This window comes from Vulpes vulpes, chromosome 15 (genome assembly GCF_048418805.1).
Source record: "Vulpes vulpes isolate BD-2025 chromosome 15, VulVul3, whole genome shotgun sequence".
Lineage (NCBI taxonomy): Eukaryota > Metazoa > Chordata > Mammalia > Carnivora > Canidae > Vulpes > Vulpes vulpes.
Window position 1 is genome coordinate 40237564 of NC_132794.1, and position 72089 is coordinate 40309652.

Below are 72089 nucleotides of genomic sequence, written 5' to 3' on the forward strand. Positions count from 1 at the left end.
TAACTCCTGTCCCACCACACTCACAGGCAGTCCCAGCTGGAACCAGCATCTCCCTAAGGTGACTTCTACCCTGGGAAAGAAGAGAGATAACCATGCACAAAAATGTGCCTACAGTTTCTGAAGCCAAGCCTAGCCAAGTCTATATGACTACATAAGGAGAAAACCCACCCTTCAGTGTGCCTGAAACTATGGCAGAGAGGTTAATTGCAGACAGCTAGGCTGAGTGCCACCCCACATATAAGCAAGCCCAAACAGTGCAGCCAGGCCTCTCAACAGTGTAGGGAGCAAACCCTACTCAGTGCATCCATAGCAGGGTAAATGTGTCATTGCAACCAAGTGGGCTGAAAGTCAACCCCTCCCTCCAGCATGCCTACAGGAAGCTCATCCACAACAGGAAGGTACATGCAGCCCCAAAAGGAACCCAATTGGAGTGCCTTCTGGTTCTGGTGAAAAGGAGGGATTATACTATAGGATACCATAAAACCCTTTCTATTCAAGACTACTAATTTCAAGGGGATCCCTGGGTGGCACAGCGGTTTGGCGCCTGCCTTTGGCCCAGGGCGCGATCTTGGAGACCCGGGATCGAATCCCACATCGGGGTCCCGGTGCATGGAGCCTGCTTCTCCCTCTGCCTATGTCTTTGCCTCTCTCTCTCTCTCTCTCTCTCTGTGACTATCATAAGTAAATAAAAATTTTAAAAAATTAAAAAAAAAAGACTACTAATTTCAAAACCAGAAGATGTAGCTGACATGTCAGCTAAGTAGAAACAAATGAGGAGACAAAGGAGCATGTACAAATGAAAGAATGAGACATAAATCACAAAAAAAAGTAAATGAAACAGATAAGCAATATGCCTGACAAAACGTTCAAAGTAATTGCTCATAAACCTACTTAATAACTTTTAAAACGAGCGGATGAAATCAGTGAAAACAACAAAAGATAGAAAACATAAAAAAGAATCAAAGTAAAAAGTAAAGAATAAACACATGAAAAATATACTAGAAATATACTAGAAAAACATACTATAAGGAATCAACAGCAGATCAAAGGATGCAGAAGAATGGATCAGTGATCTCGAAGACAAGGCAATGGAAAGCAACCAAGATGAACAGCAAAAATAAAAAAGAATAATAAAAACTGAGAATAGGTTAAGAGAACTCTGCAATATCATCAAGCATTATAACATTCATATTATATAGATTCCCAGAAGGAGGAGAGAGAGAGAAGGGGGCAGAAAACTCACTCAAAAGAGAGAAAAAAAAAAAAAGGAAAACTTCTTTATGCTGTGGCAGGAAGCAGACATATAAGAACAGAAAGCCCTTAACAAGATGAACCCAAAAAGATCCACACCAAGACATATAATGATTAAAATGGCAAAAAATTAATAATAGAGAATCTTTATAGCAGCAAGAAGGGGCCCCCTAGGTGGCTCAATAGGTTAAGTATCCAACTCTTGATTTCAGCTCTGGTCATGATCTCAGGGTTGTGAGTCAGGTTCCACCTTGGGCATGGAGCCTTCTTAAGATTCTCTCTCTCCCTCTGCTCCCACTCTTAAAAAAAATAATAAATAAGCAAAAATAAAGCAGCAAGAAAAGAGAAAACCAATTACATACAAGGGAAATCCCATCGGGCTAACTGCTAATTTTTCAGCAGAAACTTGGCAAGCCAGAAGGGAGTGACATTATATATTCAATGTCCGGAAAGGAAAAAACATATAATCAAGAATACTCTACCCAATAGTTCATCATTCAGAACTGAAAGAGGATAAAGACTTTCATCATATAAAAAAAAACAAAAACAAACAAAAAAGCTCAAAGAAGTTTATCACTACTAAGCCAGCCTTACAAAAATCATACTAAAGAGAATTCTTTAAGTATAAAGAAAAGGCCATAGCTAGAAGTAATAAAATTATTAAAGGAAAAAATTTCGCATGTAAAAGCAAACATAATAATTATCATTTCTAAAGCCAGTATACAGGTTAAAATAAAAAGCAGTAAAATCAATTATATCTATAAAAATTAGTCAAAATATGCACAAAATAAAATTTGTAAAGTATATAAATATAACATATATACATGAAACATGGAGAGCAAACAATTTAGTACTTTAGAATGTGTTCAAACTTAAGCAAATGTCAACCTAATATAGAGTGATATACACAAAGTAAATATGAACACAGTGGTAACCACAAATCAAAAATCTAATAGACACAAAAAAATAAACAGAAATAAATCCAAGCAAAACAAAAAAGAAAGCCATTCAATCATAAGGGAGGAGAGCAAGAGATGGAAGGAACAGAAAACTAAAAAAAAAACAAAAAACAAAAAAAACCACAGAACTCAAGAAACAAAATAGCAATAAGTACATATCTATTAATAATCACTTTAAATGTAAATAGACTAAAGACTCCAATTAAAAGACACAGGGTGACAGAGTGGATAAAAAAAATAACATCCATCTATATACTGCCTACGAGAGAGTCACCTCAGACGTAAAGACACACATAGACTGAAAGTGAAGAAATAGAAGAAGCTATCCCATGCACATGAAAGTTAAAAAAAAAAAAAAAGCCAGGGTAGCATACTTATATCAGAAAAATAGACTAAAACAACTATAGCAGGAAATACACAAAGACACAAAAGAAGGCATTATATATATATATATATATATATATATATATATATATACACAGATTAACAAAAGGAATATAATGATTGTAAATACCTACGCACCCAACATAGAAGCACCTAAATACTTAAAACAAATATTAAAAGACATAGGGGAAAAATTGACAGTAATACAATAGTAGTAGAGGACTTTAACATCTCACTTCCATCAATGAATAGATTGTCAAGACAAAAAAACAATAAGGAAACAATCAATTGGAGGAGGGGCAAGACGGCAGAAGAGTAGGGACCCCAGGTCACCTGTCCCCACCAAATTACCTAGATAACATTCATATCATCCTGAAAAACTACGAATTCAGCCTGAGACTTAAAGAGAGAACAGATGGAATGCTACAGTGAGGAGAGTTCGCGCTTCTATCAAGGTAGGAAGACGGGGGAAAAAGAAATAAAGACACAAAAGGCCTCCAAGGGGGAGGGACCCCGCGAGGAGCCGGGCTGAGGCTGGGGCGAGTGTCCCCAGGACAGGAGAGCCCCGTCCCGGAGGAGCAGGAGCTGCACCAACCTTCCCCGCGGAAAGGGGCCCTCAGGGAGTTAGAGCAGGACCCAGGAGGGCGGGGATGCCCTCGGGCTTCCTGGGACACTAACAGGCACCTGCACCCCGGGAGAGTGCGCCGAGCTCCCTAAGGGCTGCAGCGCGCACAGCAGGTGCCGGAGCAGCTCGGAGGGGCTCGGGGGCAGCTCCACGGAGGGGGGTGCGGGGGGGGAGCAGCTCAGGGGGCTCCGGGGCGGCTCCGCGGAGGGGGCTGCGGGGCGGGAGCGCGAATCCAACAGCGCAGGCCCCGGAGCACAGGGCGCCGGGACAGAGCCCAGGATCCAGCCTCCCCCGGGCCAGGCAGAGGCCGGGAGGACCCAGGACAGCGAGGACGCTCCTGCCCGGAGCTGAGCAGATCAGCGCCCCGCCCCGGAGCCTCCAGGCCCTGCAGACAGAGAGCCCCGGAGCTTCTGCGGGAGCTAACTCCAGGGCTGCAAAGCTGGCCCCGCCACTGCGGCTGTTCCTCCTGGGGCCTTGCGAGGTGAACAACCCCCACTGAGCCCTGCACCAGGCAGGGGCAGAGCAGCTCCCCCAAGTGCTAACACCTGAGAATCAGCACAACAGGCCCCTCCCCGAAAAGACCAGCGAGACGAACCAGTTCCAGGAGAAGTCAAGGGACTTAAAGTATACAGAATCAGGGATCCCTGGGTGGCGCAGCGGTTTGGTGCCTGCTTTTGGCCCAGGGCGCGATCCTGGAGACCCGGGATCGAATCCCATGTCGGGCTCCCAGTGCATGGAGCCTGCTTCTCCCTCTGCCTATGTCTCTGCCTCTCTCTCTCTCTCTCTCTATGACTATCATAAATAAATAATAATAATAATAATTTTTTTTTTAAAAAAAGGATACAGAATCACAAGATACTCCCCCGGGGTTTTTTCTTTTCTTTTCTTTTTTCTTTTTGATTTCTGTTTGCTTCACCACCCTTTTTTCCTTTATTTCTTTTTCTTTCTCTTTTTCTTCTCCATTTTTCATCCTTTTTTCTTTTTTCTTTTTCTCTATTCTTTCCTTCTTTCTCTCCTCTCTTTTTCTCCTTTTCCCAATACAACTTGTTTTTTGCCACTCTGCACTGAGCAAAATGACTAGAAGGAAAACCTCACCACAAAAGAAAGAATCAGAAACAGTCCTCTCTCCCACAGAGTTACAAAACCCGGATTACAATTCAATGTCAGAAAGCCAATTCAGAAGCACTATTATACAGCTACTGGTGGCTCTAGAAAAAAGCATAAAGGACTCAAGAGACTTCATAACAGCAGAATTTAGATCCAATCAGGCAGAAATTAAAAACCAATTGAATGAGATTCAATCCAAACTAGAAGTCCTAACGATGAGGGTTAACGAGATGGAAGAACGAGTGAGTGACATAGAAGACAAGTTGATGACAAAGAGGGAAATTGAGTAAAAAAGAGACAAACTAAAGACCATGAAGATAGATTAAGGGAAATGAACGACAGACTGAGGAAGAAAAACCTGTGTTTAATTGGGATTCCTGAGGGTGCTGAAAGGGACAGAGGGCCAGATTATGTATTTGAACAAATCATAGCTGAAAACTTTCCTAATCGGAGAATGGAAACAGGCATTCTGATCCAGGAAATAGAGAGATCCCGCCCCTAAAATCAATAAAAACCGTTCAACACCTCGACATTTAATAGATAAGCTTGAAAATTCCAAAGATAAAGAGAACATGGAACCAAGAATACTTTATCCAGCAAAGCTCTCACTCAGAATGGAGGGAGAGATACAGAGCTTCCAAGACAGGCAGGAAGTGAAAGAATATGTGAACTCCAAACCAGCTCTGCAAGAAATTTTAAGGGGGACTCTTAAAATTCCCCTTTCAGAAGAAGTTCAGTGGAACAATCCACAAAAACAAGGACTGAATAGATATGATGACACTAAACTCATACCTTTCAATAGTAACTCTGAACGTGAACGGGCTTAATGACCCCATCAAAAGGCTCAGGGTTTCAGACTGGATAAAAAAGCAGGACCCATCTATTTGCTGTCTACAAGAGACTCATTTTAGACAGAAGGACACCTACAACCAATAAAAGGTTGGAGAACCATTTACCATTCAAATGGTCCTCAAAAGAAAGCAGGGGTAGCCATCCTCATATCAGATAAACTAAAATTTACCCAGAAGACTGTAGTGACAGAAGAAGAGGGACACTATCTCATACTTAAAGGATCTATCCAAGAAGAGGACTTAACAATCCTCAATATATATGCCCCGAAAGTGGGAGCTCCCAAATATTTAAATCAATTAATAACCAAAATGAAGAAATACTTAGATAATAATACACTTATACTTGGTGACTTCAATGTAGCTCTTTCTATACTCGATAGGTCTTCTAAGCACAACATCTCCAAAGAAACAAGAGCTTTAAATGATACACTGGACCAGATGGATTTCACAGATATCTACAGAACTTTACATCCAAACTCAACTGAATACACATTCTTCTCAAGTGCACATGGAACTTTCTCCAGAAAAGACCACATACTGGGTCACAAATCGGGTCTGAACTGATACCAAAAGATTGGGATCGTCCCCTGCATATTCTCAGAGCATAATGCATTGAAATTAGAACTAAATCACAACAAGAAGTTAGGAACGACCTCAAATACGTGGAGGTTAATGACCATCCTGCTAAAAGATGAAAGGGTCAACAAGGAAATTAAGGAAGAATTTAAAAGATTCATGGAAACTAATGAGAATTAAGATACAACCATTCAAAATATTTGGGATGCAGCAAAAGCAGTCCTGAGGGGGAAATACATCGCAATACAATCATCCATTCAAAAACTGGAAAGAACTCAAATACAAAAGCTCACCTTACACTTAAATGAACTAGAGAAAAAACAGCAGATAGATCCTACACCCAGCAGAAGAAGAGATATCATTAAAATTCGAGCAGATCAACAGAACCAGGAGTTGGTTCTGTTTGAAAGAATTAATAAGATAGATAAACCATTAGCCAGCCTTATTAAAAAAAAAAGAGAGAGAGAAGACTCAAATTAATAAAATCATGAATGAGTAAGGAGAGATCACTACCAACACCAAGGAAATACAAACTATTTTAAAATCTATTATGAAAAGCTATATGCCAATTAATTAGGCAATCTAGAAGAAATGGACGCATTCCTGGAAAGCCACAAACTACCAAACTGGAACAAGAAGAAATAGAAAACCTGAACAGGCCAATAACCAGGGAGGAAATTGAAGCAGTCATCAAAAACCTCCCAGACACACGAGCCTAGGGCCAGATGGCTTCACAGGGGAATTCTATCAAACGTTTAAAGAAGAAATCACACCTATTCTACTAAAGCAGTTTGGAAATAAAGAGATGGAGTACTTCCAGATTCGTTCTATGAGGCCAGCATCACCGTAATTCCAAAACCAGAAGAAGACCCCACCAAAAAAGGAGAATTACAGACCAATATCCCTGATGAACATGGATGCAAAAATTCTCAACTGGATACTAGGCAATTGGATCCAATAGTACATTAAGAAGATTATTCACCATGACCAAGTAGGATTTATCCCCGGGACACAAGGCTGGTTCAACACTCGTAAAACAATCAATGTGATTCATCATATCAGCAAGAGAAAAACCAAGACCCATATGATCCTTTCATTAGATGCAGAGAAAGCATTTGACAAAATGCACCATCCATTCCTGATCAAAACTCTTCAGAGTGTAGGGATAGAGGGAACATTCCTCGACATCTTAAAAGCCATCTAGGAAAAGCCCACAGCTAATATCAATCTCAATGCAGAAGCACTGGGAGCCTTTCCCCTAAGATCAGGGACAAGACAGGGATGTCCACTCTCACCACTGCTATTCAACATACTACTGGAAGTCCTCGCCTCAGCAATCAGACAACAAAAAGACATTAAAGGCATTCAAATTGGCAAAGAAGAAGTCTAACTCTCCCTCTTCGCCGATGACATGATACTCTACATAGAAAACCCAAAAGCCTCCACCCCAAGATTGCTAGAACTCATACAGCAATTTGGTAGCGTGGCAGGATACAAAATCAATGCCCAGAAATCAATGGCATTTATATACACTAACAATGAGACTGAAGAAAGAGAAATTAAGGAGTCAATCCCATTTACAATTGCACCCAAAAGCATAAGATACCTAGGAATAAACCTCACCAAAGAGGTAAAGGATCTATACCCTAAAAACTATAGAACACATCTGAAAGAAATTGAGGAAGACAAAAAGAGATGGAAAAATATTCCATGCTCATGGATTGGCAGAATTAATATTGTGAAAATGTCAATGTTACGCAGGGCAATTTACACGTTTAATGCAATCCCTATCAAAATACCATGGACTTTCTTCAGAGAGTTAGAACAAATTATTTTAAGATTCGTGTGGAATCAGAAGAGACCCCGAATAGCCAGGGGAATTTTTAAAAAGAAAACCATATCTGGGGGCATCACAATGCCAGATTTCAGGTTGTACTACAAAGCTGTGGTCATCAAGACCACAGCTTGATGGTGTTTTGTGGTACTGACACAAAAATGGGCACATAGATAAATGGAACAGAATAGAGAACCCAGAAGTAGACCCTGAACTTTATGGTCAACTAATATTCGATAAAGGAGGAAAGACTATCCATTGGAAGAAAGACAGTCTCTTCAAGAGATGGTGCTGGGAAAATTGGACATCCTCATGCAGAAGAATGAAACTAGACCACTCTCTTGCACCAGACACAAAGATAAACTCAAAATGGATGAAAGATCTAAATGTGAGACAAGATTCCATCAAAATCCTAGGGGAGAACACAGGCAACACCCTTTTTGAACTCGGCCACAGTAACTCTTGCAAGATACATCCACGAAGGCAAAAGAAACAAAAGCAAAAATGAACTATTGGGACTTCATCAAGATAAGAAGCTTTTGCACAGCAAAGGATACAGTCAACAAAACTAAAAGACAACCTACAGAATGGGAGAAGAGATTTGCAAATGACGTATCAGATAAAGGGCTAGTATCCAAGATCTATAAAGATCTTATTAAACTCAACATCAAAGAAACAAACAATCCAATCATGAAATGGGCAAAAGACATGAAGAGAAATCTCACAGAGGAAGACATAGACATGGCCAACACGTACATGAGAAAATTCTCTGCATCATTTGCCATCAGGGAAATACAAATCAAAACCACAATGAGATACCACCTCACACCAGTGAGAATGGGGAATGGGGAACATTAACAAGACAGGAAACCACAAATGTTGGAGAGGATGTGGAGAAAGGGAACCCTCTTACACTGTTGGTGGGAATGTGAACTGGTGCAGCCACTCTGGAAAACTGTGTGGAAGTTCCTCAAAGAGTTAAAAATAGACCTGCCCTACGACCCAGCAATTGCACTGTTGGGGATTTACCCCAAAGATTCAGATGCAATGAAACGCCGGGACACCTGTTCCCGATGTTTATAGCAGCAATGTCCACAATAGCCACACTGTGGAAGGAGCCTCGGTGTCCATCGAAAGATGAATGGTTAAGGAAGATGTGGTTTATGTACACAATGGAATATTCCTCAGTCATTAGAAACGACAAATACCCACCATTTGCTTCAACGTGGATGGAACTGGAGGGTATTATGCTGAGTGAAGTAAGCCAATCAGAGAAAGACAAACATTGTATATTCTCATTCATTTGCGGAATATAAATAATAGTGAAAGGGAATATAAGGGAAGGGAGAAGAAATATGTGGGAAATATCAGAAAAGGAGACAGAATATAAAGACTCCTAACTCTGGGAAAAGAACTAGGGATGGTGGAAGGGGAAGAGGGTGGGGGGTGGGGGTGAATGGGTGATGGGCACTGAGGGGTGCACTTGATGGGATGAGCACTGGGTGTTGTTCTGTATGTTGGTAAATTGAACACCAATAAAAAATAAATTTATTATTAAAAAAAGAAGAAGTCAAGCTCTCCCTCTTTGCCAATGACATGATACTCTACATTGAAAACCCAATAGACTCCACCCCAAGATTGCTAGAACTCATACAGCAATTCAGCAGTGTGGAAGGATACAAAATCAATGCCCAGAAATCAGTGGCATTTCTATACACTAACAATGAGACTGAAGAAAGAGAAATTAAGGAGTCAATCCCATTTACAATTGCAACCAAAAGCATAAGATTCCTTATCAAAATACCATAGAGTTTCTTCAGAGAGAGTGTTGGAACAAATTATCCTAAGATTTATGTGGAATCAGAAAAGACCCCAAATAGCCATGGGAATATTGAAAAAGAAAACCAGATACAGGGGCATCACAATGCCAGATTTCAGGTTCCCCTACAAAGCTGTGATCATCAAGCCAATGTGGTACTAGCACAAAAACAGACACATAGATCAATGGAACATAACAGAGAACCCAGTAATGGACCCTCAACTCTATGGTCAACTAATATTCGACAAACCAAGAAAGACTATCCACTGGAAAAAGGACAGTCTCTTCAATAAATGGTTTTGGGAAAATTGAACAGCCACATGCAGAAGAATGAAACTAGACTATTCTCTTACACCAGACACAAAGATAAACTCAAAATGGTGAAAGATCTAAATGTGAGACAAGAATCCATCAAAATCCTAGAGCAGAACAGAGGCAACACCCTTTTTGAACTTGGCCATAGCAACTTCTTGCAAGATACATCCTTGAAGGCAAGGGAAACAAAAGCAAAAATGAACTACTGGGACTTAATCAAGATAAAAAGCCCCTGTACCGCAAAAGAGACAGTCAACAAAACTAAAAGACAACCTACAGAATGGGAGAAGATATTTGCAAATGACACATCAGATAAAGGGCTAGTATCCAAGATCTATAAAGAACTTACTAAATCAACAGCCAAGAAACAAACAATCCAATTATGAAATGGCAAAAGACATGAACAGAAATTTCAGCAAAGAAAACATACACATGGCCAACAAGCACATGAGAAAATGCTCTGCATCACTTGCCATCAGGGAAATACAAATCAAAACCACAATGAGATCCCACCTCACACCAGTGAGAATGGGGAAAATTAACAAGGCAGGAAACAACAAATGTTGGAGAGGATGTGGTGAAAGGGGAACCCTCTTGCACTGTTGGTGGGAATGTGAACTGGTGCAGCCACACTGAAAAACTGTGTGGAAGTTCCTCAAAGAGTTAAAAATAGACCTGCCCTACGACCCAGCAATTGCACTGTTGGGGATTTACCGCAAAGATACAGATGCAGTGAAATGCCGGGACACCTGCACCCCAATGTTTGTAGCAGCAATATCCACAATAGCCAAGCTGTGGAAGGAGCCTCGGTGTCTATCGAAAAATGAATGGATAAAGAAGATGTGGTATTTGTATACAATGGAATATTCCTCAGCCATCAGAAACAACAAATACCCACCATTTGCTTCAACGTGGATGGAACTGGAGGGTATTATGGTGAGTGAAATAAGTCAATCGGAGAAAGACAAACATTATATGGTTTCATTCATTTGGGGAATATAAAAGATATTGTAAGAAAATAAAGGGGAAAGGAGAGAAAATGAGTGGGAAATAACAGTGAGGGTGACAGAACATGAGACGCACCTAACTCTGGGAAACGGACAAGGGGTAGTAGAAGGGGAAGTGGGTGGGGGGTTGGGGTGACTGGGTGGCTCTGAGGGAGGCACTTGACGAGATGAGCACTGAGTGATGTGCTATATGTTGGCAAATTGAACTCCAATAAAAAAAATCAAGAAGAAATAGAAAAGTTGAACTTACCCATTATTAGCTACAAAATTGAATCAGTAATAAAAAATACTTCCAGCAAATCAAAGTCCAGGACCAGTTAAATTCTATCAAGAATTTAAAGAGAATTGATACCTATTCTTCTCAACACTTTCAAATTAGAAAAAGAAGAAAAACTTCCAAATTCATTGTTTCAGGCCAGCATTAACCTGATGCCAAAATCAGATAAAAACACTACGAAAATAAAAGATACTACAGCACAATATCTCTGATGAACAGAGATGCAAAATCCTCAACAAATTATCAAACAAAATCAACAATATGTTAAAGGAGTCATTCTATATGATCAAGTGGAATTTAATATTTAATATTCATGAATCATTAATGTGATATATCACATCAGCAAAATAAAGAATAGAAACCATATGATTAGCTCAGTAGATGTATAAAGAGTATCTCAATGTAAATATAAATAGAACTCTCAAGAATGTGGATTTAAAGGCAATATGTCTCAACATACTAAATGCTATATATTAAAAATCAATAGCTAACATCATGCTCGATGGTGGAAAACTGAAAGATTTTCCCCTAAAATCAAGAATAAGACAAGGATGTCCTCTCTTACCATTTGTATTTAAATATTACTGCAAGTTCTAGGTGCAGCAATCAGACAAGAAAAAGAAACCAAAGGCATCAAAATTGGTAAGGAACAAGTAAAACTATCACCAGTTGCAGATGACATACTACACAAAGAAAACCTTAAATACTCCACCAAAAAAACTGCTAGAATTAATGAATTCAGTAAAGCTGCAGGACACAAAATTAATATCCAGAAATCAGTAGTGCTTCTATACGTTAATAACAAAGTAGCATAAACAGAAATTAAGAAAATAATCCGATTTAAGTTGTACCAAGGAGAATAAAATCCTAGGAATAAATTGATCAAAATTATGAGACATTGATGAAAAATATTGAAGATGACACAAATGGAAAGATATTCCGTACTCATGGACTAGACGAATCAATATTGTTAAAATGTCCATACTACCCAAAGCAATCTACAGATTCAATGGAATCCCTAACAAAATACCAGCAACATTTTCCACAGAACAATACAAATAATATATAAATTTTTACCAAACCACAAAAGACCTCAAATGGCCAAAGCAATCGTAAGAAAGAGCAAACTGGTGGCATTACAATCCCAGACTTCAAGATAAAACACAAATCTGTAGTAATCAAAATTGTATGGTAAAGTGTCCCCAACACTGGCTGCAGGTTCCTGGAAACAACGGGAGGCCCTTTAGTCCAGAACGGCAAAGCTCTGGCCCTGGCGGGGCAGGACAGACCTGGCGAAAGAGCCCTGGCTAGTACCCTCCACTCTCTCCCTCCCTGAGCGGGTTCCACGCAGACCAGGAGCCACCCTGTGGCAGGGAGCTGCCTTCATTGACACTGGCCATCTAGATGCTCACAAGGTGCCCAACTCCCAAAACAGGATAGGTGGCCTCAAAAACAAGTACACCGGGGATCCCTGGGTGGCGCAGCGGTTTGGCGCCTGCCTTTGGCCCAGGGCGTGATCCTGGGGACCTGGGATCGAGTCCCACGTCAGGCTCCCGGCGTGGAGCTGCTTCTCCCTCTGCCTGTGTCTCTGCCTCTCTCTCTCTCTGTGTGTGACTATCATAAATAAAGAAAAATTTAAAAAATATATGTATATTAAAAAAAAAAAAACAAGTACACCAACAGCCTCAGGGATAAGCAGGAAAACAGAGCGGGACCCTGGCAATGGCCAATGAGTGACCTGAGGTTGGCAGTGGGCTATAGAGTGGCTGTGGAAGGTACATCAGGCATCAGAGCTACAGTGGGCATCAGTCCATGGGACTGGCACCGCCAATCCCCCAGTTGCCAAGCAGAAGCATGAGGAAGTTACAGCTACCAGAACGACCAAGAATGAAACCCCTCGTGCCGCGCTGCTGATACAGAGCTTCACAAGGCCAGTGGACCTAGTGAAGGACTACCAAAAGGTGCTGTACAATAATAAGTACTGCCCTCAGAGAATCCAGATGCACCTGTGGTGTTTCTGTGAGTGAGAGAGCAGCATCCTGATCCAGTTTAACTACACTGGCCAGGCCTGCAGCTGGAAGGAGAAGCAAACGTGGGAACAAAGAAGGAATAGGATCTGGTCTTCTGCCTCTGCCCCTGGAGACAGGACCACTTAAAGGAGTACACAGATTGGCACAAGATGAAACAGATGGAGGATGAAAAAAGGAAAAAGTCTGAGAAGAACACAGAAGCAAGGGAGAGGCAAAACAGTGCAGGCCATTAAACAAGCCACAGAGAGGCCTCAACCATCATCTCCCTGGCTGTACTCCATGGACCAGCAGAACTCCCAGGAGAGAACAGTGCCATAGCTTACAGTTCTTTCCCCCTCTGCTACTCTGGCCAGTCCTTGCCCACTGGCTCCTCCATCGTCTTATCTGCCCATGTCAGCAGCTCCAGCTCCTCAAGATACTTTGGGAGATTCTTATAGAATGCATCCATCTGGATCCCCACAAAAAGGCCACAGCCCAGGGCCACCTGTTCCAAAACAGCCACTTTGATTACAGTTCAGCTGGGTTACCAATGCACAGGGGGGCCATTTAGATGAGCCCATGCGGTTCCTGGGGCAGCTGGACCTGTCCAAGCTGCTTACTCACATCCCCAGGCATAAGTTGAACACTTGCTATGTGTAGATGGAAGATAATGCCCAAATGGGCCAGGGCAAGGACCTGTGGAAGGTCACTCTTTTGGCCCTCAGTGCTAGCCACAGAAATGTAAACTGTGCACTCCTGAGCACCTACCACTGAGCACTCCTGATGTTTGAATAGTTCCTTCTGGTGGACACAACTCTGTTCTTAAACCCCTGAAGACATATTAGATGGAATATGATGATCCATGTCATCTTCAAGGGAGACTCATGTACCTGTACACAGTGCACATGACCTTCCTGGCTGAGATTCAGGTGATTACATCTGCATCATGGCCATCACTGGGCAACATGTACACCTACACATCCTGGCTGCCTCTCCTTGTTATCAAGTGCACCTGCACTGTAAATACTGCAGGAAGCCTATCACTGACATGTGGATTAGGATGCAGTACTCCTCAGAGTGTATAAAAAAGTCCAGCAGTGTCCACACTGTAGGAACCTGGACTATTATTTCCTGAAGCCGTTTTCCTCCTTCAAAGTTCTCCAAACTGATTGATGAAAGCTTTGTTTTAGTGATAGCTATTTTATTGACATTACTTCTTTGTTACATGTCTTTTATAGGGAAGCATTTTGTGGGATTGCTTTCTTTTCTTATTTAAAGGAGAGAGACTTTGTGTATGTGTGCCAGTAAAATGGGGTTGGCATCTTGCCCTCCCCTGAGTGTTAGTCTGTGGTGATGCCCAGAGCCCAAAAAAGGATAATCCTGTGAATCTGAGGTAGCAGTTCACTATCACTAGGAGACTCTCATGTACCTTTTAAGGTGGTGGGGAGGATAGGTTGAATTTAGGAAAGGGATTAAATGATTACAAAACCAAAAACATGGTAGGAGTCAGGAGGAAACTGTTATAAAATGTAAACTGTCCAAAGAATCAGTCTGAGGTAAACTGTCCAAAGAATCAGTCTGAGATCTTCTTTGGGCCTTGGAAGAAGATGTAACATGTGAATTTAAGTCTGCACCTGGAAAGTTGGCAGCATATCAGTCTATCTTGATTTAATGTTCTGCAATGTACATTGATCTGAAAATTATTTGAGGGTGGACATGAGTGCTATTTTTATCACTGTCATTATTTAGCAGGAAGTTTTACTACTGAAAGTTATATCCAAATTATGATATATGAAAATTTTAAAAAGTATTATATTGGCAGAAAAATAGACATAGAGATCAATAGAACAGAATAGAAAACTGAGAAATGAGCCAACAATTATATGGCCAATTAATCTTCAACAAAAGAGGAAAGAATATCCAATAGAAAAAGATAGTTTCATCAACAAATGGTGTTGGAAAAACTGAAGAGCAACATACAGAAGAATGAAACCATTTTCTTACTATGTACATAAAAATAAATTCAAAATAGATTAAAGACCTCAAAATGAGAACTGAAATCATAAAAATCCTAGAAGAGAACACAGGCAATAACTTTTTTGACATAGGCCATAGCAACATCTTACCAGGTACGTCTCCTGATGCAAGGGAAACAGAAGCAAAAATAAACTATTGGATTACAACAAAATAAAAAGCTCTGCACAGCGAAGGCAACAATGAACAAAACCAAGAGGCAACCTAAGGAAGGGGAGAAGATATAAAGGATTAGTGTTTAAAATATATAAAGAACTTCTAAAACTCAACACCCAGAAAACAATACTCCAATTTAAAAAATGGGCAGAAGACATGAACACATATTTCTTCCAGAAGGCATACAAAAGACCAACAGACACATGAAAAGATGTTTATCATCGCTGCCATCATGGAAATACAAATCAAACTACAGTGAAATATCACCTCACACCCATCAAAATGGCTAAAATCAACAACACAAGAAACAAGTGTCAGCAAGGATGTAAAGAAAAAGGACAAACATTATATGGTCTCATTCATTTGGGGAATATAAAAAATAGTGAAAGGGAATAAAGGGGAAAGGAGAGAAAATGAGTGAGAAATATCAGGGAGGGAGACAGAACATGAGAGACTCCTAACTCTGGGAAACGAACAAGGGGTTGTGGAAAGGGAGGTGGGCGGGGGTGGGGGGGAATGGGTGACGGGCACTGAGGGGGGCACTTGATGGGATGAGCACTGGATGTTATGCTATATGTTGGCAAACTGAACACCAATAAAAAATTTTTAAAAAGAAAAAGGAACACAGATGCACTCTTGATGGGAATGCAAACTGGTGCAGCCACTCTGGAAAATGATATAGAAAAAAAAGAAGAAAAAAAAAAAAGAAAATGATATAGAGGTTCCTCGAAAAGTCAAAAATAGAACTACCCTATGATCCAGCAATCACACTACCAGGTACTTAACAAAGGAATACAAAAACATGGACTCAAGGGATACACGCACCCCTATGTTTGTAGCAGTATTATTCACAGCAGCCAAGATACAGAAGCAGCTCAAGTGTCCATGGATTGATGAATGAAGAAAGAAGTGGTGCATATGCACAATGGAGTATTAGCCATAAAAGAGATAAAGAAAGGCAAACCAAGAAATTGACTCTTAACTATAGAGAATAATCTGACGCTTATCAGAGGTGAGGTGGGTAACGGGATGAGTTATATAGGTGATGGGATTAAAGAGTGCACTTTTTGGGATGATCATTGGGCAATATATGAAATCACTGAATCATTGTAGTGTACACTGAAACTAATAAAACACTATATATTAAATGGACTTAAATTAAAAACTTAAAACTAAACAATACACATTATACAACCACACACAAAAGAGAAAGCATTAATTTGTTCAAAAAAGAAAAATGACAGTTATACACTAGAATCTGATGTCTTCTGTTACTTACAACTGGTAAAAGGGAATGTAGGAGAGATAGGAGGGAGAATGGGACATTCTCTAAGAATGCATAATTTTGAATTTAGTCATATTAATCTTTCACATGTACAAAACTTGACATTAACACAAAGGTAACAAAGTAAACAAATATTAACATTAACAAAGGTAAGTTGTTAAAAGACTCTAAACCTGAATGCAAAGAGAAATGAATGACCCCAAATTACCTTCAGTAAATTACCTTCAGCACAAACTAAAGAGGAAATATAAGAACTAATCCAACTAACTTCTTTTGAGGACTGTTCTTTTTCCTTTCCAATTAGCTTCTGAAGATAATATTTTAACTATGTACTATTAATTTAAAAACTAAAATGATCACAAGAAAATTGTCTTCTTAACAATTACTTTTCTTTTTTATAGTGGTATGGATATAATAATTCTGAAACAATTTTGTGTGAAATGTAGGATTAAGCAAATGAAAAAAATATATTTATAGTGTTAGGACCCGGAATCTCTTTTGGATAGTGAAAGGAGAGAGATAAATATGGAATAGTAGAAGGGAAAAAGAAGCCCTCTGGGCTGGACAGTATTGGATGATCAATGTCCCTCTATCTCTCTCTCTCTCATCTACCAACATACTTACATACATTCACATACATATACATATGTACACATGTAAATATATGTACACACATGGAGCATTAATAGCTGCTAACAAGAGAAAGTCATAACTATGCCTGCAGGCCACCCATAATGTTATCAAAAATGGGATCAAACTTGTGTTTGGTTAACACCTGGATCCAGCTGCCATTTGGACAGTACAAAGGTCAGGGACAATGCTAAACTGCAACGAATGCCTACAATCAGCAAATTTCAGAGTATGGGAAATCAAGTGTAAAAAGCTCATGTTCTTCAACAAATAAACTTAAGGAAAAGAAAAAGATTGGAGGGAAATCTATACTAGAAAAGATTTGAAAGGTATATTAAAAGAAAAAAAGGCCAAGACAAAGTATAGTGGGATGCATATTGGGAGATGAAGCTGGGGACAAAATGCAAGGATGTTTTTACCAAAACAGAATCATGGTTCCCTTTGAGGGGAAATGTAATTGTAATTTGGATGAATCACAGAGATTTCTGTGATGGGATAGCGGACATAGTTGACATCTTGACCTGGGTTATGATTACTTTATAAAACTTGATTAGCTATAAATTTGTTGTTTACTACTTTCTGTGTGTTTCATCTTGTGATTAAAGAATCCCATTTACAATTGCACCCAAAAGCATAAGATACCTAGGAATAAACCTCACCAAAGAGGTAAAGGATCTATACCCTAAAAACTATAGAACACTTCTGAAAGAAACTGAGGAAGACACAAAGAGATGGAAAAATATTCCATGCTCATGGATGGGAAGGATTAATATTGTGAAAATGTCAATGTTACCCAGGGCAATTTACACGTTTAATGCAATCCCTATCAAAATACCATGGACTTTCTTCAGAGAGTTAGAACAAATTATTTTAAGATTTGTGTGGAAACAGAAAAGACCCCGAATAGCCAGGGGAATTTTTAAAAAGAAAACCATAGCTGGGGGCATCACAATGCCAGATATCAGGTTGTACTACAAAGCTGTGGTCATCAAGACACTGTGGTACTGGCACAAAAACAGACACATAGATCAATGGAACAGAATAGAGAACCCAGAAGTGGACCCTGAACTTTATGGTCAACTAATATTCGATAAAGGAGGAAAGACTATCCAGTGGAAGAAAGACAGTCTCTTCAATAGATGGTGCTGGGAAAATTGGACATCCACATGCAGAAGAATGAAACTAGACCACTCTCTTGCACCATACACAAAGATAAACTCAAAATGGATGAAAGATCTAAATGTGAGACAAGATTCCATCAAAATCCTAGAGGAGAACACAGGCAACACCCTTTTTGAACTTGGCCACAGTAACTTCTTGCAAGATACATCCACGAAGGCAAAAGAAACAAAAGCAAAAATGAACTATTGGGACTTCATCAAGATAAGAAGCTTTTGCACAGCAAAGGATACAGTCAACAAAACTAAAAGACAACCTACAGAATGGGAGAAGATATTTGCAAATGACATATCAGATAAAGGGCTAGTTTCCAAGATCTATAAAGAACTTATTAAACTCAACACCAAAGAAACAAACAATCTAATCATGAAATGGGCGAAAGACATGAAGAGAAATCTCACAGAGGAAGACATGGACATGGCCAACATGCACATGAGAAAATGCTCTGCATCACTTGCCATCAGGGAAATACAAATCAAAACCACAATGAGATACCACCTCACACCAGTGAGAATGGGGAAAATTAACAAGGCAGGAAACCACAAATGTTGGAGAGGATGCGGAGAAAAGGGAACCCTCTTACACTGTTGGTGGGAATGTGAACTGGTGCAGCCACTCTGGAAAACTGTGTGGAGGTTCCTCAAAGAGTTAAAAATAGACCTGCCCTACAACCCAGCGATTGCACTGCTGGGGTTTTACCCCAAAGATACAGATGCAATGAAACGCCGGGACACCTGCACCCCGATGTTTCTAGCAGCAATGTCCACAATAGCCAAACTGTGGAAGGAGCCTCGGTGTCCATCGAAAGATGAATGGATAAAGAAGATGTGGTTTATGTATACAATGGAATATTACTCAGCCATTAGAAACGACAAATACCCACCATTTGCTTCAACGTGGATGGAACTGGAGGGTATTATGCTGAGTGAAGTAAGTCAATCGGAGAAGGACAGTGTATGTTCTCATTCATTTGGGGAATATAAAAAATAGTGACAGGGAATAAAGGGGAAAGGAGAGAAAATGAGTGAGAAATATCAGAAAGGGAGACAAAACACGAAGACTCCTAACCCTGGGAAACGAAGTAGGGGTGGTGGAAGGGGAGGAGGGCAGGGGGGTGGGGGTGAATGGGTGACGGGCACTGAGGGGGACACTTGACAGGATGAGCACTGGGTGTTATTCTGTATGTTGGTAAATTGAACACCAATAAAAATTAATTTATTAAAAAAATCTATTTCTCCTCTCACTCTCTGTGTCTCTCAGTCTCTCATGAATAAATACAATCTTTAAAAAAAAAAAAAGAATCACAAAATCAAAGTTCAAGCATGGTGAATGAGCAGTAGCATAAAATCTCCGACTCTTGTCTGGAGACTTACATTTAACTACTGTTCATAGAAGCTACTCACATCAATGTATATGGATTTTTAATACTGAAATGCAATAAGCAGGAGAATTGTGCTCCTCTGCCTGGGGGCATAAAGCAAATGTACCTTCAGGGAGTCAGGACAACTCAGAAAGTTTCTGCCTGCTGCAAGAGTCTCCCCTGTGCAAAGAGTTACACAAAATACTGCCATCATAAAAGCAGCTAATTAACAGCACTAATTGTTCTTGGGTAGTGACCAATTTCAACTCAGAGACTTGGCACTGCCAGCCAAGAATCAGTCTGTTATGGGAATTGTCTCCTAGAAACGTGATGGTTTTCTAAAGGAAGTAAGGACAAAAGTGGTTAATGAGTCACCTGGGGGGTCATATCCCTTTCTGTAAACTACCATCTCCTTCCCCTGTAAGATTTCTTTTTCAATCTATTGTCTATCTACCTATAGATCTGCCTATCTATCAATCTATGTATCTATCTATCTATCTATCATCTATCTATCTATCTGCTTATTTATATTTTACATGAAGGCAAAAGAAAGCTCTTGAATAATGAGGAAAGAAATTGATAAAAATAACAGGAAGGGGAAAATTGCGTCAATAATTGTAGCACGGGGGATCCCTGGGTGGCGCAGCGGTTTCGCGCCTGCCTTTGGCCCAGGGCGCGATCCTGGAGACCCGGGATCGAATCCCACGTCGGGCTCCCGGTGCATGGAGCCTGCTTCTCCCTCTGCCTGTGTCTCTGCCTCTCTCTCTCTCTCTCTCTCTCTCTCTGTGACTATCATAAATAAATAAAAATTTAAAAAAAATTAAAAAAAAATAATTGTAGCACGGCAATCTTCCTCAGCCTTTGAATAACTTCTAACAGTATTTGTTACTTTTAACAGTATTGTATTGTTTAACAGTATTTTTTGAAGATTGTTTTTGCCTTTTTTTTTTTTTTTTTTTTTTTACTTTTAAGAGTAACAAAAGGAGATTCTGGCAGATGAGTCCCACTCTATGTATTCTAACATTGGGTCTAATTTGTAGTCAACCAAATAAAGCAAACTGTTACAACGACTCCAACATTATATTTCTTGTGTCCCAGTCTACTACTCCTAGGATCTATTCCCATACATATGTTCTAGGTGTCTGATGATAATCATATGGAAAGTATTGCAGTTCTCTTGGTGTGCATTGCATCTGGTCATGAATTCCATTTTGCCTCTGAATCACTGGAGCTCTATGGGACTTGAGCCTGCTTATAGGACTAGGAGTAATGTGAAGAGGTGGGGGCAGGCACTGAGGATTACCAGCAGACCCCTGTAGGGCAACCACCTCAAGAGAGGTCATTATAGTTTTCAGATAACCACACACACAAATCTCTTCAGATAGAGGAAGAAAAGATGCTCTCACCTGACTCATTGAGAGAGCCTCTTGTTTCTGAGTCTGTGTTACTGGGACTCTCTAGTTCTTGGGAAACTAAGCTTTTCTCATATTCTCCTTAATCTCTTTAAGAGATCATCCGAGGAAATCTCTTCATTTTCTTTTTGGTAATTTTAGACTTCCGTTTACATTTTCCAATGTACTTCCTCCTGGCTAATCTGCACCTCATTGATATGGATCTTTTCTTTATCACAGTGTCTAAGATGATTACAGACCTTTTAAATGAATGCAAGATAATTCCTTTCCAAAGCTGCATGACACAGATATGCTTCATCCACGTCATGGGAGGAGTAGAGATGCTGCTGCTCATAACCATGGCATTTGACAGGTACATTGCAATCTGTAGGCCTCTTCACTACCTGAACATCAGGAATCCTACAGTACGTGTTTCATTTGTAACTACTAGCTGGGTCATTGGGCTGACCTACGTGTGTCTCACTTTGTTTTCATTATGAACTTGTGCTTTTGAGGTCCTAATAAAGCAAAAAGCTTCTAACTCTCCTAGAATAATAAAACTTGCATGCATGCCTGGAGCCAAGTTTGAGTTTATTATTGCTGCCAGCAGTAATGTCACGAGCATGAGTACCTTCTTTCTGCTAATCTTTCCTATACCTTCATTTTAGTCACTGTCTGGAAATGTTCTTCAAAAGACTTATCCAGGTACTTGTCACTGAGTCAGCTCACATAACTGTGGTGGTTCTATTTTTCAGTCCATATATATTTCTCTATGTCTGGTGTTTTCCCACATCATCAAGTGATAAATGCCTGTTCACTGCTGACTTTGCTATCAACCATGTCTTGAATCCTGCCATCTATACATTATAGAACAAAGATGTAAAGGTAGCAACAAGAAGATTGAACAAGCAGGGACATGATTTCACATTTTGCTGACTGAATCTGACTTTGGAGCTCTAAACCTATACATCCATTAGCCATTTGGATACTTCCAGTGAAGGCAGATGCTCACTGAACATGGCCAGACATACCTATCTCATTGAATAGACTCCTAGTATTAGAACATTTATTTATAACCTCTACTATTGTGGGAAATGATATGGGTTATTTTAGGAGACAGCATCACTATCTACTAAATAATATTTATGATTGAAATTGTGATAATTTTGACAATAGAAGGATATAATGATATCTCTTCTGTTTTCTATAAGTTTGCAAATGAACTACAGACATGCTTTGCGTAATGTCAGTAATGATTATATCAAATAAACATGGGACTAGCAATTCCATCTATTTACTCAGGTTGTGTTCCCTCAGAAGAAGATCCAAAGACAAAATGTGATTGCCAGTAGTTTATTTAGAAGTTTATTTTCAAAAATATGATTAAGTGAATAGAAAATGAGACAGAGAAGTGAAGGCTACTTATGTGGATAAATGTGATTAGGGTGCAAGCTTACAATGGACCTATGGGAGACTCCATAAATTCTATGGCTTAGAATTGTCCCAGTTGAAGGGAAAGGGACTGGAATACTTACATTTTTTATTTTTATTTTTATTTTTTTAATAATAAATTTATTTTTTATTGGTGTTCAATTTACCAACATACAGAACAACACCCAGTGCTCATCCCATCAAGTGTCCCCCTCAGTGCCCGTCACCCATTCACCCCCACCCCCCACCCTCCTCCCCTTCCACCAGCCCTAGTTTGTTTCCAAGAGTTAGGAGTTTTTATGTTCTGTCTCCCTTTCTGATATTTCCCACACATTTCTTCTCCCTTCCCTTCTATTCCCTTTCACTATCATTTATATTCCCCAAATGAATGAGACCGTATAATGTTTGTCCTTCTCTAAATGACTTACTTCACTCAGCATAAAACTCTCCAGTTCCATCCACCCGAAAGCAAACCATCGTTTTTACTGGCTGAGTAATATTCCATTTTATATATAGACCACATCTTCCTTAACTATTCAACTTTCGATGGACACCGAGGCTCCTTCCACAGTTTGGCTATTGTGGGTATTGCTCCTATAAACATTGGGGTGCAGGTGTCCCAGCGTTTCACTGCATCTGAATCTTTGGGGTAAATCCCCAGCAGTGCAATTGCTGGGTCGTAGGGCAGGTCTATTTTTAACTCTTTGAGGAACCTCCACACAGTTTTCCAGAGGGGCTGCACCAGTTCACATTCCCACCCACAGTGCAAGAGGGTTCCCCTTTCTCCGCATCCTCTCCAACATTTGTGGTTTCCTGCCTTGTTAATTTTCCCCATTCTCACTGGTGTGAGGTGGTATCTCATTGTGGTTTTGATTTGTATTTCCCTGATGGCAAGTGATGCAGAGCATTTTCTCATGTGCATGTTGGCCATGTCTATGTTTTCCTCTGTGAGATTTCTCTTCATGTCTTTTGCCCATTTCATGATTGGATTTTTTGTTTCTTTGGTGTTGAGTTTAATAAGTTCTTTATAGATCTTGGAAACTAGCCCTTTATCTGATATGTCATTTGCAAATACCTTCTCCCATCTGTAGGTTGTCTTTTAGTTTTATTGACTGTATCCTTTGCTGTGCGGAAGCTTCTTATCTTGATGAAGTCCCAATCGTTCATTTTTGCTTTTGTTTCTTTTGCCTTCGTGGATGTATCTTGCAAGAAGTTACTGTGGCCGAGTTCAAAAAGGGTGTTGCCTGTGTTCTCCTCTAGGATTTTGAGGGAATCTTGCCTCACATTTAGATCTTTCATCCATTTTGAGTTTATCTTTGTGTATGGTGCAAGAGAGTGGTCTAGTTTCATTTTTTTGCATGTGGATGTCCAGTTTTCCCAGCACCATTTATTGAAGAGACTGTCTTTCTTCCAATGGATAGTTTTTCCTCCTTTATCGAATATTAGTTGACCATAAAGTTCAGGGTCCACTTCTGGATTCTCTATTCTGTTCCATTGATCTATGTGCCTGTTTTTGTGCCAGTACCACACTGTCTTGAGGACCACAGCTTTTACATTTTAAAAGACTTATTGTTTACTTATTTTAGAAAAAGAGAGAGAGCGTCCATATATATTTTTCATGTCTGAGAAATCCATATATATTCAGTCCATATATATTTCTCTATGTCTGGTATTTCCCCACATAATCAAGTGATAAATGCCTGTTTAGGGGTGTAGAGCAGGATAGGAACAAGCAGACTTGGGGCTGAACACAGAGTCTGATACAGGGCTTGATCCCAAGATTCTGAGATCACAACCTGAGCGGAAATGACTGAGTCACTCAGGTGCACCTACTTTTTCACTTTTTTAAAGACTTTGTTTATTTATGAGAGACAAACAGAGTGAGACAGAGCAGAGAGAGAAGCAGGCTCCCTGCAGGGAGCCCGATGTGGGACTAGATCCCCAGACCTCAGGGTCACACCCTGAGCTGAAGGTAGATGTTCAACCACTGAGCCACTCAGGTGCCCCTACTTTTTCATTTTTAAAGGTTGTATTAACTCCTTAGTATGTCCAGTATTTCCCATAGAGAATACTGTGCATTACATGAAGCCAGAGGAAGAAACATGACACAGACTTTCAGGTGCTGGCAGCAGAGAAACATCTTGTTTGGAAGTAAGAAATGCCAAGGCCACTTTTTAAAGAACTTAGTTCCCCTTTAGCTTATCCTGTCATAGATTCTTCAAAATAATAACTATTTTTGATTTTACAAAAGGAAGACTTAAAACAGGAAGGCTACAGTAGCACTGTTGCTCATGGTTGATAATTATATTCTCCTCTATTACCCTTTCTAAATCCTCCTATCCCAGAGCAGTTCTTCTGATGATCTATGTTATTTGCCTGCTGAGGTGGGCCCATTTGTTGGTAAGCAGTTTGAGCTCCAGTTAAAGTGTTCTTGCCAATCCACTGTTGCTACAGTTATCATCCATCATGGAGTCAACAAGAGATACCTCAGTGAATCCCTAATTTTACACAAACTCTTTGCTGTATCACCCATTAAGAAGCAGCAACCTGGTATTTATCCCATATGGGATAAAACTGAGATATCTCAATCTTCTGAATGTTGGTCTTCCAATATGAGGAACCCCAAATGACATAAAAGCAGTTAAACATTATAGGTATATTATAACTCAAACTGTGTTTCCCAAAAGAACCGTCTTCCCCATTACTGCCAAACCTAAAATTTGAGGGCAGGAAACAGAAACTGAACAAGAACTTCACTGAAATGTATGATAAAAGACACTACTATTTTCTCCATCTCTTTGGTTGCAAGACCTATATATTTTATCCACAGGGGACCCAGCACCATCTAAAAATGTCACTAGATCAAAGCATATATCCTGAAGCACAGACACCAGCTCTGCAGGGTATCTTCTTCAAGCTGGCGCCTCAATCGTAACTTTAACAGGCTCTTCCAATGTTCTATGAGATGTACAGCTTCCAATCATGCAACATAGAAAGGAAAAATGGGTTCCTTAATTATGCATGCTTTCGTGTACTTTCTCAGCTATAAAGTGAGTAGTCCTGGCTTAAGGAAATATTATGCAATATTCCTATTGGAAATCAGACATTGTGAACATTTGGATAGTGGTACCGGGCAAAGCCACTCAAAGTAGGAAAGATAATGCATAGTCAAAAAATACATATGAATCCTCATAAGAATCAATCTCTGTCTCCTCCAGTTAAGAAAGGGCTCAGTGTCAGTAACTCCCCTCAAGTGATTGATTCCAGTTCTTAAAACATGGTACTATTTCAAGGATCTCCCTGTGCTGCTGACAGGTCAAATATTCCACAGTGGTAGTAATTAGCACAAACTCATGTAACAAAAAGCTGACTCTGTAGAGCCTGTACATAGCCTTCCTTTCTACCATGATTCTACCATCACCTTCATTCATGGATCCCTTGTGAGGGATGAGATTAGCTGAGGAGAGCTTCCATTTATCCTTTTAACTATGAAGTTCAACACATTATACCCAATGATTCTTTAAATTAAATTTTTATCGTTCAAATAAATGTATAATTTCACTCTCCTGGTTGAAACCTGACACACTCCACTCCAATAAAAAAGAAAAAATACTTAAACAATTCTAGGAAATTCTCCTAACAAGTAACAAGAAAAAAGCATTCTAAATCTCCATTAGAGGGTGGCCCGGTGGCTTAGCGGTTTAGCGCCGCCTTCAGCCCAGGGTGTGATCCTGGAGACCCAGGATCGAGTCCCACATCGGGCTCCCTGCATGGAGCCTGCTTCTCCCTCTGCCTGTGTCTCTACCTCTCTCTCTCTCTGTGTCTCTCATGAATGAATAAATAAAATCTTTTTAAAAAAAAGGAAAGAAAAAATAAATCTCCTTTATAAATATATATTAAAGGAGCGCTGAGTGGTTCAGTCAGTTAAGCACCTGTCTTTGGCTGAGGCCATGATCCCAGGATCCTGGGATCAAGCCCTGCATTAAGCTCCATGATCAGTGGGGAGTCTGCTTCTCACCCTTCCCTGGCTTGTGTGCACTCATGCTCTCTCTCTCCCAAATAAATATATAAGATCTTTTATATATATAAAGATTTTATATATTTTAATATATATATTATATAACATATAAAATATTTAATATTTATTAATAAATATATTTAAATATATTAATAAACATATATGTTTATATATAATTTAATATATTATATATAATATAATTTATATAATAAAATATAAAAACATATTTATATTTATATGATAAATATGAATTATTTAAATATATTCATACATATATAAATACATATTTAAATATATATTTTAAAGCATGAAAGTTTTTATGACTGAGATAAAATAAAGGGTCTGATTATCATACTGAAGACAAAACAGAGTTTTTAGTTATGAACTTTTCTAATAATTCAAGGATACAGATAACTGCAAGACATTAGTGAAGCAGATGTCTGAGAGTGTCAACATAATTCCCCAGGTTCTCTCATGTTGCACTACGATGTTACCTGGCCCAGATATAACAGATGAAGTATCCAGTAATACATGAATGATATCACTTACAAAAAGGGAAGTATTTTGGTCATGACATATCTTGTCTTTATATTCCCATATGTACATAGTGAACATTAATATTTTGTTGTGGGTTCTGTTTCATAAAACATAAACTCTGTGTTCATTTAACATAAGCAAACTAAAATGACAAAGTACATCCTGCTAACATTCCATTATCTATCTTCTAATAGGGACCACTAGAGGAGATCCAGTTAACATGTTTTCCATGGAGATTTTTCCAAGTCATGTCTTCTTGTTATTCTCATTTACTCTCCTCCCCTCCCTATGGTTCTCTCTGTCTCATCCAAATTCTGTAACTCTGTGGCAGAGACTACTATTTCTGATTCTTTGTTTTGTGGTGAGTTCTTCTTTCTAGTCATTTTGCTCAGTGCAGAGTGGCTAAAAACAAGTTGTACTGGAAAAAGGAAGAAAAAAAGTGAAAAAAAGGGAAAAAACAAACAACCACAATTAAAAAAGACAAAGAATACAAAACAAGAACAAAAAACAAATAAGGAGAGTTATCCTCTGGTTTTATATATTGTCAATTCCTTGACTTTCCCTGGAGCTTTCTAGCGCTGCTGGGTCGAGAACTTGCTCTTCCCCCGTCCTTCCCACTGGTCTTCTGGGGGAGGGTCCTGCTGTGCTGATTCTCAGGTGTGTGCACCTGAGGGAGCTGCCCTGCCCCCTGCCAGGTGCACAGCTCAGTAGGAGCTGTTCATCCTGTGATGCCCCTGTTCCCTGGCGGCCCTGCTCCGTCCCAGGCACAGAGTATCACAAGGAGGAATAACAGTGGCAGTGGCCCGCCCTCCTGCCCTGGAGTCAGTTCCCACAGTAACTACCACAGTCTCCTAGTCTGCACTGGTCTGGATGCTCCGCCGGTGCGGGCGCTGATCTGCGCAGCTCGGGGATGCCTGGGGGCAGGAGCATCATCACTGTCCTGTGCCCTCCCAGCCTCCAGCTGTCCCAGGGGGAATGCAGGATTGTGGGCTGTGTCCCCCGGCACCCTGGGATCTGGGGCCTGGCCACTGGAATTGTGCTCCCGTGGCCGCGCAGTCCCCTCGGCCTGGAGCGGCTGCCTGAGCTGCTCCCGGGGCTGCTTGGGAGCGAGCTCCAGCCCTTTTCAGCCTGGGGCCCACGGTGTGTGGCACGGTCTACCCTGGGGTGCACCTCCTATGTTAGTGACTCCGGAACCTGGAGGCTCCACTGCCCCTTCTGGGATCCTGCCCGAGTTCCTTGTAAGCGCCTTTCCGTTGGGGAAGATTTTTAAAGTTCCTGCTTCTCCAAGGCTGGGCTTTTCTGTCCTGGAGTCTCTTGCCACCCAGCCTTAGCCCGGCTCCTCGTAGGCCCTTCCCCCACTGTATTCTTTTTTATTTTATTTTTTCCATCTTCCTACCTTATTAGAAGCCTGAACTCTTTTCTCTGTAGCATTCCAGCTGTTCTCTCTTTAAGTCTGAGGCCGAATTCATAGGTTTTCAGAATGGTTTTAAAGTTATCTAGGTAAGTTGGTGGGGACAGGTGACTTGGGGACCCTACTCTACTGCCATCGTGCCCCGCCACCCATAATATTCCATTTTAATACATTTTATTTAATTTTTTTGTTTTATTGTACTTGTGAGATACTTTGTAAAATAAAAAATAAAAATAGTTAAGTAATAGTAAGAGGAATGTGGTCATATTTCTAATCTAAAGGGACAGCTCTTAATATATCATATTACCTGCACCGTATCCTGTAGTCTTTGTTTACATACTGTTTATCAGAAAGAGTTCCCTTTTATCTTTTTTCTAGGGTTACTGTAACAAATGACCACGAGCTTGCTGGCTTAAAAATCCAGGAAATAATTTTCTCAAAGTTCTGGAGGCTAGAAATCCAAAATCAAGGTATTGACAGGTCCACATCACCTCTGAATACTCTAGGTGAGATTTTTTTCTTTGCCTTTTCTATCTCATGGTGGCTCCTGTCATTTCTTGGTTTGTGACAACCTAATTCTAATCTCTGCCTCTCTCTTCACATAGCCTCCTTCCTTGTGTCTCTTTGTGTCCTTTTTCATCTCATATAAGGACATCTATTGGATTTAAAGTCCATCCTAGTTCAGTGTGTTATCTTTGTGTTATCTTGATTCTTATTAATTACATCTGCAAAAATTCTGTTTCCAAATTAGCTCACATTCTGATGTTCTGGATGGACTTGAATTTTGTGGGGACGCTGTTGAACTCAGTACACCTTTTATTCCTACTTTTCTGAGACTTTTGCTGTGAAATTTATTGAGTATGGGTACTGGATTTAATAGAATGCATTTTCTATATCTATCAAAATGTTAGTATGATTTTTTTCCCTTCATATACATGTAGTGAATTCTTTTGAATAATTTCCAAAAGTTAAAACAACCTTGCATTCTGGCATAAAACTAAGTTCTTCTGGTGTTTTCTCTTACACATATCAATATTTTTATTTTGTTATTGCTTTTTAGATTTTTTAAATCTGTGGGGAAGGGATTTACAAATTGGTTTATTATTTTCCTTTCTTATAATGTTATTGTGTTTTTTGAAACTCTGTTTATTAGAAGGAAAGGATTAGTAACTGGTGTGTAACCATTCTGTGTTTCGTGGTCAAGGATAAAAGGATGGGGTGAAGAGATAGATTAGAATTCAATGTCAGAAAGCCAATTCAGAAGCAAAATTATAAAGCTACTGGTGGCTCTGGAATAAAGTATAAAGGATTCAAGAGACTTCATGACTGCAGAATTTAGATCTCATCAGGCCGAAATTAAAATCGATTAAAATTGATTAAAAATCAATTAAATGAAATGCAATCCAAACTGGAGGTCCTAAAGACAAGGGTTAATGGAGTAGAAGAACGAGTGAGTAACATAGAAGACAAGTTGATGGCAAGGAAGGAAGCTGAGGAAAAAAAGAGAAGAACAATTAAAAGATCATGAGGGAAGGTTACGGGAAAGAGATGACAGCCTCAAGGAAAAATCTATGTTTAATTGGGGTTCCAGAAAGGCTCTGAAAGGGACAGAGGACCAGAAAATGTATTTGAACAAATAATAGCTGAGAACTTCCCTAACTTGGGAGGGAAAGAGGTATTCAGAACCAAGAGATAGAGAGATTTCCCCCCTAAAATCAAAAACAGTTCAACACCCGAAAAATTAATACTGAAACCTGCAAATTCCAAAGATAAAGAGAAGATCCTTAAAGCAGCAAGAAACAATAGATCCCTAACCTATATGGGGAGAAGTATTAGGTTAACAGAAGACCTCTCCACAGAGACCTGGCAGGCCAGAAAGGACTGACAAGATATATTCAGGGTCCTAAATGAGAAGAACCTGCAGCCAAGAATACTCTATCCAGCAAGGCTCTCATTCAGAATAGAAGGAGAGATAAAGAGCTTCCAAGATAGGCAGAAACTGAAAGAATATGTGACCACCAAACCAGTTCTCTAAGAAATATTAAGGGGGACTCTGTAAAAGAAAGAGGAAGTCCAAGGGAACAATCCACAAAAACGGGGACTGAATAGGTATCATGATGACACTAAACTCATATCTTTCAATAGTGACTCCGAATGTGAATGGGCTTAATGACCCCATCAAAAGGTGCAGGGTTTCAGACTGGATACAAGAACAAGACCCATCTATTTGCTGTCTACAAGAGACTCATTTTAGACCTAAGGACACCTACAGCCTGAAAATGAAAGGTTGGAGAACCATTTACCATTCAAATGGTCCTCAAAAGAAAGCAGGGGCAGCCCTCCTGGGTCCTGCTCCAACTCCCTGCGGGCCCCTTTCCTCAGGGAAGGTTGGTGCAGCTCCTGCCCTGGGGACACTCGCCCCGGCCTCAGCCCAGCTCCTCGCACTCTTATATTTTACCATACACAAACATTAACTCGAGAGAAATTAAAGATTCAAATGTAAAGCTGAAACTATAAAGCGAGAACTAAAAACAGGGAAGAAGTTTCCTGAAATGAGTTTTCACAGCAATTTCCTGGATATGATATAAAAGCCCAAGCAACAAAGCAAAATTAAAAAAAACTTAACAGCAAAAGAAAGTATCAACAAAATGGAAAGGTAACCTACAAAATGGGAGAAAATATAAAAGTTATATATCTAATAAAGAGTTTCCAAAATACATAAAGAACTCAGAACTCAATAGCAAAAAGAAAGCCTGATTAAAAATGGGCAGAGGATTCAAATAGACATTTTTCTAAGAATACATATAGACGGCCACCAGGCACATGAAAAGCTGCCTAGCATCATTAGGGATACACAGATTAGGGCCACAGTGAGATACAACCTTGTAGCTGTTAGGATGGCTATCATCAAAAATATGAGAGATAACTAATGGTGGTAAGAATGTGGAGAAAAGAGAATAGGATTGTTAATGGGAATGTAAGCTGGTGCAGCCACTATGGAAAGCAGTACAGAGATTACTCAAAAAATTAAAAATAGAGATTCCATGTAACCTAGCAATTCTATTCCTGGGTATATATCTGAAGGAAGTGAAAATACAAACTCATATTCATTGAAGCATTATTCATAATAGCTAAGACATGGCAGCAACCTAAGTGTTCATCAAAGGATAAATGAATAAAGAGTATGTGACATATATATATATATATACACACACACAAAGGAATATTGTTTAACTGTGAAAAGAAGGAAATCTTGCCATTTGCAACAACATGGATATATTTTGAGGACATTACGTAAAGTGAAATAAGTCAGAGAAACATAAATAGTTATGATCTCAGGCCTATGTGGAATCTAACAGATAAACAAGCTTGTAGATAAAGAGAACAAATTGGCAGTTGCCAGAAGCAGGAGGTTGGGGATTGAGTATGGGCAGAATGGGGGAAAGTGGTCAAAAGGAACAAATGTCCAGTTTAAAAATAAACCCTGGGGATATAAATGTACAGCATAGTTACTATAGTTGCTAAACCTGTATTGTAGACTTAAAAGATGCTTAGAGAGTAATGGTGTGGTGTGTGGTGATGAATGTTAACTAGACTTGCTGTGATCATTTTGCAATACATACAAATATTGAGTGAATCATTATATTGTACACCTGAAACTAATATAACTTTATATCTCAATTGCATTACAAAAAATAGGGAATGAGTGCTCTAGGTTTTTTTTTTTTAAGATTTTGTTTTAGAGAGAGAGAGAGAGAGCGCAACAGTGGGGGCAGGGGCAGAGGAAGAGGGGGAGAGAGAATCTGAAGCAGACTCCCCACTGAGTGTGGAGCCTGACAGGGGCTCAGTCTCGCGACCTTGAGATCATGACTCAAGAACCAAAATCAAGGCACCACCTGGGCACCTCAGTGCCCACCTGATTAGATTAGATTAGATTCATTCATTTATTTTTTTAGTTTTTACAAAAATTCAAGTTAGTTAACATAGTATAGTATCCGTTTCAGGAGTAGAGTTTAGTGATTCATCGCTTATGTATAACACCCAGTGCTCTCTCTCTCTCTCTCTCTTTTTTTAAAGATTGTTTTAATTTATTTATGAGAGACACAAAGAGAGGCAGAGACACAGACAGAGGGAGAAGCAGGCTCTCTGCAGGGAGCTCAATGTAGGACTCGATCCCAGGACCTGGGATTATGCCCTGAGCTGAAGGGAGGCACTCAACAACTGAGCCACCCAGGCGTCGTCCCGACAAGTGCCCTCTTTAATACCCATCACCCATTTGACCAATCCCCCAACTCACCCCCCTTCAGTACTCCTCAGTTTGTTCTCTTAACTACAGTGTTTCCTTATACTTTGCCTTCCTCTCTGTTTTTTTTTTTTTAAGATTTTACCTATCTATTCATGAGATAGACAGAGAGAGGCAGAGACACAGGCAGAGGGAGAAGCAGGCTCCTCACAGAGAGCCCAATGCAGGACTCGATTCCAGGACCCCGGGATCATGACTTGAGCTGAAGGCAGATGCTCAACCACTGAGCCACCCAGGTGGCCTGTCTCCCTCTCTGTTTTTATCTTATTTTTCCTTCCCTGCTCCATGTTCTACTTTGTTTCTTAAATTCCACATATGAGTGAAATCATAAGGCATTTATTTTTCCCTGACTGACTCATTTTATTTAGCATAATACCCACTAGTTCCATTTATGTTGTTGCAAATAGCAAGATTTCATTCTTTTTGATGGCTGAGTAATATTCCATTATATATATTTTTTTCTAGGAATTTATCCATTTCTTCCAGATTCCCTGTCTTTTTGGAATGTAATTGCTCACAATTTCTTTTATAATTGTTTGCATTTCTATGGCGTTGGTTGTGGTCTATTTCATTCATGATTTTATCTATTGGTTCCTTTCTCTTTTTTTTTTGATAAATCTGGCTAGGGGTTTATTAATTTTGTTAAGTCTTTCAAAGAACCAACTCCTAGTTTCATTGATCTGTTTTTTAAATTTCTATATCATTTATTTCTGATTTATTCTTTTTTTAAAAAAGATTTTATTTATTTATTTGATAGAGTGTGAGTGTGTACACAACAGGCAAAAAGAAAAGGAGAATCAGGCTCTCAGCCAAGCAGGGAGCCCAATATGGGGCATGATCCCAGGACTCTGGGATCATGACCTGAGCTGAAGGTAGATACTTAACCAGCTGAGCCACCCAGGTGCCTTATTTCTGATCTATTCTTAATTAATTCCCTTCTTCTGCTAGTTTTAGGCTTTATTTGCTTTCTTTTTCCAGATCCTTTGGGTCTAAAGTTAGGTTGCATGATTGAGACTTTCTCTGCTTCTTAAGGAAGGCCTGTATTGCTATATACTTCCTTCCCTCTTAGGATCACCTTTGCTATATCCCAAATGTTTTGGCTGTCATGTTTTCATTTTTATTTGCTTCTATGTAATTTTAATTTTTTTTAAAGACTAAAATTCAGTCTTTGGTTTAAAGTCTAGTTTTTTTTTAATATTAATATGGCTATCTCCGCTTTCTTTTGATGTACATTGGCATGGTAAGTGGTTCTTCACCCCTTCACTTTCAATCTGGAAGAAATGGGTCAAAAATGAGTCTTTTGTAAGTAGAATATCGATGGGCCTTGATTTTTTATTCATTCTGATACCCTGTGTCTTTTGATTGGAACATTTAGTCTATTTATATTCAGAGTAGTTATTGATAGATATGAATTTAGTGCCATTGTGTTACCTGTAAAAAGTTACTGTTCCTATAGATTATCTGTGTTCCTTTCTAGTCTTTTTTGGTTTTGGTCTCACTTTCATGCTCAAAGAGTCCCCTTTAGTATATCTGGCAGAGCTGATTTAGTGTTCAAAAACTCCTTTAGTTTTTGCTTGTCTTGGAAATTATTTCTCTCTCCTTCTATTCTAAAATACAGCATAGTTGGATATAGTATTCTTGGCTGTATATTTTTCCCATTCAGCACATTGAATATATCATGCCATTTTCTTCTGTCCTCCAGATTTCTGTGGGCAGATCTGCTAACCTTACGTGTCTACTCTCATAGGTTAAGGACCTTTTGTCCTTAGCTGCTTTCAAAATCCTCTTTTTATCTTTGTATTTTGCAAGTTTTACTATGATATGTCTTGACCTATTTTTTTATTTTATTATTATTTTTTATTTTAAGGGGAGGTCTCTGTGTCTCTTGGACTTGAGTGACTTTTCCTTCCCCATATTAGGGAAGTTCTCAGCTATGATTTTTTCAAATAGAAATTCTGCTCCTTTTCCCCTGGGAAAAGTCTCTTCTGGGACTCCAAAAATATGGATATTATTGCATTTTCTGGGATCACAGAGTTCCCTAAGTCTGTATTTGTGACCTAAGAGTTTTATTTCCCTTTTCTTTTCAGCTTTGTTATTTTCTGTAATTTTATCTTCTATATCATGTATTCATTCCTCTGATTCTTCTATCCTCATTGTGATTACATCCACTTGATTTTACATCTTAGTTATATAGCATTCTTTATTTTGGACTAACTAGTTTTTAGGTCTTTTATCTCTGCAGCCAGCTTCTCTCTGGTATCTTCCATGCTTATTTAAAGCCCTGCTAGTACTCTTATGACTGTTGTTTTAAATTCTTTTTCAGATATGTTACTTGTATATGTTTTGAGCAAATCTCTGGGTGTGACTTTTTAAATCTTTCTTTTGGAGAGAATTCCTCGTTTTTGTCATTATGTCTAGGTTTCTGTCTTTTGTGTAGTAGGAAATCTTATAATGTTTCCTGCTCTTGAAAGTAATACTATATTAAGAAGGGGACCTGGCACTTCAGAAAGTGTTCCTGATGTATGCTATGTGCACTCTGCTGTTGTGTTTTGGCTGCTCTTTCCCATGGCTCTAAAGAGTTCCTCCTTGCTTGCAGTGGAGAATATTTGGCCCTTCAACTGTGTTTAAGATAAATGTGATTTTAAAAAACCCAACAAATTTGATCCTAGGAAAGAGAAGAGGAAAAGGAACAAGAAAGTAAACAGACAAAAAAGTATAAGCCATATTCCAAAGAAAAAGATGGGAAAAAAAAGAGGAAATAAAAGTAGGATCCAATAAAAAGGAGAAAAGGAAACAAACAAGCCAACAAATGAACAAAAACTATAAGCCTGATGCTAGAGAAAATATTTAAAAATAATTTTAAAAATAATAAAATAAAAAATGAAAAATAACCCACAACAACCTGGTCCTATTTTCACCAGAACTGAAGCTGATGCTTTGAACACTCTGTGATCAGTAGCCTTGATGCATGTGGAGCGCCAGTGTTGGTCTCTTCAGGGAGAGGTGCACTGCACTGGCTTATAGACCTGCCCTAAATATGATGCCCCTGGGGTACCTGGGGGGATAAATTGGTTGAGCATTCCCTCGTGATTTTGGCTCAGGTCATGATCTTAGGGTCATGGGATTGAACCTGAAGTCAGGCTCTTCACTCAGCATGGAGTCTGCTTGTCCCTGTCCCTCTGCTTCTCCCCTTATTATTTTTCTACCTTTACTCTCTCTCTGTCTCCCTAGCTCAATCCCTAAAATAAATAAAATTTAAAAAAAAAATAAAAAGTGCCCCTGATGGGTAGGGTTTGCTGTAAGCTACTCCAGCCTTCCCTGGAGGCACTGTGTTTCTCTCTGATGTCCTACATGCTGGTTGGAGGGAGGCAGGTGCAGTGGAAGATTGAGTCACCCTGCCCTTTCTCCCATGGGTGGGGAATCCTGGTTATCACTACTCAGGAGACCCTCACAGAAAAGGGAGCAATGTCCTTGCTATGTCCCAGGCTTTTGTCAGACCTCTGCCCTCAATCTGTCTGCCTGGCCATCAGCATGCCTGGTGCCCTGGTTCTCCTGTGTTTTATCACTGGCTCATGGCTGGGATTCAAAAACGACAAATATTAAGTACTCAGCAGGGTGTGGGCCTGCTTCCTTCCCCTGGAGGAGAGGCTTGCAGCACTGTACATGGCACCTTTCTGTCCCCCAAAATAGTACCATGCCTATGTGAGTGCCTATGTGAGTGTGAGTGTGAGGGACAGTGAAAAGTTAGGACCAGGTTATCTATCCTCTGCTTGCATCTCTGTCCCCTGCTGTTGAACAGCCTTTCAGTGTTGCCTGGTGGGTCTTTTGTCCTTGGAGAGGCAATATATCCTTTTCCAAATGTACTCCAGGAAGAGAAACATTCTCTCCCCATGTGACCCAGGGGATCCCCACATAAACAGTGCTTTGTGTGGCTGCTCTCTCCCACTCTCTCCTTCTCTCCCTGACTTCTCTCTGTGGAAAGGGCTCCCACCCCTCTTAGGCACCCTGGCTTTTCTCTCTCCCAATTCACATTTCAGAGCCTTGCGTCTATCACATTGTTTCCCTCCAGTTGTGCAGATTGTTTTCTTAATCCTCAGACTGGTTTCCTAGTTGCTAAAAATGATTTGATGTAGATCAAACACAGCTGCCTCCCTAGCTGTGTTCAAGGGACAAGGCAAGAACCAGGGTCCCCCTACCATTCTGCCATTGTAACTCCTCCCCCACTGATCAGATTAGACTTAAAAGTATTAATTATTGTCAGCAATAAAGTATTAATTATTGTCAGCAATAAAGGGGATGCTGATAGCCCTTACCATGAAGTAGCAGAACAGTTACATCAATTATCACCTGTAGACACTTGCAACAAAGTGTTCATAGAGGCAAGGCTTTGGATGATCAAGAAATTGTTGTCATAGAATAATTTAGGAAAAATAGGGAGTATAATGAGTTTGATTGATTGTTTATAGGTGCCTGGAGAACTTGGGGAAAGAAATGGGTGAATTCAATGCTTTAAATTCTTATCTCAAGTCCATGTAAGGGACCAGAAAGCCTCTATGATTGCCCTTAAAGAAACTTTTATCTATTGCAGCTATGAGGTCATGGCTTTTAGGAGGGAAAAATCCTAATACATGAACTGCTGAGTTAGAAAGGTAAATTGAATTTACAATCTTATACTGTCTCTCAATGTTATAGGATTGGATAGGAAGGGGTAAAACTTTGAAAATCAGGATGGGAAATATTGGTAGATTCCAATAAAACTGGGAAACTTGAATTCCTAAGTTTTCTCAATTATCCTTCCTGGTGGAAGCACCTTTTCTTCCTCTATCGGAAGAGATTTGTGTGTATTTATCTGAAAATTATAATGACCTTTCCTGAGTTGGTTGCCCTAGAGAGGCCTGCTGGTAATCCTCAGTGCCTGCTCCCACCTCTTCACATTACTCCCAGTCCTATAAGCAGGCTCAAGTTCCAGAAAGCTCCAGTGAGTCAGGGACAAAGTGGAATTCATGACAAGGTGCAATACACACCAAAAGAACTAAGATTTTACATATTTATATCAACAGAAATCTGAACATATATGTTTGAAGTAGATCCTTAAGGGTGTTGGGTTAGAATGGAGGGAGTATAATGTTGGGTTAGGCCACACTTAGTATTATTGCACTAAACAATGATTCTGTGTTCAGTATATTAGCTCAGATGGCTTGAAGTGACCATAGCTGTTTGCTTTAGCTGTTTGCTAATCAAACTTAGATCCAAAGCTAGAATACATAAAATGAGACTCATCTGCCAGAACCTTCTTACTCTATACTTTCAGAAGTTATTCAAAGGCTGAAGAATGTTGCAACGCTGCAGTTGTTGATACTGTTATTTTTATTCCTGTTATTTTTGTTATTTGTTTTCCTTGTTTTTCAAGAGTGCTTTTTTGACTTCATGGCCAAATTTCTTTTTTTTTAAGCAGGAGAAGGAAATGGTAATTGACAGAAAGAAGAGACGTGACCCCCCCCAGGTGACTCATTAACCCCCCCGCCCAGTTGCTCTGAAAAAAAAACACATTTCTAGGAGACAATTCCCATAGCAGACTGATTCCTGGCTGGCAGTGCCAAGTCTCTGAGTTGAACTTGGTCACTACCCAAGAACAATTAGTGCTGTTAATTAGCTGCTTTTATGATGGCAGTATTTTGTGTAACTTTTTGCACAGGGGAGAATCATGCAGCAGATAGAAACTTTCTGAGTTGTTCTGACTCCCGGAAGGTACAGTTGCTTTATGCCCTCAGGCAGAGGAGCACAATTCTCCTGCTCATTGTGTTTCAGTATTTAAAAAATCCATATAGGGGGGAGGGGCAAGACGGCGGAAGAGCAGGGTCTCCAAGTCACCTGTCCTCAACAAATTACCTAGAAAACCATCCAATCATCCTGAAAATCTACGAATTCGGCCTGAGATTTAAAGAGAGACCAGCTGGAACGCTACAGGGAGAAGAGTTCGTGTCTCTATCAAGGTAGGAAGACGGGGAAAAAGAAATAAAGGAACAAAAGGCCTCCAAGGGGGAGGGGCCCGCGAGGAGCCGGGCTGAGGCCGGGGCGAGTGTCCCCAGGACAGGAGAGCCCCGTCCCGGAGGAGCAGGAGCTGCACCGACCTTCCCGGGGGAAAGGCCTCCCGGGGAATTGGAGCAGGATCCCCAGAAAGGCGGGGATGCCCTCGGGCTCCCTGGGGCAGTAACAGAGGAACCGCGCCCCGGGAGATGCGCCGAGCTCCCTAAGGGCTGCAGCGCTCGGCGGGGCCCGGAGCAGCCGGAGGGGCTCGGGCGGCGGCTCCGCGGAGGGGGCTGCGGGGCAGGAGCGCGAATCCAACAGCGCAGGCCCCGGAGCACAGGGCACCGGGACACAGCCCAGGATCCGGCCTCCCCCGGGACAGGCAGAGGCCGGGAGGGCCCAGGACAGCGAGGACGCTCCTGCCCCGAGCTGAGCAGATCAGCGGCCCCGCCCGGGAGCCCCCAGGCCCTGCAGACGGAGAGCCCCGGAGCTACTGCGGGAGCTGACTCCAGGGTCCCAGAGCTGCCCCCGCCACTGTGGCTTCCTCCCGGGGCCTCACGGGGTAAACAACCCCCACTGAGCCCTGCACCAGGCAGGGGCAGAGCAGCTCCCCCAAGTGCTAACACCTGAGAATCAGCACAGCAGGCCCCTCCCCCAGAAGACCAAGGAGACGGACAAGTTCCAGGGGAGGCCACGGGACTCAAAGTACACAGAATCAGAAGGTACTCCCCCGTGGTTTTTTTTTTTCTTTTTGATTTCTGTTTGCTTACCCCAACCTTTTTTTTCCCCTTTCTTTCTTTTTCTTTCTCTTTTTCTTCTTTTTTTTTTTTTTTTTTGCTTTTTTTCTTCTTTCTCTTTTTTCTTTTTCTCTTTTCTTTCCTTCTCTCTCTCCTCTCTTTTTCTCCTTTTCCCAATACACCATGTTTTTGGCCACTCTGCACTGAGCAAAATGACTAGAAGGAAAACCTCACCTCAAAAAAAAAGAATCAGAAACAGCCCTCTCTCCCACAGAGTTACAAAATCTGGATTACAATTCAATGTCAGAAAGCCAATTCAGAAGCACTATTATACAGCTACTGGTGGCTCTAGAAAAATTCATAAAGGACTCAAGAGACTTCATGACCGCAGAATTTAGATCCAATCAGGCAGAAATTAAAAATCAATTAAATGAGATGCAATCCAAGCTAGAAGTCCTAACGATGAGGGTTAAAGAGGTGGAAGAACGAGTGAGTGACATAGAAGACAAGTTGATGGCAAAGAGGGAAACTGAAGAAAAAAGAGACAAACAATTAAAAGACCATGAAGATAGATTAAGGGAAATAAACGACAGCCTGAGGAAGAAAAACTTATGTTTCCCGAGGGCACCGAAAAGGGACAGAGGGCCAGAATATGTATTTGAACAAATCATAGCTGAAAACTTTCCTAATCTGGGAAGGGAAACAGGCATTCAGATCCAGGAAATAGAGAGATCCCCCCCTAAAATCAATAAAAACCGTTCAACACCTCGACATTTAATAGTTAAGCTTGCAAATTCCAAAGATAAAGAGAATATCCTTAAAGCAGCAAGAGACAAGAAATCCCTGACACTTATGGGGAGGAATATTAGGGTAACAGCAGACCTCTCCACAGAGACTTGGCAGGCCAGAAAGGGCTGGCAGGATATATTCAGGGTCCTAAATGAAAAGAACATGCAGCCAAGAATACTTTATCCAGCAAGGCTCTCATTCAGAATTGAAGGAGAGATAAAGACCTTCCAAGACAGGCAGGAACTGAAAGAATATGTGACCTCCAAACCAGCTCTGCAAGAAATTTTAAGGGGGACTCCTAAAATTCCCCTTTAAGAAGAAGAAGTTCAGTGGAACAATCCACAAAAACAAGTACTGAATAGATATCATGGTGACACTAAACTCATATCTATCAATAGTAACTCTGAACGTGAATGGGCTTAATGACCCCATCAAAAGGCGCAGGGTTTCAGACTAGATAAAAAAGCAGGACCCATCGATTTGCTTTGCTGTCTACAAGAGACTCATTTTAGACAGAAGGACACCTAAAGCCTGAAAATAAAAGGTTGGAGAACCATTTACCATTCAAATGGTCCTCAAAAGAAAGCAGGGGTAGCCATCCTCATATCAGATAAACTGAAATTAACCCCGAAGACTGTAGTGAGAGATGAAGAGGGACGCTATATCATACTTAAAGGATCTATCCAACAAGAGGACTTAACAATCCTCAATATATATGCCCCGAATGTGGGAGCTGCCAAATACTTAAATCATTTAATAACCGAAGTGAAGAAATACTTGGATAATAATACACTTATACTTGGTGACTTCAATCTAGCTCTTTCTACCCTCGATAGGTCTTCTAAGCACAACATCTCCCAAGAAACGAGAGCTTTAAATGATACACTGGACCAGATGGATTTCACAGATATCTACAGAACTTTAAGTCCAAACTCAACTGAATACACATTCTTCTCAAGTGCACATGGAACTTTCTCCAGAATAGACCACATAGTGGGTCACAAATCGGGTCTGAACTGATACCAAAAGATTGGGATAATCCCCTACATATTCTCAGACCATAATGCCTTGAAAATAGAACCAAATCACAAGAAGAAGTTTGGAAGGAACTCAAACACGTGGAGTTTAAGGACCATCCTGCTAAAAGATGAAAGGGTCAACCAGGAAATTAAGGAAGAATTAAAAAGATTCATGGAAACTAATGAGAATGAAGATACAACCATTCAAAATCTTTGGGATGCAGCAAAAGCAGTCCTGAGGGGGAAATACATCGCAATACAAGCATCCATTCAAAAACGGGAAAGAACTCAAATACAAAAGCTAACCTTACACGTAAAGGAGCTAGAGAAAAAAAAAAAAAACAGCAAATGGATCCTACACCCAGCAGAAGAAGAGAGTTAATTAATATTCAAGCAGACTCAACGAAATCAAGACCAGAAGAACTGTGGAACAGATCAAGAGAACCAGGAGTTGGTTCTTTGAAAGAATTAATAAGATAGATAAACCATTAGCCAACCTTATTAAAAGAAGAGGGAGAAGACTCAAATTAATAAAATCATGAATGAGAAAGGAGAGATCACTACCAACACCAAGGAAATACAAACGATTTTAAAAACATATTATGAACAGCTCTACGCCAATAAATTAGGCAATCTAGAAGAAATGGACGCATTCCTGGAAAGCCACAAACTACCAAAACTGGAGCAGGAAGAAATAGAAAACCTGAACAGGCCAATAACCAGGGAGGAAATTGAAGCAGTCATCAAAAACCTCCCAAGACACAAGAGTCCAGGGCCAGATGGCTTCCCAGGGGACTTCTATCAAACGTTTAAAGAAGAAATCATACCTATTCTACTAAAGCTGTTTGGAAAGATAGAAAGAGATGGAGTACTTCCAAATTCGTTCTATGAGGCCAGCATCACCTTAATTCCGAAACCAGACAAAGACCCCACCGAAAAGGAGAATTACAGACCAATATCCCTGATGAACATGGATGCAAAAATTCTCAACAAGATACTAGCCAATCGGATCCAACAACACATTAAGAAAATTATTCACCATGACCAAGTAGGATTTATCCCCGGGACACAAGGCTGGTTCAACACTCGTAAAACCATCAATGTGATTCATCATATCAGCAAGAGAAAAACCAAGAACCATATGATACTCTCATTAGATGCAGAGAAAGCATTTGACAAAATACAGCATCCATTCCTGATCAAAACCCTTCAGAGTGTTGGGATAGAGGGAACTTTCCTCGACATCTTAAAAGCCATTTACGAAAAGCCCACAGTAAATATCAGATAAAGGGCTAGTTAGGTTTATTCCTAGGTATCTTATGCTTTTGGGTGCAATTGTAAATGGGATTGACTCCTTAATTTCTCTTTTCAGTCTCATGGTTAGTGTATAGAAATGACACTGACTTCTGGGCACTGATTTTGTATCTTGCCACGCTACCAAATTGCTGTATGAGTTCTAGCAATCATGGGGTGGAGTCAATCGGAGAAGGACAAACAGTGTATGTCCTCATTCATTTGGGGAATATAAATAATAGTGAAAGGGAATATAAAGGAAGAGAGAAGAAATGTGTGGAAAATATCAGGAAGGGAGATTGAACATAAAGACTCCTGACTCTGGGAAACGAACCAGGGGTGGTGGAAGGGGAGGAGGGCGGGGGGTAGGGGGCAATGGGTGACGGGCACTGAGGGGGGCACTTGACAGGATGAGCACTGGGTATTATTCTGAATGTTGGTAAATTGAACACCAATAAAAAATAAATTTATTTTAAAAAAAAAAACAAAAAAAATCTCTTTGTCTTTGTCTTTTGACAATGTAGTTATAGTGTATCTCTTTGTAAATATTCTTAACTTCAACCTATTTGGAGTCCTTTGAGTCTCATGATTGTGGATATCTATTTCCTTCCCCAGATTTACAAAGTTTTCAGCCATTATTTCTTTAAATAAGCTTTCTGTCTCTTCTCTCTTTCTCTCTTCCCCTCAACTTCCTCCTCTTTCTCCTTATCTTCCTCCTCCTTCTCCTTCTTCTTTATTTCCCATAGTTCACTTATTAGTTCACTTGATGAAATCCCATAGTCACTTAGGCTTTCTTCACTCATTTTCAACATTTTTCTTTTTGCTCCTCTGACCTAATAAGTCCAAATGACTTGTCTGTAGGTCACTGATCCTTTCTTCTGTTTGATTTAGTCTGTTTTTGAACCCCATCAGTGAATTTTTCACTTCAGTTATTATATACTTCAGCCCTAGTATTTATGTTTGGCTTATTTTTATATCATTCTAATATTTGCATTTTATTGTGTATTACTTTCCTGATTTTGGTTGTCTACCTTATTCTCTTATTTTAATGAATTTCCTTAAGATCTTTATTTTGAATTTGTCAGGCAATTTACAGATTTCCATTGATTGGTTACTGGAGATTTGTTTTTCTAATTGGACTATGTGATATTTCATGATTCTTCGTGTTCCTTGTGGATTTGCTTTGTTGCCTTTGCTTAAAGAATCAGCTTCCTCTTGCAGTCTATATGGATTGCTTTTGAGGAGGGATTTTCACCAGTCACCAGTACTCAGTGTGAAGCAAGAGACCAATCCATTACGGCACGTGTTCTGTGCTTTTTTCCTAATCCCACAGAACAATTCCAGCTATAAGAGGACATCTACCGCTTTCCTTTTTTACTGTTCAAGCCAGAAAATTAAGCTTTTACATTTTTAAGCATTTGGTATAAGTGAGAAACAAATTGGCTCTTCAAAAGGGGAACCCTCTCACACTTTTAGCAGAAATGCAAACTACTACAGCCACTCAGGAAAACAGTATGAAAGATTAACTTTTCTTGAGAAAGATTAACTTATCTCAAAAAGTTAAAAATAGAACCACCTTACAATCAGCAATTGCACTACTGGGTATTTATCAAAAGGAGACAAAAATACTGATTCAAAGAGTTACTTGCATTCAAATGTTTATAGCAGCATTATCAATAATAGCCAAATTATGGAAAGAGCCCAAATGTCTATCAACCAATTAATGGATAAAGAAGATGTGGAACAGTGTTCACTTCAGCAGCACATATACTAAGAAGATGTGGTGTATGTATATCTATGCAATGAAATATTACTCAGTGATCAAAAAGAATGAAATCTTGTCATTTGCAACAACATGAATGGAACTAGAGTGTATTATAGTAAGTGAAACAAGTCAGAGAAAGATAAATACCATGATTTCACTCATATGTGGAATTTAGGAAACTGAAGAACATAGGGGAAGGGAAGGAAAAATAAAATAAGATTAAAGACAGAGAGGGAGGCAAAGCATAAGAGACCATAGTTAAGAGAACAAACTAAGGGTTGCTGGAGGGGAGCTGGGTGGGAGGATGGAGTAAACAAGTGATAGACACTAAGTAAGCCACTTGTGATGAGCTCTGAGTGTTATATGTAAGTTATGTATCACTAGTTCTACTCCTGAAACTAATACTACAATATATATTAACTAATGTGAATTTAAATAAAATCTTGGAAGGAAAAAATCATGTTTCACACACACACAAAGGGAAAGGAAAGGAAAGGAAAGGAAAGGAAAGAAATAGGCTCTACAAAGGGCACTCTGAATTTCTGGAGATTAGGCCCCCATCGCTTCCTTCCTTTGTTCCTAGAAGAAAAACCTCAGTTCTGTGCTTATTTAAAATCTCAAAGAGCAGCATCAGCTTGTAATTGGATGGCCTCTCAGTTTCTATGTTCTGAGTTGTCCCGAGGACCAGGCTCTGCAAGTTATTAACTATTCAATATAAGGTGAGATAGCAACTGGCTGTTTTATGAATCATAAGACAAGTCTCCATAAAGTTAAAAGTATTCAAATCATAAAAAGTAAATTATTGATTACAACAAAAATCAACTAGAATCAGTAATAGAATGATATCCAGAAATTTTTTATGGGAATTATAACCCATGTGTTAAAGAAATTAAAGGTAAAATTGTTAAAGAAATTAAAAGCAAAGTTAGAAAGTATTTTGAACTGAATGAAAAGATATGTGGAAATTTATATGGTGTAGTTAAAGCAATTATTAAAGGGAAATTAATGGGATTAAATACTTGTATTAGAAAATAAGAAAGGTATCAGATTAATAACTATGGTTTCTACCTAAGTAAAGTAATAAAAGATCAGGGAAGATGTTGGCAGCGTAGAAAGACCATTGGTTCACCTCAAACCATGAATACAATTAGATAACTATCAAATCATCCTAGATAGTCCAGAAATTGACCTAAAGACTGGAAGAACAAACTCCACAACTAAAGAGGCCACATCAAAGAAGGTAGGAAGTGCAGAGATGAAGTTTGAGATATAAACAGATCATTGCTGCTGCAGTAGGGAGGGAGCCACAGTCACAGAAAAGGGGAAGAGAGACATGAGAGCACACAGGTTAAATATATGGCCAAAGCAATTGGCTTGGAAAGCCAGAGGGCCTGAATTTCATAGGTTCTTACAATCATCAGGGCTTTAAGATTTGAGTTTTAAAGGTCATTGGGTGTGGCTAGGACAGAGTCCAGAGGGTACTGCTCTAGGTGAGGAGGCAGGCAAAGAAACTCCTGGCCTACAACATGGAAACAGTGATCTGAAGAGTGCCTGAGGCATACAGTGAGGAGGTTATTCACTCATCTAAGAACACATCCCAAGAAGGCAGCATTCACTGAAAGACCCCTTTGGGAAAAAAGAAAGCCTCAGGTGCCATTTCCCTCCCCTGCCCTTCAGCATAAGCATAGGGCCACCTGCAGGAATGAGCACAGTGCTGAAACTTGTTACCTAACTTGCTTACATCAAGTCCTTCCCCACAAAACCCTTCACCCCACCCCATTCCCCCACCAGCACACTCCAGTGGAACCATCCCTCCCAGTCATACTTGCTTCAGGCTTAGCCCAAGTGGGCCCTCTCCTTCAGAAGACCAGCCTAAACCTGTACCCGCACTGCATCTCCCAACTGAGTTTTGCAGAGCTCAGCTCTAGTGATATTGGTGACAGATCTCATTTCATAAGCAGACCAGAGTCCATCTAGTTAAAACATGGCACAGTCAGCCCAGGGACCACACACTGCCCTCAAGTAAAGAGAACCTCTGTAAACAACTGACTGAAAAGATAAAGCAACCAGGAAAAAATAGCAGAGTAAACAGTTTACACATTGGAGATGTTCCCAGAAGCACCAGGCACAGGGGAACAGGGTACACTACACAACAGGGCACCACAGGACCTCTTCTTCATAACACCATCGTTCTCAAGAACAAGAGACATAGCTGACCTTCTTTATCACAGACAGGCACAAAGACTTAGACAAAATGAGAAAATAGATAAATTTATTCCAAGTGAAAGAACAGAACAAAGCCATGGTCAGAGATCTAAGTAAAACAGATACAAGTAACATGCCTGAGAGATAATCTAAAGTAATGATTATAAGGATACTCACTGGACTTGAGAAGAGTGGAAGACAAGTAGGAGACCTTTAACATGGAGATAAGGAATAACATAGAGGAGGTAAAGGGTTTTAAAAATGAAATGAGAAATGATGGCACGGAACAGCTGGCTGGAAAAGCAGAGGAATGAATTAGTGACCTAATAGAGTAATGGAAAGTAATCAAAGCTGAACAAAAGAGAAAAAAGAATTATGTAAAACAAGAATTGACTTAGAGAACCCCTTGACTCCATCAAACATAGTAACATTCCTATTATAGGAGTCCCAGAAGAAGAGATAGAAAAGGGGACAGAAAATTTATTTCAAGAAATGATAGCTGAAAACTTCCCTAATGTAAAGAATGAAACAGCTATCCAGAATCAAGAGACACAGAGAACTCTCATCAAAATCAACAAAATCAGTCCTATACCCAGACAATTATAATTCAAATTACAAAATACAGTCATAAAAAAAATCTTAAAAGCCACAAGACAAAAGAAGTCATTAATTTACAAGGGAAAATCCGTAAGACTAACAGGAGATTTTCAACAGAAACCTTCCAAGCTGGAGGGAGTAGCATGATATATTCAAAGTGCTGAATGGGAAAAATCTGCAACCCAAAATACTCTTTCTAGTAAGTCTATCAATTCAGAATAGAAGGAGACATAGTTTCCCAGAAAAACAAAACTAAAGGAGTTTGTGACCACTAAACCAGACCTGCAAGAAATATTAAAGGGGACTTTGAATAGAAAGGACAGAACAAAAGGAACAATATAAAGGTAGAATACATAAAAGCAGTGAAAATGAATATTTCTATAAAAAATCAGTCAGGGAACTCATAAGAAAAACATATTAAATATAGCAACATATACCTAAAACATGGGAAGGAGAGAAGAAAAGAATGAGTTCAAACTTAAATGACATCAACTTAATGCAGACTGCTATATGCAGAAGATTAACCATATATCAAAAACCACTAATAAACATGCAAAAAATAAAGACAAAGGAACCCAAATATATCACAAAAGAGAATCAGCAAAACAAGAAAGAAAGATATGAACGGATCAGAGACAATCTTCTGAACCACAAAACAGGTAACAAAAAAGGCCGTAAATATGTATCTATCAACAATTATTTTTAATGTGAATGGACTAAAACCCCAATCAGAAGACAAAGGTTGACAGAATAGATAAACAAGATACATCTATATGCTGCCTACAACAGACTCATTTTAGACCTAAAGACACCACAGATTGAAAGTGAGAAGATGAAGAAATGTCTATCATGCAAATGGATATCAAAAGAAAGTCAGAGTAGGGGTGTCTGGGTGACTCAGTCAGTTAAGCATCTGACTTTGGCTCAGGTCATGATCCTGCGGTCCCCAGGAGGGAGTATGCTTGTCCCTCTCCCTCTTTCCCCCTCCTGCTCATGCTCTCTTTTGCTCTCTCTCAAATAAATAAATAAAATCTTTTTTTAAAGAAAAGAAACAAGAAAGCCAGAGTAGCAATAATTATTTCAGACAAAATAAAATAGTCTTTATTTTATTTATTTTTATTTTGGCTGGGTACAGTATACTTTATTGGTGTACATAACAATGTAAGACTCCCTGAGCCCCTCCCCTTCTCCAAGGGGTATAAGATGGAAACTATGGAGTTTAGGAGATTCTCCCTGTGTTAGGGGATGAGTTAGGGCAAGTACTTCCCAGCAGCTAAGGACCTCTCTCTTCCTCTTGCTCTTACTGGGGCTGGTGGTCCAGAGGGATTTTACTTCTTGGAGGCCATGTGAACCATATCATTCACCATGTGGTTGCTATAGCCAAATTCATTGTTATACTAGGAAATAAGCTTGACAAAGTGGTCATTGAGAGTAATGCCAGCCCCTGCATCAAAAGTGGAAGAGTGGGTGTCATTGTTAAAGTCACAAGAGATAATCTGGTCCTCAGCATAGACCAGGATACCCTTAAAGAGGCCATCCAATACCTGTTTTACCACCTTCTTGATGTCATTGTATTTGGCAGCTTTCTCCAGGAGGCAGGTCAGATCCATAACTGACACATCAGGGGTGGGGACATGGAGAGCCATGCCAGTGAGCTTACCATTCAGCTCAAGGATGATCTTGCCTATAGCCTTGGTGGCACTGTAAAAGCAGAAATGGTATTCTGGGCATTATGCCACAGCTTCTCAGAGGGCTGTCCACGGTCTTCTGGGTGACAGTGATAGCATGGACTGTGATCATGACTCCCTCCACAATACCAAAATTTTCATTAGGGGCCAAGTAGTTGGTGGTGCAGGAGGCACTGCTCATCACAAAATATGGGGACATAAGCAGAAGGGCAAAGGAGATAATTCTCTTGGCCCTGTCCTTAAGTGTGCCCCAGGCTTTGCGGAGGTGAAAATCCCAGTGGATTCCACAACATACCGAGTGCCAGCATCACTATATTTGATGGTGAGATCTGACTTCTGGAGGTTGGAGATGGGCTTTCCATTGATAACAAGTTTCCCATTTTGAGCCTTGACTGTGCCACAGAATTTGCCATGGATGGAATCATACTGGAACATATAGACCATGTAGTTGGGGTCAATGAAGAGATCATTGATGGTGATAATATCCACTTTGCCAGAGTTAAAAGCAGCTGTGGTGACCAAGTACCAAATATGGCCAAATCTGTTTGGCCAAATCTGTTTGTCACCAACAAATCTTGGTGACATGGCTGGCACTGCACCAGAAGATATGGCTGTCTGATGATAGGAGCAGAGAACCAAAATAAAACAGACTTTACAACAAGAGACAAAGAAAGACACCATTTAGTCATAAAGGGGACATTCCAATGGGAAGATACAACAATTGTAAATATTTACACATCCAACATAGGAGCACCCAAATATATAATGCAATAGCAAACATAAAAGAACTAACCAATAATTATACAATAACAGTAATGACCTTAACACACTACTTATATCAAAGGATAGATGATCTAAACAGGCATTTGGGTACTTGGGTGGCTCAGTTAATTGAGCATCTCTCTTCAGCTCAGGTCATGATCCCAGGGTCCTGGAATTGGGCCCCACATCTTCTCCCTCTCCCTCTTCCACCATCCTACTTGCTCTCTCTTGCATTCTCTCTCTTTCTATCTCAAATAAATAAAATATTTAAAAAATAAATAAAAATAAACAGGTAACCAACAAAGAAACTATGGCTTTTAATCACAGACTGGACCAGATAGACTTAATAAATATACATATAACATTCCATCCTAAAACAGCAGAATACACAATCTTTTCAAATGTACATGGCACATTCTCCAGAATAGACCATATATTAGTTCACAAAACAAGCCTCAACAAATTCAAGAAGATCACAGTTATACCGTGCATCTTTTCTTTTTTTTTTTCTTTTTTTTATTTTTAATTAATTTTTATTGGTGTTCAATTTACCAACATACAGAAAAACACCCAGTGCTCATCCCGTCAAGTGTCTACCTCAGTGCCCGTCACCCATTCCCCTCCAACACCCGCTCTCCTCCCCTTCCACCACCCCTAGTTCATTTCCCCGAGTTAGGAGTCTTTATGTTCTGTCTCCCTTCCTGATATTTCCCAACATTTCTTTTCCCTTCCTTTATATTCCCTTTCTCTGACCACAATGCTATGAAACTAGAAGTCAATCACAACAACAACAACAAAAAAAAAAATGTGGAAAGACCACAAATACATGGAGGTTAAATGACATGCTATTAAACAATGGAAATCAAAAAATAAATTTAAAAAGAATGTGGAAACAAATGAAAATTACAACACAACAATTCAAAACCTCTGGGGTGCAGCAAAAGTAGTTCTGAGAGGGAAGTTTCTAACAATACACCCCTATCTCAAGAAGTAAGAAAAATCTCAAATAAATGATCTAATTTTGCACCAACAGGAACTAGTAACAGAACAACAAAACCTAAAATCAGCAGAAGGAAAGAAATAATAAAGATTAGAGCATAATTGAATGACATTGAAACAAACAACAACCAAAAAACAATACAACAAATCAGTGAAACCATGATAGTTCTTCGAAAAACATTTTGATGTTTAAAAAAAAAATTGGTAAACCTCTAGCCAGACTTACCAAAAAGAAAAAAGACTCAAAATCACAAACAAGAGAAGAGAAATAATAATCAACTCCACATAAATACAAACAATTCTAAGAGAAAATTATAATAAACTATATGCCAACAAATTGGACAGCCTAGAAAAAAATGGATGAATTCCTAGAAACATATAATCTCCCAAAACTGAAACAGGAAGACATAGAAGATTTTAACACACTATTAACCAGCAAAGAAATTGAATCAGTAAACAAAAACAATCTCAACAGAAGTCTAGGACCAGGTGGCTTCAGAGGAAAATTTTGGCAAACATTTAAAGAAAAGTTAATACCTATTTCTTCTCAAAATTTTCCAAAAACTAGAAAGGAAGGAAAATGTCCAAATTCATTCTATGAGGCTAGCTTACCCTTAAGGACAAGAACCATAAGATCATTTCAATGGATGCAGAAAAAGTATTTGACAAAGTACACCATCCATTCATGATTTAAAAAAAAAAAACCCTCAACAAAGTAGAGAGGGAATATACTTCAACATAATAAGGCCATACATGAAAAACCTATGGGTAGCATCATCCTTAATGGGAAAAACAGAGCTTTTCCCCTAAAGTCAGGAACAAGACAAGAATGTCCACTCTCACCACTTTTATTCAACAAAGTACTGCAAGTCCCAGCCACAGCAATAAGACAACGAAAATAAATAAAAGTCATGAAATTAGTAAGGAAGGAGTAAAATTTTCATTATTTGGAGATGACATGATACTACATATAGAAAACCTGAAAGATTACCAAAAAAACTACTAGAACTAGTAAATGAATTCACTAGAAAATTAACATACAGAAATCTGTTGCATTTCCATATACCAATATATATTTCCATACTCCAGCAGAAAGAGAAATTAAGAAAACAATCCCAGGGGATCCCTGAGTGGCTCAGTGGTTTGGTGCCTGCCTTTGGCCTAGGACATGATCCTGGAGTCCCAGGATTGAGTCCCACATCAGGCATGGAGCCTGCTCCTCCCTCTGCCTGTGTCTCTGCCTCTCTTTCTCTCTGTATGTATCATGAATAAATAAAATCTTAAAAAAAAAAAGAAAACAATCCCATTGAACAAAAATAATACCCAGAAATAAACCTAACCAAAGAGGTGACAGACCTGTACTCTGAAAAATATAAAATACTGATTAAGAAGTTTAAGGCAACACAAAGAAATGGAAAGACATTCCATGCTCGTAGATTAGAATATTGTTTAAAAATGTCTACATTACACATTTAGTGTAGCCTTAATCAAAATATCACCAGCATATTTCACACAGCTGGAACAAACAATCCTAAAATTTGTATGAACCACAAAGACTCCAAGTAGCCAAAGCAATCTTGAAAAAGAAAAGCAAAGCTGGGGTCATCATAATTTGGACTTCAAGTTACATTATAAAGCTGTAGTGACTTAAAATTTAAAAAAAAACAATATGGTACCAGCACAAAAATAGACATATAGATCAATAGAACAGGATGTAAAACCCAGAAATGAACTCACAACTCTATGCCAATTAATCTTAGATAAAGCAGGAAAGAATATCCAATGGGAAGAAGACAGTGGTGCTGGAAAAAATGGACAAATGGTGCTGGGAAAACTGGACAACTACATGCAAAAGATAGAACTGGACTACTTTCTTACATCACACACAAAAATAAATTCAAAATGGATGAAAGACCTAAATGTTAGACCTGAAACCATAAAAATCCTAGAAAATAACACAGGCAGTAACTTCTTTGACATCAGCCATAGCAACTTCTTTCTAGATAGGTCTCCTGAGACAATAAAAACAAAATCAAAAATAGACTATTGCGACATCAACAAAATAAAAAGCTTCTGCACAGAAATGGAAATAGGCAACAAAACTAAAAGGCAACCCATGGAATGGGATAATATATTTGTAAATGATATATCAGGTAAAGGGTTAGTGTCCGAAATCTATAAAGAACTTACCAACTCAACACACATAAAACAAATAATCCAATTATGAGATGGGCAGAAGACATGAATAGATATATTCCCAAAGAAGACATACAGATGGCCAACAGACACAAGAGAAGATGTTTATTATCACTAAATATTAGGGAAGTGCAAATCAAAACTACAGTGAGCTATCACCTCACACTTGTCAGAATGGCTATTATCACAAGGACAAGAAGCAAGTGTTAGAGAGAGTGTGGAGAAAAAGGAATGCTTTTGCCCTGTTAGTGGGAATGTAAATTGGTGCAGCTACTATGGAAAAGAGTAGAGATTCCTCAGAAAATTAAGAATAGATCTACCAAATGATCCAGCTATAGCACTTCTGGGTATTTATTCAAAGAATATGAAAACACCAATTTGAAAAGATGTATGTACCACTATGTTTATTGAATCACTGTTTATAAAAGACAATACATGTATGCAACCTAAGTATTCATCAATGGGTGAAAAGATAAAGAGGAGGTAGTATATATAAACAATAGGAAATTGCTCAGCCACAAAGAAAAATGAAATCTTTTCATTTGTAACAACATAAATGGATTTCAAGGCTATTATGTTAAGTGAAATAAGCCAGAGACAAATACTGCATGGTTTTACTGATATGTGGAATATTAAAAAAAACTAAAACAAAGCTGTAAAAAATCAAATTCATAGATACTGAAAACAGTTTGGTGGTCACCAAAGGGGAAGGATGATAGGGGATGGATGAAATGGGTAAAGAGTCAGTTGTGTAATAATGAAAAGTAACTAGACTTTTGGTGGTAAACACTTTGTTGTGTATTCAGATGTCAAATTATAAATTTGTACACCTGAAACATATATAATGTTATATACTAGTCTTACCTCAATAAAAAAAAGGTGAAATGCTAAAATATTTTAAAAGACATAAACTACCAATAGACAATGATAGAGAGGAAAATATCACAAGTCTTATAGATATTTCATAAAAGAGAATATTAGAACACTACTTCCAATAAATTTGAAAGATTAATATACAAATTTCTTTGAAGACATACTACCAAAAATTTAATTTATAGCTGAAAACCTTACCATAGAGAAAAGTGCAAGCCGAAATGACTTGTCTGGTGAATTTTATCAAACATTTAAGAAAGAAACTGTATCAGTTCCACAAAACTCCTGCAATAAATTTAATACAAGAAAATACATCCTATAAGGCTAGCACTACCCTGATCCTAAACCAGAAAAAGCATTGTTTCAAAATCAGCATCCATTCCTGGTTTTAAAAACTTTCAGCAAACTAAACAGAAAGGAATTTCCTCAGCCTGATAAAAAGCTACTAAAAATCCATAGCTAGCATCACACTTAATGGTGAAAAACTGAATGTTTTTCTCATAAGAATAAAAACAAGTCAAGTATGTCTGCCCTAACCACTTGTATTCTGCACTACACTGTTCAATCTAGCAAGTCAGGCAGCGAAAATGAATAAAATGACCAATACTAGAATAAAAGAAGTAAAATGTCTTTATGCACTGAAAACATGATCATCTATGAAGAAAATCCTACTTACTCTATAAGAAAACAAGTAGAAGTAAAAGATTTTGCAAGTTTTCAAAATACAATGCCAATAAACAAAATATCTATTATATTTCTATATAGTAGCAATAAAAATATAAATGAAACAAAAGTGCCATTTAAAATAGCACCAGAAGGGATGCCTGGGTGGCTCAGTGATTTGAGCATCTGCCTTTGGCTCAGGTCATGATTCCAGGATCCCAGGATCTAGTCCCACATCGGGCTCCCAGCGTGGAGCCTGCTTCTCCCTCTACCTGTGTCTCTGCTTCTCTATCATGTCTCTCATGAATAAATAAGTATTTTAAATACATTAATTAATTAAATTAAATAGCACCAAAATTAAAATAATTAGGAATAAATCTCAAGAAAGATATGCGAGACCTGCTCACTAGAAACGATGTAACATTGCTGAAAGAAATTAAATGGGATTTACATAGATAGTGAGATATACTGTTCTCATGGCTCACTCTTCATAAGGACTACATTATCAAGTAAGAATTATATTGCAACTGATAACACTCAAATCAATACTTGAGGTCTCAAGTTTTCTGAATCCAAAGTATCAAAGATAGAAACAAAAGGCTACACCATAATTAGTGAGAAAGCCTTATATTACCTATGAGATCTTCCTGTAAATCACTAGCTGTCTGCATACTCTCTTCATTGCTGACTTCATGTCTTTATTCTTGAATGTGAAGATAACAGGATTTAAAAAAGGAGTGAGAACTGCATCAGAGAGAGCAAGAAATTTGTCCATCTGGGAATTGGGGTGTGGCCATGTATAGACAAACATGGTTGGACCAAAGAACAAAAGGACCATCATAATGTGAGCTGACAAAGTGGAGAGGGCCTTGGATGAGCCACCTGAGGAATGTTTCCAAACAGTAAACAGGATGAAGACGTAGGAGATGAGGAGTATGAAGAAGGAACCAACACAGATAAACCCACTGTTGACAGTGACCATGAACTGCAACCTGTAGGTGTCTGTACAGGCCAGTCTGAGGAGACGAGGAAGGTCACAGTAAAAGCTGTCCAGCACATTAGGACCACAGAAGGGTAGATTAACAACAAATGCCAGTTGGAACAGTGAGTGACTGACACCAAGGGCCCAAGCAGCAGCCAGAAATAAGATGCACCTCCGTGGGTTCATGATGGTCAGATAGTGGAGGGGCTTGCATATGGCCACATATCTGTCAAAGGCCATGGCAATGAGCAGCACCATCTCCACGCCACCAATGACGTGGATGAAGAAGATCTGGGCGATGCAGCCGCCAAAGGAGATGACTTTGTGCTTTCTGAAAAGGTCATAAATCATCTTGGGTGAGGTAGCAGAGCAGGCTCCCAAGTCAATGAAAGAGAGACTGGCCAGGAGAAAGTACATGGGGGAGTGTAAGTGAGGATCAATGGTCATAGAAAACACAATGAGGATGTTTCCAGTCATGCTTGCCACGTAGAGCACAGAGGAGAACACCAGAAGGAGAAGCTGGATCTCCCATGAGTGAGTGAGTCCCAGGAACACAAACTCAGACACAGCCGAGTGATTCCCTCCATCCATGGATCCGGCCAACCGGGCTGCCACTGAAATGATGGGAACTAAGAATGTGAGAAAGAAACTGTGATTATGGAGATGATAATCGGTAATAGAATTACCAATGTTTCAATATCCTTATCATGAATGAAAAGTATTTAGTTATCTACTTCCTCACATATATAAAAAGAAAAATCAACACACTATCATCACACATGTGAGTGATGACGTGTTAAACCATTCACCAAAACTCTGACTGCAACGTTCCGTTCTCAAATTAACAGATTAAACATGAACATGGTTATATGAACATCCATGACGTTCATTAGCTGGCTGAATCACTTCTGATATTGACTATTCCTCATTCCAACATATCTCAAATTGCTTTTATGTATATTCTCATAATCCACTCCCCAGGTTGCTCCCACAATTTGCTGATAAAAAGCAGGAATGAGAAGGGGTGCTGGGGGTGGTTCAGTTGGTTAAGCTTCCAACTCTTGATTTTAGGTCAGGTCATGATCTCGGGGTCATGAGATCGATCTCTAGGTAGGACTCCATGCTGGGCAAAAAGTGTGTTTAAGATTCTCTCTCCCCTTCTCCCCCTGCCCATCCCTGCCGTCTGCTGTCACTCTCTGTTTGGGGTGGGGGGGTGGATAAAATTTTTTTTAAAAAAAGATAGAATGAGAAGAAAGCATGATTAACAAGTGGAATGTCACCTGAAATGAGAAGTGCTTGATGTAAAACTTAAGACTGAATTCAGACAAGCTGCAGATTGAGATTGAATAACGAGACTAGGGTATGTGAAACTGGACAGCTCACAAGGGTAGTAGACACTTGTCACATGCACTCTACTACAAAATATAACAACTATTTCCCCATCACATTTTATTATGTCATTATCCCGGGTGCCTCTAGGTTCCATGCAATTTTCCATAGCTACAAAACCCTAAACTGACCTCAACATTCAGTAAGAATTTCATAAGGAGTGTATGCCCCTAGGGATGCAAGGCTTTCTCCAAACCTAATGAATGCATATTTAAAAGATTTCACCAATTTCAGTTAAGATGCATGCCTAAAGTGGCCACCGAGGGTTTAACATATCTTTGCAAATAGCTTTTCTCTGTCCACACATATAAAGGTATTAAAGATCAGCACTTAGAATTGTTGGAGTACTTTTTAATTCATTAGTGTCTCGGCCTCTCTTTGGTATCAACTTTTATGTGCCTGACATCCCCCAACCCTTGAAAGTGCTCAGTACCACCCGCAGGGTAACCTGTTGTGATATGTGGTATTATCCTGCTTACTTTGACTGCAATCCATTCAGATACTTTATTTTCAAGGCAATTTGTATTTTATACTTTTGATTTATGATTTAAGAATTAAGAAAATAGCTAAAAAACATAAAATATACACAAAATAAATATAGTCTAATGTGATATACAATACATGCCAAGTGAATACTAAGACAAATATGTGGTCATGTGGAGCAGGGAAAGGGAAGTGGGCTAAAAACATTCAAAGGGAGAAGACAGACAACCTGTATCAAGACCAGATGGGCAGCAGATGGCTACCCCAAGAACACATATACTTAGATTACAATTACACAACATATATATAATTGAATTTAAATAAAAAAAATTAGTCTTTGAAGGTAGTTAACAGTCATCTCAAATAAAATGTACACCTTTTCAGAAAGAGAGAAAAGTCATTGTATTTTTTTAAGTCACTGTATTTGAAACACTGGAGATTTATACTGTTTATAAATTGAATAAATAACCTGTCAATCTCACAACATAAATCTATAATAAAACTGGGTTAAACATACACACATACACACAAAAAAAGAATTAAACTGAATAAACTGAATAAAAAGAAAAATACAGTATGGAAAATGGAAAATACCTTGAATTACGTAATATGAAAGTAACTTTTAATATTTTTAGTAACTTTTAATATTAACTATTATCATTATGCATGTGTGTATAGCCCATATTATGTGACCAGTTACATACAGAAAGTCAGTAGATAGTTTTTGATTAAGAAGTTAGATTAATAACTCCAAGCTGTAAGGCCATGCCTTCAGGTCAATGATCTTTACTATTTTTTATTCTCTCCTTTCTTGGTCATCTTCTCCAATCATTTTAACAGACATAAGGGGAAATTTCTCATTTAAAAGCTTATAGTAACCATAACTAATAGTCTAGTGAGAAGGCACCTAAGGCTTTACAGTGTATTTCTTGGTGAGGATTAAATCACATCTAATCTTCAAGCCTATAGGCAGCACTCAATTTATTTTCCTGAAATCGATGGAATAATCTGAGATGGAGAAAAAAATAAAGCAGAGAGAAAGAAAAATGAATGAAGATTTTAAATATGGGGAAAAGGGGAAATTAGGAAAGACCTATATGATAAAGAACAAAAAGAAAGAAACCGCCAGAAGAAAGAAAAAAAAAAAGAGCTGAACAAGGTTCAGAGAGTATTAAATATGGTAGCCAAGGTTTCTGAGAACCCAGGTAAATTAAAGAGAAAGTCAATCTCTCACCTTAAATTCACTGATTCAGGGCGGCTCCTGAATTTGACATTGGGTTGCATTTAAGGAAGGCAAGATGCTTCTGTTACCTGCCCGGTCAGGCTTACAGAGTTTCTGTGGAAATCACACATGACAGTGAATGGAAAGATTGATTGTCTTTTATACTGTACAATGATATAGACAAGTAATTCACTGTAAAATTTTTATTGTTTTTATGATTTGAGGAATCGAAGCATGTACTAAGCAGGACAAGGAAGCATACAGAACAGACAAGTGAGGCAAGTGAGATTCCGCCCACTGTGTGTTCTCTGTGTGTTCTATCCCACTCTATCTTCTCTGTCCATCATCTGCTACTGAAGGTCACAGTACAATTATTTCCAAAGGTGGTGTTCTTCTACATGGCAGACTTATCACATGGCTATAGGCTCACATTCAAAAACCCAGAGATCATTTCCAAATTTTCATCTCTATATTCTTCCATCCTAAAAATACAAAAAACTCACAGACTGCCTTACACACATGATAGTAGAATGATTAGCAGCTTGGGCTTTCATGGCATCACCACTCCCTTGTTACATGAGCATATCAAAGTTACCTAATCTCTCTGAGCTTCAGTATTCTCATTACTAATGTGGAGATAATACCTCCTTGCAGGGTGTTGTGAGAAATAAATGATATATGTAAACCTACCTGGCCCAGTACCTACCTACCATACAGGGTAGCACATGAATAACTTTCAAGTACAGAAAATTGTTCCTCAAATTCTGAAACTTCCATTGCTCTACTAAACCTGGTTTTAGGTGAAGCTTTCATATCCACACTTGCATTCAATCACTTAAGCATATTTCCCAAATAACAATTTTTCTCCTTAATGGAAATCAAAGACTAATGAGACTGCCTAAGGGATGCAGGAAGGAGCTTTGTGCTCTAACCAGGCGACCTCTGCTGTCCCCACAATCCAAATCCATAAATTTCAATTTAAAAAAGTAAGTTTTTCTAACCACCACACATAACACTGGATATTTCTCTTGTTGTTAGTGGTAAGAGGAAAGAGAGAACAGAGAAGGAGCCAAGGCAGGTGCTCCAAGGAATTTCTGAAGGCTGTGCCTATCCAGCCTCAAATTTGTGTTGGTCTGCCAGGAAAACAGACTTTTCTTTAAAACTGCCTTTTTCATAAGGCATATAAAATTCTTTAGTTTTTACTTCCACTTTAATTGTACAAGTGGAGAACGCAGAGATAGTTTAGGCATATTATACTCAGATGGTTATTCAAAACCAAAGTATTGATTATGTTCTAGTCCCCATTCTTCTCATTTATTCATTTTGTTAAAGTGGATTTGCTTACTACATATACTTCAGGCATTGCATGATACATGTCATGAAAGTGTAATTGACCCTCTAATATATGAGCAGAGTGGAAAAAGATCACTATAGTGATGAGAAAAGGCAGCATAGCAGAGGTGGCAGTTGTATATAGCTTCAAGAGTTAGTAAATATTACAATACACAGAGTCAAAAGAAAAGCCATTTCAAGCAGATGATAAAATATGAAAAACAGAAACATTTTTATTTGTTAATGGTGAACCATGCAGATTATCTACAGAATAGATACTGGTTTTGGAGAGTAGAAAAGATAAGAGAAAGATGGTAAAAGTTAATTTTTGCCTAACATTAGGAACTAATATAGATATTTAAGAATTATGAGATAAATATAGGTAGTCAATAAAGAGGGTGCAAGAAATTGATAATAAGACCAGTAATTAGGGAAAATGCTCCATCTGTAAGTGTAATGGGTCATTTGGAGGAAAGAAGTAATGGAGGTAGAAAGTTCTCTACAGAGAATAAAGCAGAAATAAAGCAGATCTGGGGGCCTATACAGATATACTAAAACTATAAAGTTTTATTTTTTTTAAGACTCTCAAATTAGAAAATGAAAACATTAAGAAATACACAAAAAAAATTGGTGGCTGATTAAAGTTGGAATGAACATGAAGAGTAATGTCAAAAATGACACCAAGATTTGAGCATGGATAGATAGGACAATGGTGGATTCATTTTTTTTTTTTTTGGATTCATTTTTTTTTAAAGAAAGAAATTGGACATAGAATTTGTGAGAATGGGGAAAATAGATGATCATATTTATATTAAACAATTGGAGTTTCAGATACTAATGAGATGTACAGGTGGAAATATGAGTCAGGATATGTGGAGAGAAATACAGGTTCAAAATATAATTTTATAGTAATCCATATGAGTAATAACTGAATGTACATGGGTGAATAAATTCCCTAAGGGAAAGAATATATAGGGAAAAATAGCAAAATCCAACATATAGAAAGTCATAGTAATAATGTGATAACAGACAGAGCCAACAAATTAGGCAAAACAATCACAGAGATAGGAGAACAATCAGTGGTGAGCCAGAGAAGCCAAAATTTCTGTGGCACAATTCAGTTTCTGGGCACTGAATAGATGTGTCAGGTGGCCAAGCTGACCATAAATCATAAGCCAAAAAGGAACGGAGAGACTGAAAAAATAACTAAAAGCAAAACAAAACAAATACAAGGTCAGGGGCACATGAGTAGCTCAGTCAATTAAGCATCCAACTCCTGGTTTTGGCTCAGGTCATGATCTCAAGGTCATGAAATCGAGCCACATATCAGGGCTCTGCACTCACTGGGGGAGTCTGCTTGAAGATTCTCTTTTCCCCTCTCCCTCTGCCCCTCCACCCTCCTCTAATAAAACCAATCAATCAATCATCTTTAAAAAAAACACACAAACTGTTGAGAAACTTGGAAAGGAAGATAGTCATATGATAAACTCTGAATTTTCTATGATATTCTTCTACAGCTTTATTATTATTCTTTGAGGTGAAATGTACACTTTACCCTACCCATACCCTCAGCTGCCCATACATAGTGACTCTCCTTCACAGGCCTGATTCCTGTTCCATCCTCCTTTTCTAGGATACCAGCAGCAACATGCCACATCTGGTTGACATCATGGTGAGTTGAGGAAAACTTAATTTCTGGAATATTGAAACCTTGGCTTCCTGATTTTATGTCTGTCCCTCCCACTTACCTGTTTTGCCAATAAAATTAATAGCAAATTAAAGATTCAGATAGATTGTAGTTCTCCCCAAATCAAAGGGATCCTATACAGAATCATTACAGACATTCACAAAGAGCTGTTAATAGTCAGAGCAGCAGTTAATTATATCCCCAGGAGGTAGTGACCAAGTGATGCTGCAGAGATCTGGGATTGCCTAACTGAGATCACTTGGCCTGGGGAATTATTGCCTATAGTTGTTTTGGTTTTCCCAGGGTAGCCAAGCACAGAAGCTGTTAATAAGAAAAAATGAGAGTCCTTTAGTTTTCTAACAACAAAGGTGACTTTGCCATCTTTTAGAGCAGCTTTAAATCTTTATTTTATGATGAATTCCAGAGCAACATTAAAAATTTTTCCTTGGAAATCTTTAATCTTTTTATCATTTCTGTCAATTACCTCAATAATATTCAATCTAAACACAGAATAGATTAAAAAGTATGAAGAGGCCAACATGCACATGAGAAAATGCTCCGCATCACTGGCCATCAGGGAAATACAAATCCGAACCACAATGAGATACCACCTCACACCAGTGAGAATGGGGAAAATTAACAAGGCAGGAAACCACAAATGTTGGAGAGGATGTGGAGAAAGGGGAACCCTCTTACACTGTTGGTGGGAATATGAACTGGTGCAGCCACTCTGGAAAACTGTGTGGAGGTTCCTCAGAGAGTTAAAAATAGACCTGCCCTACGACCCAGCAATTGCACTTCTGGGGATTTACCCCAAAGATACAAATGCAATGAAATGCCGGGACACCTGCACCCCGATGTTTCTAGCAGCAATGTCCACAATAGCCAAACTGTGGAAGGAGCCTCGGTGTCCATCGAAAGATGAATGGATAAAGAAGCTGTGGTCTATGTATACAATGGAATATTCCTCAGCCATTAGAAATGACAAATACCCACCATTTGCTTCGACATGGATGGAACTGGAGGGTATTATGCTGAGTGAAGTAAGTCAATCGGAGAAGGACAAACAGTGTATGTTCTCATTCATTTGGGGAATATAAATAGTAGTGAAAGGGAATAGAAGGGAAGGGAGAAGAAATGTGTGGGAAATATCAGAAAGGGAGACAGAACACAAAGACTCCTAACTCTGGGAAACGAACTAGGGGTGGTGGAAGGGGAGGAGGGCGGGGGGTGTGGGTGAATGATTGACAGGCACTGAGGGGGACACTTGATGGGATGAGCACTGGGTGTTATTCTGTATGCTGGCAAATTGAACACCAATAAAAAATAAATTTATTATAAAAAAATAAAAAGTATGAAGAATAATACACGGAGATAAAACCATATTCTATTGCATGAAAAAAGTAGAATATATAAGAAAATAAGATTTAAATTGACTTCAAATATAACACTTTTTTACATATTCTACTGAATCCTCTCAACCACACTGTGAAGCACATGTTGCCACCTAACCTCAAATTATTTCTCATCTAAAATTACACAGATATTAAAAACTAGGTCTATATACGAATTTAGGACAGTCTCCAAATTTTCTTCTCTTTCTCCTATAGCTAACTTCCTTAAATTATTGAAAAGTCAATGTTACACAACATATTCATGAAGCACATATAATCTTGAATCCAAATTTCAGGCAAGTACAACAGCAAAAATATATTATGTTATCCTCAATTATGTAAATAAATTCAGATGTCCAGACTAAGAGTCCAAACTTAAGAGATGCTTCTTTCCTCTTCCTTGACACAGGAAGAAACATAAATGTAAACCCCATCCCTAGAAAGGCTAGGAAATATATCTACAATTCCAAACCACAATACATGAAAAGAAAAATTGTACAATAAAAATTGAAACAGGACAAGAGTGAACACCAAAATAAAAATCATGCCTCCTAAGATCTTGAGCTAGTCACTAAGCTCAGCAGTCTCAAAAAGAGGTGGATACACTTAAAACAAAACCAGCGATATTTGCTTTGAACAGAAATATAGCAGTGTGTGAACAGTCACTCCAGAGAGTGACCAAAGAAAGGAACTTTAAGGGAAAGACACAGGTATAGCAACTTTGGAATAAGTAGGCCATGTGTGATGGAATGAAAGAAAAATCAAGGCAAGGGGAGATGAGAAGCAGTGAACATTAACTATTTCCAATATGTAAAGAGATGAAAAAGATAAATCAGGAGCATCTGGGTGGCTCAATGGTTGAGTGTCTGCCTTTGCCTCAGGTCATGATCCGGGGGTCTGGGATCCAGTCCTGAGTCTCCTATCAGGCTCTTCACAGGAAGCCTGCTTCGCCCTCTGCCTGTGTCTGCCTCTCTCACTGTGCCTCTCATGAATAAATAAATAAGATTTTTAAAAATTAAAAATAAAATAAGTCATAGGAAAAAAAATAAAAAAATAAAAATAAAATAAAATAAAATAAGTCATAGGACATATGACCAAAATTAACAAATATAGCCACTCTGAGCCAGTAGTTAACCCTGGAATCCAGGAGAGAGTCATTCCGAAAGGTAAAAGGTGATTTGGAGACATTCCAAACTCAGCTGCCTTTGACCATACCTCAATAAAACCCTTAGTTCCTCCTCCCATAGTATCCTTTCACATTTCTGGTATATTAAAATAATAACAATAATAACATATTATAATTTCATTATAAAATAAAGCAGGTGATGACATATAGGAAAATACTTCAAGAAGAAAGAAAAGGGGGACTGCTGGATGGCTCAGGAGTTGAGCATCTGCATTCAGCTCAGGGCATGACCCTGGGGTCCTGGGATCAAGTCCTGCATCGGACTCCCTGCAGGGAGCCTACTTATCCTTATGCCTGTGTCTCTGCCTCTCTCTCTCTGTGTCTATCATGAATAAATAAATAAAATCTTTTTAAAAAAGAAGAAAGAAAAGGTAAATGACACAAGGTATATATCATACACATAATATAAACTTATATACATGAGGTAGTTAAAGTTATAAGCAAAATTCTCTATGAATTTTTAAGATATAACTTCTTTCTAAAATGACAAAATATATATGAATTATGCAAAGAAATAAATGACAGAAAATATGAAGTGATGAAAAATAAATTGGAGAAATTCAAGAAGTACAGGCATACCTCATCGCATTGTTCTTTGCTTTATTGCACTGTGCAGATAGTGCTTTTTTTTACAAATTGAAGTTTTGTGGCAACCCTACATTGAGCAAGTCTATTAATGCCATTTTTCTGACAATATTTGCTTACTCTATGTCTCTATGTCACATTTAGGTATGATCACAATATTTGAAACTTTTTCATTGCTATTACATTTGTCAGGGAGCTCTGTGATCACTTATCTTTGCTGTTACTACTGTAATTGTTTTGGGGCACCACAAGCCACATCCATATAAGACAGCAAATTTAATCAATAAATGTGTATGTTCTGACTTCTCTATCAACTGGCTATTCCCCATCTCTATTCCTTTCTTTGGGCCTCCCTATTCCCTAGACACGCTATTGAATCAGGCCAGTTAATGACCTTACAATAGCCTCTAAATGTTCAAATAAAAGCAAGAGTCACATGTCTTTCACTTTAAATCAAAAAGTAGAAATGCTTAAGCTTAGTGAGGAAGGCATGTCAAAAGCTAAGACAAGCTAAAACTTTGGCCTCTTACACCAAACAGTTAGCTAAGTTGTGAATGCAAAGGAAAAGTTCTTGAAGGAAATGAAATGCACTACTCCACTGAACATACAAATGATAAGAAAGCAAAATAGTCTTATTGCTAATATGGAGAAAGTTCTAGTGGTCTGGATAGAACAAGCCAGCCAAAACATTCCCTTAATTAAATGCCTAATCCAGAGGAAGGCCCTAGCTCTCTTTATTCTATGAAGGGTGAGAGAGATGAGGAAACTAGATAAGAAATTTTGAAGCTAGCAAGGAAAGCAGCCGAGGAATAAAGAGAAAAACAATTAAAAGATCATGAGGAAAGGTTAAGGGAAATAAATGAGAGCCTCAAAAGGAAAAATCTATGTTTAACTGGAGTTCCAGAGGGTGCCAAAAGGGACAGAGGACCAGAAAGTGTATTTGAACAAATCATAGCAGAGAGCTAACCTAACTTGGGGAGGGAAACGGGCATTCAGATCCAGGATATAGAGAGATACCCCCTTAAATCAATAAAACCAGTTCAACACCTCAACATTTAATAGTGAAACTTGCAAATTCCCAAATTAAAGAGAAAATCCTTAAAGCAGCAAGAGACAAGACATCCCTAACTTATAATGGGGAGAAATATTAGATTAACAGCAGACCTCTCCACAGAGACCTGGCAGGCCAGAAAGGGCTGGAAGGATATATTCAGGGTCCTAAATGAGAAGAACCTGCAGCCAAGAATACTTTATCCAACAAGGTTCTCATTCAGAATAGAAGGAGAGGTAAAGAGCTTCCAAGATAGGCAGAAACTGAAAGAATATGTGACCACCAAATCAGCTCTGCAAGAAATATTAAGGAGGACTCTGCAAAAGAAAGAGGAAGCCCAAAGAAATAATCCACTAAAACAGGGACTGAATAGATATCATGATGACACTAAATTCGTATCTTTCAATAGTAACTCTGAATGTGAATGGGATCAATGATCCCATCAAAAGGCGCAGGGTTTCAGACTGGATAAAAAAGGAAGACCCATCTATTTGCTGTCTACAAGAGACTCATTTTAGACCTAAGGACACCTGCAGCCTGAAAATGAAAGGTTGGAGAACCATTCAAATGGGCCTCAAAAGAAAACAGGGATAGCAATCCTCATATCAGATAAAGTTTATCCCAGAAACTGTAGTAAGAGATGAAGAAGAACACTTTATCATACTTAAAGGATCTATCCAACAAGAGGACCTAACAATCATGAATATTTATGCGCCAAATGTGGGAGCTGCCAAGTATATCAATCAATTAATAATCAAAGTAAGCACATAGATAATAATACATTATACTAGGAGACTTCGACACGATGCTTTCAGCAAATGACAGATATTATAAGCAAAACATCTCCAAAGAAACCAGAGCTTTAAATGATATGCTGGACCAGATGGATTTCACAGATATTTACAGAACTTTACACCCAAACATAACTGAAAACACATTCTTCTCAAGTGCACATGGAACTTTCTCCAGAGTAGACCACGTATGCGGTCACAATCAGGTCTTAACAAATACCAAAAGATTGTGATTGTCCCCTGCATATTTTCAGACCATAATGCTTTGAAATTTGAACTCAATCATAAGAAGAAATTTAGAATAAATTCAAATATGTGGAAGTTAAAGAGCATCCTGCTAAAAGATGAAAGGGTCAACTAGGAAATTAGAGAAGAATTAAAAAGATTCAAGGAATGAATCTATCCATTGGAAGAAAGACAGTCTCTTCAATAAATGGTGCTGGGAAAATTGGACATCCACATGCAGAAGAATGAAACTAGACCGCTCTCTTGCACCAGACACAAAGATAAACTCAAAATGGATGAGAGATCTAAATGTAAGACAAGATTCCATCAAAATCCTAGAGGAGAACACAGGCAACACCCTTTTTGAACTCGGCCACAGTAACTTCTTGCAAGATACAACCACGAAGGCAAAAGAAACAAAAGCAAAAATGAACTATTGAGACTTCATCAAGATAAGAAGCTTTTACACAGCAAAAGATACAGTCAACAAATTCAAAGACAACCTACAGAATGGGAGAAGATATTTGCAAATGACGTATCAGATAAAGGGCTAGTTTCCAAGATCTATAAAGAACTTATTGAACTCAACACCAAAGAAACAAACAATGCAATCATGAAATGGGAAAAAGACATGAAGAGAAATCTCACAGAGGAAGACATGGACATGGCCAACATGCACATGAGAAAATGCTCTGCATCACTTGCCATCAGGGAAATACAAATCAAAACCACAATGAGATCCCACCTCACACCAGTGAGAATGGGGAACATTAACAAGGCAGGAAACCACAAATGTTGGAGAGGATGTGGAGAAAAGGGGAACCCTCTTACACTGTTGGTGGGAATGTGAACTGGTGCAGCCACTCTGGAAAACTGTGTGGAGGTTCCTCAAAGAGTTAAAAATAAACATGCCCTATGACCCAGCAATTGCACTGTTGGGGATTTACCCCAAAGATTCAGATGCAATGAAATGCCGGGACACCTGCACCCCGATGTTTCTAGCAGCAATGTCCACAATAGCCAAACTGTGGAAGGAGCCTCGGTGTCCATCGAAAGATGAATGGATAAAGAAGATGTGGTTTATGTATACAATGGAATATTCCTCAGCCATTAGAAACGACAAATACCCACCATTTGCTTCAACGTGGATGGAACTGGAGGGTATTATGCTGAGTGAAGTAAGTCAATTGGAGAAGGACAAACAGTGTATGTTCTCACTCATTTGGGGAATATAAATAACAGTGAAAGGGAATAGAAGGGAAGGGAGAAGAAAAAGACTCCTAACTCGGGGAAACGAACTAGGGGTGGTGGAAGGGGAGGAGGGCGGGGGATGGGGGTGAATGGGTGATGGGCACTGAGGGGGGCACTTGACGGGCTGAGCACTGGGTGTTATTCTGTATCTTGGTAAATTGAACACCAATAAAAAATTTATTTATTAAAAAAAAAGATTTATGGAAACTAATGAGTTTGAAGATACAACCGTTCAAAATCTTTGGGATACAGCAAAAGCAGTCCTAAGAGGGAAATACATTGCAATACAAGCATCCCTCAAAATATCGGAAAAAACTCAAATATACAAGCTAACCTTGCGCCTAAAGGAACTGGAGAAAGAACAGCAAATAAAACCTACACCCAGCAGAAGACAATTGATAAAGATTCGAGCAGAACTCAATGAAATAGAGACCTGGAGAACTGTACAACAGATCAACAAAACCAGGAGTTGGTTCTTTGAAAGAATTAATAACATAGATAAACCATTAGCCAGTCTTATTAAAAACAAAGAGAAAAGACTAATAAAATCACGAATGAAAAGGAGAGATCACAACCAATACCAAGGAAATACAAATGATTTTAAAAACATATTAGAGTAGCTATGAATCAATAAATTAGGCAATCTAGAAGAAATGGACGCATTTCTGGAAAACCACAAACTACCAAAACTGGACCAGGAAGATAAGGAAAACCTGAACAGGCCAATATCCAGGGAGAAAATTGAAGCAGCCATCAAACACCTCCTAAGACACAAAAGTCCAGGGCCAGATGGCTTCCCAGGGGAATTCTATCAAACGTTTGAAGAAGAAACTGTTCCTATTCTACTAAAGCTGTTTGGAAAGATAGAAAGAGATGGAGTACTTCCAGATTCATTCTATGAGGCCAGTATCACCTTCATTCTAAAACTAAAAGACCCCATCAAAAAGGAGAATTATAGACCAATATCCCAGATGAACATGGATACAAAAATTCTCATCAAGATACTAGTCAATAGGATCCAACAGTACATTAAGAAGATTATTCACTATGACCAAGTGGGATTTATCCCCGGGATGCAAAGCTGGTTCAACACTCGTAAAGCAATCAACATGAGAGATCACATCAACAAGAGAAAATACAAGAACCATACGATCCTCTCAAGAGATGCAGAGAAAGCATTAGACAAAACACAGCATCCATTCCTCATCAAAACTCTTCAGAGTGCAAGGATAGAAGGAACATTCCTCAGCATCTTAAAAGCCATCTACGAAAAGCCCACAGCAAATATCATTCTCAATGGGGAAACCCTGGGAGCCTTTCCCCTAAGATCAGGAACACGACAGGGATGTCCACTCTCACCAAAGCTATTCAACATAGTACGAGAAGTCCTAGCCTCGGCAATCAGGCAACAAAAAGAAATAAAAGGTATTCAAATTGGTAAAGAAGAAGTCAAACTCTCCCTCTTTGCAGATGACATGATACTGTACTTAGAAAACCCAAAAGACTCCACCCCAAGATTGCTAGAACTCCTACAGCAATTCGGCAGTGTGGCAGGATACAAAATCAATGCCCAGAAATCAGTGGCATTTCTATACACAAAAAATGAGACTGAAGAAAGAGAAATTAAGGAGTCAATCCAATTTACAATTGCACCCAAAAGCATAAGATACATAGGAATAAACCTAACCAAAGAGGTAAAGGATCTATACCCTAAAAACTACAGAATACTTCTGAAAGAAATTGAGGATGACACAAGGAGATGGAAAAATATCCCATGCTCATGGATTGGCAGAATTAATATTGTGAAAATGTCTATGCTACCCAGGGCAATTTACACTTTTAATTCAATCCCTATCAAAATACCATGGACTTTCTTCAGAGAGTTGGGACAATCATCTTAAGATTTCTGTGGAATCAGAAAAGATCCCGAACAGCCAGGGGAATATTAAAAAGAAAACCAGAGCTGGGGGTTTCACAAGACCAGATTTCAAAGTGTGCTACACAGCTGTGATCATCAAGCCAGTGTGGTACTGGCACAAAAATAGAAATATAGATCAATGGAACAGAATAGAGAACCCAGAAATGGGCCTCAACAATATGGTCAACTAATATTTGACAAAGCAGGAAAGACTATCCACTGGAAAAAAGACAGTCTCTTCAATAAATGGTGCTGGGATAATTGGACATCCACATGGAGAAGAATGAAACTAGACCATACTCTTACACCAGACACAAAGATAGACTCAAAAGGGATGAAAGATCTAAATGTGAGACAAGAATCCATCACAGTCCTAGAGGAGAACACAGGTAACACCTTTTTTGAACGGGGTCACAGCAACTTCTTATAAGATACATGTATGAAGGCAAGGGAAACACAAGCAGAAATGAACTATTGGGACTTCGTCAAGATAAAAAGCTTCTGCACAGCAAAAGAACCAGTCAACAAAACTAAAAGACAACCTACAGAATGGGAAAAGAGATTTGCAAATGACCTATCAGATAAAGGGCTAGTATCCAAGATCTATAAAGAACTTAGTAAACTCAACAGCAAAGAAACAAACAATCCAATCATGACATGGGCAAAAGACATGAACAGAAATCTCACAGAGGAAGACATAGACATGGCCAACAAGCACATGAGAAAATGCACCGCATCACTTGCCATTAGGGAAATACAAATCAAAACCACAATGAGATCCCACCTCACACCAGTGAGAATGATGAAAATTTACAAGACAGGAAATGACAAATGTTGGAGAGGATGTGGAGAAAGGGGAACCCTCTTGCACTGTTGGTGGGAATGTGAACTGGTGCAGCCACTCTGGAAAACTGTGTGGAGGTTCCTCAAAGAGTTAAAAATAGACCTGCCCTATGACTCAGCAATTGCACTGTTGGGGATTTACCCCAAAGATACAGAGGCAGTGAAATGCCAGAACTCCTGCACCCCAATGTTTATAGCAGCAATGTCCTCAATAGCCAAACTGTGGAAGGAGCCTCAGTGTCCGTTAACAGATGAATGGATAAAGAAGATGTGGTTTATGTATACAATGGAATATTCTTCAGCCATTATAAAATACAAATGGAACTGGAGGGTATTACACTCAGTGAAGTAAGTCAATCAAAGAAGAACAAGCAGTATATGGTCTCATTTATTTGGGGAATATAAAAAATAGTGAAAGGGAAAAAGGGGAAAGGAGAGAAAATGAGTGGGAAATATCAGTGAGAGTGACAGAACATGAGAGACCCCTAACTCTGGGAAATGAACAATGTGTGGTGTAAAGGGAGGTGGGCAGGGGGTTGAGGTGACTGGGTGATGGGCACTGAGGGGGGCACTTGACAGGATGAGCACTGGGTCTTATGCCATACGTTGGCATATCAAACTCCAATAAAAAATATATACAAAAAATATGTCTTCTTTCAGAAGATACCATCTAGGATTTTCATAGCTAGAGAAGAGAAGTCTATACTTGGCTTCAATGCTTCAAAGGAGAAACACTCTCTCGTTATGGCCTAATGCAGCTGGTGACCGAAGCCGAAGCCAATGTTCATTTACCATTCTAAAAATCCTAAGGCCCTCAAGAATTATGCTAGAACTACTCTTCCTGTGCTCTATAAATGCATCAACAAATCCTGGATGATGGCATATCTGTTTACAACATGCTTTACTAAATATTTTGACCCCGTGGTTGAATAACTACTGCTCAAGGAAAAAGATTCCTTCAAAATAGAATCGCTCACTGACAATGCACCTGTTCACCCAAAAACTTGGATGGAGATATACAATGAAATGTTTTCATGCCTGCTGACACAATATCCACTCTGCAGCCAGTGGATCAAGGAGTAATTTTGACTTTCAAGTCATATTATTTAAGAAATACATTTCATAGGGCTATAGCTGCCATAAATAGTGAATTTCCTGATGGATCTGTGTAAAGTCAATTGAAAACCTTCTGAAAAGGATCCACCATTCTAGGTGCCATTAAGAATATTCATGATTCATGAGAAGAGGTCAAAAACACCAACATGAACAAGACTTTGAAAGAAGTTGACTCCAGTTCTCATGGATGACTTTGAGGGGGCTTCCATGGAGAAAGTAACTGCAGATGTGTGGAAAGAGCAACAGAACTAGAATAAAAGGAGTCTGAAGGT

The 72089-nt window shown here is 39.0% G+C and overlaps 1 protein-coding gene and 3 pseudogenes across 1 annotated transcript; 2 read left to right on the forward strand and 2 right to left on the reverse strand.

The window, feature by feature from the left end:
- Positions 1–12734: 12734 nt before the first annotated feature.
- On the forward strand, positions 12735–14187 carry LOC112919835 (headcase protein homolog pseudogene; annotated as a pseudogene).
- An 874-nt stretch (positions 14188–15061) lies between these two features.
- On the forward strand, positions 15062–21985 carry LOC112919836 (olfactory receptor 4F15-like; annotated as a pseudogene).
- A 26524-nt stretch (positions 21986–48509) lies between these two features.
- On the reverse strand, positions 48510–49454 carry LOC112919837 (glyceraldehyde-3-phosphate dehydrogenase-like; annotated as a pseudogene).
- A 4181-nt stretch (positions 49455–53635) lies between these two features.
- LOC112919795 (olfactory receptor 4F3/4F16/4F29) lies at positions 53636–55935 on the reverse strand. The gene is made up of 2 exons (XM_025998317.2): positions 55021–55935; positions 53636–53656 (listed from the first exon to the last, which is right to left on the reverse strand). The coding sequence occupies exons 1-2, from the start codon at positions 55933–55935 to the stop codon at positions 53636–53638; spliced, it is 936 nt and encodes a 311-aa protein (XP_025854102.2).
- Positions 55936–72089: the final 16154 nt, after the last annotated feature.

Coding starts and splice junctions, on each gene's coding strand:
- LOC112919795 (XM_025998317.2), bottom strand. CDS start 55,935: ATGGATGGAGGGAATCACTCGGCTGTGTCTGAGTTTGTGTTCCTGGGA. Junction 53,657..55,020: donor AGAGAGTATGCAGACAGCTA/GTGATTTACAGG, acceptor TATATGTTTCAG/GTGTACAAATTTATAATTTG.